The sequence below is a fragment of the Amblyomma maculatum genome, chromosome 4 (assembly GCF_055883805.1).
Source record: "Amblyomma maculatum isolate TAMU_Amacu chromosome 4, ASM5588380v1, whole genome shotgun sequence".
NCBI lineage: Eukaryota > Metazoa > Arthropoda > Arachnida > Ixodida > Ixodidae > Amblyomma > Amblyomma maculatum.
Window position 1 is genome coordinate 142,534,035 of NC_139347.1, and position 72,089 is coordinate 142,606,123.

The window sequence follows — 72,089 nt, forward strand, 5'->3', positions numbered from 1 at the left end:
CTAACCAAGAGGGTTCTACTTAAGTTGAGGACAACCCAGAGGACTATGGAACGAAAAATGGTAGGTGCAACATTAAGAGATAGGAAGCGTGCAGAGTGGTAGCTTATATGGCTCATCATCCAAGGCCAGGTTAGAATTACATCCGAACCCTACTTTTTCTTCTTCAGCGCCCTAATTAAGTTTGAAGACTTAAATGCCAGAATGACGTTTGAGCCATATAAGAATTTTACCGTCTCAATTTATTTGACATCTTAGTCTATTTCAACCTCATATGATGTCACTACTATCTCGACCAATCCGGATTTTGTCGACACAACTATGCGGACAACAGCGAGTTTTTTAATCTGAACGAAATCCCTAACGCCATTGCGTTATATGTTTTGTCACGCTTTCTTTTTACGACAAGACAGGCTGTGAATTTATTCTGCCAGAGTAATTACGATCTCGTGCATAACGCGAGCACGTGCAAATTAGCGGAAGCCTTCTTTTCATTTATTTGTAGTGACGTAAGCAAAGCCATCGTCATAAAGGAGTCTGCATTTCTCTCTCATACAGGTAGCACAAGGGCGCAAGACCAGCCATTGAGCCTAAATGCTGACAACCGCGCACGCACGAGGTTCTTCATCACCGCTGTATGCTCCAGCGCGGTGGCCCAAAGTGCGAAATACATTTAGCGTCCAGCGCAGGCACTGTTAAATAGATGAGGAAACTAAAGAATGCACGTACATGTGCCACTTAATTTGCTTGGTACGGGCAAGACCAAACCCGTGTCCCTTCTGCGCTTTATACCTGATTGTGCTTACTTCAGACTTGTAGAATGAGCACTTCGAACATTTTTTTTTCGAAAAATTTGCCACAAGGGATAAGTTGAGAAAGGGGGAATGGGATGCAGGAGATAGAATGTTAAAAGGAGTGAAGTCCAGTTGCGCTTGTGTATTCGCAGAGGTTGGCAGGGTAGCGGTTGTCCATTGTCCATTTCTCATAATCACAATCGCGATTCCACCGCAGGCCCACCTTCATGATTATCCGTTGCCTAATGTGAGTCGTTGATGGACACGTTCACAAGTGACGCACATCGCAGACGTCAGGTGGAGTGTCACAGTGAGGGCACCTGTCAGTCACTGGAAGATCTTTTTCCCGCCATCGATGTCGAAGAGATGGGGTCAGAGCCGCCCCTTCCCGGATCCGGCGCACTGTTACCTCCTCCTGCCGAGTAAGACTACGGGGGAGAGGGTGCGGACACGGAGGAATGAGAGCGCATGTTCGCTGGCGCAGAACTTGCGAATCAGAAACGTGAGACAGGAACGGATCTGGGGGAAGAGGGGAAGGTGGTGGATCGCCTGATGTGTTTATGTGCGTCATAGCATCCGCTTGAATATTATGTGGATCGCGAGCATGGCCGCGAATCCAGTGTATGCGCACAGGACATGGGTACTTTGAACAGAGCAAATGTATGGACTGTGTTATTTGGAATGTGCGTCGAACGGCCTTAAGCTGTTTAAGGGCAGTGAGAGAGTCTGTGTAAAGATGGACTGCATTGAATGTAGGAACTGGTGGAAGGTAATGTATGGCATGGTAAATGGCTTGAAGTTCCAGTGCCAGAGGGATGCACGTATCCGCGGTATATGTCACGTGAGTGTTGAGATGCGGATGAGAGGGACTATACACAGAAGTAACTCCTCGCTCTGCAGTATGTGATGCATCGGTATATAATATGCACCCTTCAGGCAGATGTGCGGATGACACCGACGGGGAAGCATTGGGGCGATTGTCCGTGAGCTGGAAGTACGATCATGGAGGTAGTGTCTTTAAATGATGTAGTTGTAAAGACTGTTTGCGAGCTCTGTTTGCCATCCGCTGATCAACGAGTTCAGTGAGCGTATTTAGCTCGGCATACTCCTGAAGTACTGGTATGGGTGTTAGGCGGGGGAGATATGTTATTTCACGCATAGCCTCACGATTGATGGCCTCAAGGGAGTCCCACTGTCTGCGGGTGAGACGTTGAAACTGTGCCTGGTAGATTATACGCGGCTGGAGGACAGAGCGAACAAGCTGGCGGGCTGTGTGAGCACGCGCGCCGCCAGAGCGCATAGCTATGCGACGAATTAGACCTAAAGTAGCGTGAGCGGTCTTACGGATGGCTGTCTGCCACGGGGTGCCGGTCCCAGAGGAATGTAGAAGAAGACCAAGAATGCGAACGGTTTGTACCTGAGAAATTGGGGTATTATCTATCATAAAATTTATAGTGGGAGCTTTCCGTAAGCCAGCTTTATTTCCAATTCGAATGGAACAGGATTTTGTACGCGAAAGAGTTATGCCCAAAAGAGGAAGGCGAAATGTCAATACATCCAGCGCATGCTGGAGGGCCGCCTGATGGACAGACATATCTGGGTGACAGCACCATAAGGTTATATCATCGGCATACGCAAGCACGCGTATAGAAGGGATGGCCTCTAGGGCTCGAACAAGTGGAATGAAGACCACAATAAATAATGTAGGGGCGAGAACGGAGCCCTGGGGCACTCCTCTGTTTGAGGGGAAGTGACCAAAGGGCTTTCCATGGACACTCACACTGAACGTTCTATTTGTTAGAAAGGCGTGAATGGCGAGGAGAAACCTGTGAAGGAGACCAAGAGTCTGTAGGGAGGCAAGAATGGCTGAGTGAAGGATGTTATCATATGCCTTTGTTATATCTGTAGCGATCGAAGTTCTAACAAGATGACTGCGCGGAGAGTGGTGAAGCACGTCAGCAGCCAAAGTAGCAAGACCGTCCTCCGTTCCTATTTGCGGGCGGAAGCCAATTTGGGATTCTGGATAACAATCATGGGATTCCAACCACCATGATAAGTGAGTGGCGAGAATGTTTTCGTAAAGATTGCAGATTGTTGGCGTCAGGGAAATTGGACGAAGGGCCGAAATAGATACTGGAGGATGACCTGACTTCGGTATTGGAACAACAATAGAATGCTTCCACTCGTCCGGCATGACACCAGAATGCCACACGTCATTGAATGCATCAAGCAGGGCCTGCAGAGCAGTCCCTTCCAAGTTGCGGAATAAGAAGTTAGGTATGCCGTGGTGCCCGGGAACAGAGTTAGATTTGAGGCGTTCAATGGAGGCCAGCAGCTCTGCCATGGTTAGGTCTGAAGTAATCTCATCGGGGGGTTCGGTAACCGGTAAGCAAGGTGGAGAAGTCGAGGTGGAATCATAGTGGGGAAAAAACTGTCTGGCCGCCTGTTTTGCAAATGTTTCCTCATCTACATTCATCGCAAGGTGAATGCTCTCTGTGTAATCAGAAACTTGAGAAGAGCGCTCCATGGCGTGAAACACTCTCCAAAGTTGTCGATGACTCTGCTTGGAGGACAGGCGCTCACACCATGAAGCCTAACGTTGCCTTCCTAGATGCTTTTCATACCGCCTCGCACGCGCGGTAGCCCGGTGAAGAGCGGGGATAGCCGATGGGTCATCGGGGTTACGAGCAGCATAATGATCTGCCTGGCGACGCAGAGCCCAAAGATTCAGGAGGTGAATGTCCGGGTTGGGCCCGTCTTCATTTACAGTGGTGGTAATCGTGTGGGACGCAAGAACAGCAGAGAGAACATTTAGCAGCTAAGCGTTGAGGCGAGTCGTTTTTGAAGCCAATTTTCCTTCGGTCACAGCTACTAGAAAGAATGACTTTCGTTTTTTCTGTGGCCACACCTGTAGGGATTCTGTAGATACATTCTACATATTTTACTGCAATTTGTTTCTATGGTTTAGAGAACAAAGTGATATACCCAACCAGGTTAGCCAGCCGTGAAAGCGAGAAACATGGCCCCATTAATGGTACATAATAAATAACACGTGTGATATCCGACACAGAGCGACACCAGACAGATACGAGGCATAAGCTATAGCCTTGTTAATAACTTGTGAAGGGTTATGAAGGGCAATATTTCACTAAGGCAAACCAATGGCTACGTAAAACATCCAGATTAAGTGACAGGGTGAGCTGTCCTGCCAACTATCACGATGCATTTTGACGACGTGCGCGCAGGAAGTTCACGTGAAGATGTATTATAAATGGTCATAACAAGCTCGTAGTTTATTGATCAACACGCAAGGATCGAATTCACACTCCAATAACACACCTCAGTGGCCCGTACACGGGAAACTCTTCAGATGCTAAATCCGCCTGTGACTTCGAGCGCAGCGCCCGTGATGTAGGAGCTCTTCGGGGAACAGAGGAATAGGATGGCTTGCGCTACCTCTTCGGGCTCGCCCATTCGCCCCAAGAGTGTTCTGGCGACACACACCTTCTGGCACTCCTCTGGCAAGGAGTCACCCATCGGCGTCCTCGTCAACGCTGGCAGCACCGCGTTGCAGCGGATTGATTGTGGTGCCAATTCTTGAGCAAGCGTCTTGGTCAGTGCCATGACACCCCCTTTGGAAGCGCTGTAAGCTCCGAACAGAGGACCACCGGTGGTTCCCAGAATGCTCCCGACGTTCACGATCACAGCGTCGGCGACACCTGACGCAGACATCGTCCTTGCAGCGGCTCTTGCTACAAGAAAGGTCCCCTGAACGAGTGAAGATTACACAAAGTTTACCTGTATATTCCGAACAGTTTGCTTCATTACTGTGATGGCATATCAAGACATGCAGGTCAGGGGAACGGTATGCGAGTCACTACGCGAGCTTGACTTCTTCCAGCTCATCTGAAAAAAATTATTCACTGACCACGTTTGTACCTGTCTGCATCTCCGATCTGGCCTCCGAAACAAGCATATCTGCGTAATTCAATTGAAGCAGTTCAAAACCGAGCAACTAGATTTATTCATTCATCGTATTCTTTTGATATCAGCATATCATCTTTAAAATCCCAGTCCAACCTACCTACCCTTGCTCATCATCGCTACATCGCTAGTTTATGTTTGTTTCACAAGTTTCTTTTTTCTGAGCTACGACAGGAATCTTACATCTGCGCACCCCCACCACGTATCTTCCTCCGCACCGGTCATCGGCAGCAAATGTCACGACCTTGCGCCAGCACCACTGCATTTTCTTCATCATTCTTGCCCCGGAGTGCCAACGACTGGAACGGCCTTCCCTGAGAACTTGCTGCTATCACATGTCCATCTTTATTTCTTGAACGAATCACACGTGTACTTGTGCAGTGAAAATCTTGTATTTGTATAACTTACACATATATGTTACCTATTCTGTTTTTCATTTCTGTGCGCCCCACCCCTTATGTAATACCCTCTAATGAGGGTCTTTAAGGTAATAAAGAGAAGTGAAGTGAAGTTATTGCGTACTTTCAGTATAAGCTGTGCGTGTAATAGTTCACTTTTCACGTGAAATGACATGTAGGGAGGTGGAGTAGCTAGAAAGCTGGCAATTTTTTTTCCTTTTTTTACAGTTTTCACGCTATTTGCATACGCCTTGTAAAGACGCACGTGGCAGGAACTGCCTTGCTGTTTATATAGCCGAGTAAACTCTCGCTACCTGTAGGTGTTCATCTGCCGTTTTTTTAATCTCGGCTCATCACCGCGGCTGATCGATGGAGCTGTTCCGAAAAAATACAAAAGATCGTGCGAACACATAAAGTCGCTTTCTATCTTCCTCCCTGCCTCCAGAGGAGCGTAGCCTGCCTTAGTAGCAGACGGCACTCTTAAACAAAGCAAAAATGGTTCACATTCTCATACCAACAAATGTTCTTGACCATCATGCAACGTCGAGTCCGAAGATTGGCTTTTACCAGCGCTCACCTGCGTGGCCATATGCGAAGGAATGATGACTAAAATTGGGATAAGGTAAAAAAAAATGACGTTTCGGCTTCCCTCGAGAACGTCGAGGCCGGAAAGTCGGGGCTTAACGGACAGAAGTGAATAGACATTTCATTACGTAACAATGCTCTCATCTCCTTTCAGAGTTATTGCCAATAAAGCTCAGATGGAGCTGCCAAAACATCAATACATTCTGCTCTCTTTGCACAGCCTTCCTGATTTTTAAAGCCATAGTCCGAACAGTGCCTTACAACAGCGATAAGCGTGCAACGCGGTCAGAGTTCGCGCACTCGCACGAAGAAAGAACGTCGTCTGCTACGCTGTTCTTATAATGAGGACACACGCCCTCCTGGCACAACATTTGTTCGCGAAAACATGACGGTAGTAGAGAAGATGCGCATGGATATTATCTGACACTTAGAAGTGATCTCCCTCTCTTTTGTTCATATTAGGGGAGGCCGCGCTGGCGAAGAAGGGTTAAAATAAGGAACCATCAATAGAAAGGATATACAGCACAACGTGGAAAGCATTTTCTAGAAGGCGAGCCTTCTGATTTTAGCGCCCTTTTGTGTCGTAGGAACACATAAAAGCGGCACCGGCAAACCACGTGTGCTCTAGTGCCCGCCATATATATATATATATATATATATATATATATATGGCGGGCACTAGAGCACACGTATATATATATATATATATATATATATATATATATATATATATATATATATATATATATATATATATATATATATATATATATATATATATATATGGCGGGCACTAGAGCACACGTGGTTTGCCGGTGCCGCTTTTATATATATATATATATATATATATATATATATATATATATATATATATATATTTGCACGGTTATCGCCATTATGAGGCGCTGACCAACAGTTTGGTTGACGCTCGTCCTATATCGATAAAATAAGGACGGTTGTACATGTCCTTGGGCACGTTCTTTGCTCGGTAATGGCTATTCATAATAAGGTGGCTTTCCTTAAGGTCTGCACTTCAGCATTAGGCTCCTTATATGCGACCCGATTTTTCAGACATTGTTAGGGTGCTAACCTTTAGATTGGTCCGGATAATCCGGTCGAAATCCTCCTCTGTAGTCTCTACCAAAGGAACATGCAGGATTTTTCCAGCGCTGTTCACGACGATGCTGAGTGGGAGCGATTCCGTCTCTCTGACGTGGGTGAAAAGCTTCTCTACGGATTCCGAGTTGCCGACGTCCACGACTGCTCCTCTGTGGCTTGCGGAACCTGACAAAAATATATTTCATTCCTCGTTATGCGTAACATGCACACGCAAATGTACTATATGTCTGCAGTGTCTGCGTGAAGTAAATATGAACGGGGCACTATGAACCGCATATTCATTAAGGCGGATTTTTAATATTGAGAATGCTTTCCACATATTATTAGGCCGACTAGATTGTGGAATATTTACAAATCTTCGTTTTTTTCACTGTTTTCTGTAATGCAGCTGTGCCAGACTCCCGAAGATAGTTGTGATAAATTAAAATGCTTAATTCGCGAAAAGGAAGCGTGTTAGGTGTTTTCTTTCTTTTTTGTGATATTTTCCCCATCTTTTTGATCCTTCAGAATACACTCGCAACGAACGTACCGCTGAGCACGGCGAACTGGGCTAGTTGCAATGGGTTCTTCTAAGAAAAAAAAAAACTGGACAAAAGAAGGACGACAGAGAATTCACAGAGCTGTGTTTAGCTTTTATCCACTGTTGCCTTTGTTTTTTCGCGTCGGCTTTTAATCTGAAACGCTCCACTCTTTATCGCATCGCGACACTTGAATTAGTGGTCGTTCGAGCAGTCCTGTTACGCCCCAAATTTAATTAAAAACGACCCCGTGCAAGAGTACATCGTTAGCTTTCAAATGAGAGTAGCTTCTCCGAAGTCACCGGGGTGTTAGCGCAGGCTGTAGGAACCCCGCCCTTTCAAGCAGGAGCGAATGTTTTTGCCCCGGTGTGTAGAGTGAACAAGGTGTACGTACGATTGCGGAAACCTACCTGGCAGCGATTGTGCCACTGAGTTTGCTTCATCCAAGTGGCGGCTAGCCACGACGACGGTTGCCCCCTCCGCTGCCAAGGCATGGCAAGCGGCCTTGCCAATGCCGCTCGTTCCTCCAGTCACCAGCGCTAGCCGACCCTCCAAAGACATGCTGACCGTTTCAGATTGCTTGTACGTCTGAATCCGAAGCGATGTGCACGCGCTGGCCGTTCTCTTTTTCACGCACCCAGTTGACGATGAACACTGATAAGACGCCGTGCAAGGAACTTAAGAGCTATAATCTCCACGAGGGGTGCCGTACAGCATAAAAAACGCTAAAGCCTGTTTGTCCTGACCCCTTCTGAACCTTTGTATCACTTCTCCTTCCTTCATTGGATGCCTGTGCTTTTGTTACAGCACAATCACGTGCGCTTTTGTCTCCCACTTGTTTTGTACCGGACGGGCTTTCGAGAAATTGGGATACTAAGTGATTGCGGTTTGGTCGGAGAGAACAAAGCACTATCTTTTTGAAGTGCGTGATATCCCATTTGTAAAGCAACACTTATCTCCACTGCAACGGTTGGACGTCACTGAGTAGGGTTGCCTCAAGCCTGCAAATTTCGAATTACCAGTGCTCATATTCATATCTACATCACATGTTTGATGTGGAAGGGTGTAGTATTTTTGTTTTATTTATATTAACTAGCAAATGCTAGATAGGGGCAAATAAAATCAGCCCACGATTGAATCAACCCACTTTATGGCATATGTGGCCATCTGGTTTTTGTCAATATTGTTGTTCGGGAAATTCGTGCTGATACATTGAATGTCCTGACTATTCGTTTTTTACTTTTTCCTTAGGCCTGCAGCCAAACCCAGTCTTCCTCAAAAGCCCTGCATTAAAAACATTCTGTTATTCCTTAAAAATATGTACCAACTAGCTCAACTTTCCGTGTTATTAAAAACAAGTTTTGCTGACTTGCATTCAATTGACTGCAAAGCGCGTTATTAACAATCTACGCAGAATTTATCCGCTAAGACGTGGTTTGATTGGCGCAAACTGGAAGTTTGCGAACAGGTTGATCAGTTGATTTTTGTGTTAGCAAAGAGAAACTACTCAAAATTGTCCTGTGTGGATATGCTCTCATAATTTGATGAATGCATCATGCAGCAGACTCTTGAAATAAAACTATTTATTCCCTAATTACGGACATTGCATATAGCCGTAAAGGATAAGATTCCGCTGCTCAGTGCTTGAAACGGACGTCCAAAAATTGCATGTGTGAAATTCTGCATAGCCGTAATAACTAAGTGCCGCGAAACCTTCAAACAGTATTTGTTGTTTTTAACCAGCCGCCGGCATACAGGCTTATCACTGATTCCGGATCGCGTATCAGTTCTGTATTCTTTGTTTCTTATTGTTCGATGTCGCGAGTCACACCTTTATCAGTTTCGTTGTAGCGCAAGATGCACCGAGATCTGTCTCGAAGGTTCCGGCCACTCGGGTGTCTTTCCACAATGTTCCAGCCCGTGCTGGTAGCTGTTTGCGACGTTATCTAGATTGTTCTGTGCATTCTTTAAATTGAGCGTTGACGAGTGTGACGGGCATTCTTTGTCCGACGACCGACGAGCGCGTTTGTTGCTATCGCCGCCGCCGAGGTGCTTAGTTCTTTTGCGGGCGCAAGTCAGCCCAAATAAAGAGTTTCTTCAGTGCAATCATCGACCCTTCATTTGTGTCGTCGACCTCGTCACCACTACGTGACATCTGGTGGAGGTGCTGCCATTGATCCTTCAAGCGAAGACCCAAGCCGTGTTCCTGACGCCCTGGAAGACCAGCCTACAGGTCACCGAGCCAGCCGCCGACTTCAAGGCCTACAACCCGAACACGGTCTGCTGCCTGACTCCATTCGATCTCGGAAGGCATCGACGCTGACAATGGCCCAGCCTACAGCACCGGTTGTTTACGTCCAACCTCGTGAGCCCCCCTGCTTACATGGACGATCGGATGAAGATGCGGGTGACTGGATGGACCTTTTCGACCGTATGGCAGAATTCAACGGTTGGAACGACGCTGCGAAACTCAGGCAGGTCTACTTTGTTCTTCAAGGACATGCCCGAGTTTGGTTTGAAAATCATGAGACTTCTTTCAAGGATTGGGAGATATTCAAAGCACAGTTCTTGATGGCCTTTACAAGTTCTGTCGGAAAAGAAAGAGCTCAGGCCCTCCTCCAATCAAGAATTCAACTACCAAACGAGCCCGTCCTGGCCTACGTAGAGGAGATGAAACGCCTGTTTCGCCGCGCCGACCCTAACGTGACCGAAGATATGACAGAGTGAAATTCTTAATGCGAGGCGTTAAGGAGTCGCTTTTTGCGGGGCTTGTCCTGAACCCGCCGAAAACTGTTGAAGAATTTGAGAGGGCAGCATCGACCATCGAGAAGACGTTGGATACCCGGATGCGCCACTACGAGCGACCACTTCAACCAAACTACTCATGCCACTACCCCAGCACATCTGCAAGCGGAGAGAGCCTTCGGGACCTCATCCGGGAGATCGTGCGAGAGGAGCTCCGCCGAATGCTGCCATCATCGCAACAACCCCAGGTAGCGACGCTCGCGGACGTCGTGCGTGAAGAAGTTCAGCAGGCGCTGGGCGTTCCTCAAGCGACGGCTGCTACTGTTCCAGCTCAAGAGGCAACAGCAATGAACTACGCTGGTGAATTACGTCGCCCTCCGCCCCGACGTGATGACTTTCCCAGCCCTCGCCGCTACCATCCTGTTCCTGAAAACCGCCCCTTGGCCCCCGCCCGCCAAGCCTACCAACGACCCCCAAACCCCAGGAAGTGCGACGCCTGGAGGACTGCAAACAACCGGCCATTATGCTTCCACTGCGGTGAGGCCGGCCACATTCTGCGCCACTGCCCGTACCGACGAATCGGTCTCCGCGAATTTGCAGTCGACGCTTCACGACCACGCCCAGGTGAACGACCACAAGAAATTGACAACTACCTGCGTAGCGGTGAGATTGCGCCACCAAGCCGTCGATTCAGGTCTCCATCGCCTTACAGGGCCCGCTTTGCGTCGCCAGGACGTAACTATGACGGTAGTGTGCGCGGAAGGTCCCCAAGCCCCCGTAGGGGAAACTAAAGGCAGCAACCTTTGGAGGTGAGGTTGCTCAACGGCGAAAAGACGAAGATCCTCCGCCGCCGACGACCACTTACGACGACGCAACCATTTCACTGCCGCTCCACACGACGTCATCGACGACAACACGACCAGACTGCAAGCAGACACCGCCGCCCAGCGAAGTAACAACGGTATGCCCCGGCCATGACCTGAAGAAACGACGGAGCCGAGATCGGACACTAAGGCCCACGTGCAATGCGAGGACGCGAACAAGTGACCTTGAAGTTGATATCGACGGTCGCAGAGTCACTTCCCTAGTAGACACCGGAGCTGACTATTCAGTCATTAGTGGACCGTTAGCCTCTCAGCTCAGAAAAGTTACCACCGCTTGGGATGGCCCGCTGATTCGCACCGCAGGTGGCAACTTGACAACTCCATTGGGACGGTGTACTGCAAGAATAACTGTAAATGGGCGTACTTACCCCACCAGCTTTGTGGTCTTGCAGCAGTGCTCCCGCGACGTGATTTTAGGCATGGACTTCCTAAATGAAAATAGGGCTATCATCGACCTCCGATCCACGCTCATCAAGCTCTCTGCAGACAAAGCCATACCTGCTACGACTACTTCGATGCAACACGTCGCTCTAAACGTCCTCGACGGAGAATTGACCGTGCCGCCCCGATCAAGCGTCGCCGTCAGCGTAGGTAGCACAGACATTGAAACCACTGAAGGCATCGTCGAAGGAAATATCCAATGGCTCTTGGAACGAGGTATCGGCATCGCAAGAGGCATCGCGACATTCCGGAGAGGACAAGCTCAGGTGCTGGTAACAAACTTCACTGAAGAATACCGGCATCTAAACAAGGGCACGACCATCGCTTTTCTCGATGAATTAGCGGACCTCAAAGACGTATTCGCCCTCCACGACCAACCACTGGAAGACGCACCGGACCAATTCCGTCAGCCCACATTTGACATCAACCCAGTATTGACCCACAGCAGGAAAAACCAGATTCGCAGTCTTCTTCGAAACTACAGGGAATGCTTCTCGTCATCATCGAAGGTACGACAAACACCACTGGCCAAGCACCGCATTATAACGGACGAACACGACCGACCTCTGCGCCAAAGCCCTTATCGTGTATCGCCGCGAGAACGGCAGGCCATTCGCGATCAAGTTGAGGAAATGCTGCGTGATGACGTAATCCAGCCATCGAACAGCCCCTGGGCGGCACCAGTCGTTTTGGTCAAGAAGAAAGACAGCACACTTCGCTTCTGCGTTGATTACCGCCGCTTGATTAGCATAACGAAGAAGGATGTCTACCCACTTCCCCGCATCGACGACACTCTCGACCGACTCTGCAATGCAAGGTACTTCTCATCGATGGACCTGAAGAGCGGATATTGGCAAATTGAGGTCGACGAAAGAGATCGCGAGAAGACCGCATTCATCACACCGGACGGCCTTTATGAGTTCAAGGTGATGCCATTTGGCCTCTGCTCCGCACCAGCCACGTTTCAACGAGTAATGGACACAGTCCTGGCAGGGTTGAAGTGGCAAATTTGTTTGGTATATTTGGACGACGTTGTTGTCTTTTCGTCAAGCTTTGAAGACCACCTAAAACGACTACAGACAGTGTTGGAAGCCATCAAGTCATCGGCACTAACGCTAAAAGCAGAGAAGTGTCACTTCGCCTACGAAGAACTCTGGTTCCTAGGTCACATCGTTAGCAAGGACGGTATTCGCCCAGACCCGGAGAAAACAGCTGCAATCGCACAATTCCCACCGCCTACCGACAAGAAAGCTGTGCGCCGATTCCTTGGGCTGTGCGCTTATTATCGACGATTTGTCAGAAACTTTTCGCGGATCGCCGTACCGTTGACGCAGCTTACAAAGGCTGACGTACCTTTTAAATGGGAAGCGCCGCAAGGAGAAGCCTTCGACGAACTCAAGCGCTGCCTGCAATGCCCTCCCGTACTTGGCCACTTTGATGAAAACGCCGAGACCGAAATTCACACCGACGCGAGCAGTGTGGGCCTAGGAGCCGTTCTCGTCCAGAAGAGTGCCGCACAGGAGAAAGTAATCGCCTACGCTAGCAGGTCACTCACAAAAGCCGAAGTCAATTACTCGACGACCGAGAAGGAGTGCCTTGCAATCATCTGGGCCACTTCTAAGTTTCGTCCATACCTATACGGCCGACCATTCAAGGTGGTAAGCGACCATCACGCGCTCTGCTGGCTGGCTAATTTGAAAGATCCTTCCGGCCGCCTTGCCAGATGGAGCCTACGACTTCAAGAATTTGACATGACTGTAGTCTATAAGTCGGGCCGAAAGCATTTCGACGCAGACTGCTTATCCCGCGCTCCCGTCGATGCTCCCCCGAAGGACGATGACGACGACGCCTTTTTGGGACCGGTAAGCGCCAGCAGTTTCGCAGAACAACAGCGATCAGACCCTGAGCTGAAAGCGCTAGCCGATTACTTGGAAGGAAAGACCGCTTCCCCTCCTGGTGTGTTCAGGCGACATTTATCATCCTTCACGTTAAGCAATGGCCTCCTCGTGAAGAAGAACTTCGCACACAACAAGACCGCGCAGCTTCTCGTAGTGCCTAAAACCCTTCGGCAAGAAATTCTGCAGGCGTAGCACGATGAGCCCAGAGCAGGCCACCTCGGATTTGCGCGCACGTTGCGTCGAATCCAAGAGAAGTATTACTGGCCGCGACTGCCTGCCGAAGTTGCCTACTACGTGAAGACGTGTCGTGAGTGCCAACGACGCAAGACGCCACCGATCAGACCAGCAGGACTACTAAACCCGATTCCGCCCCCAATCCTGCCCTTTCAGCAAATTGGGATCGATCTCCTCGGCCCCTTTCCATCTTCGTCTATGGGTAACAAGTGGATCATCGTGGCCACTGACTACCTTACCCGTTACGCCGAAGCAAGAGCACTACCAAATGGTACCGCGGCAGAAGTCGCCAAATTTTTTGTCGAACAAATTCTCTTGCGACACGGCGCCCCAGAAGTGCTCATCACGGACAGGGGAACGGCGTTTACGGCAGAGTTGACGCAAGCCATCCTGGAATACAGTCACACAAGCCATCGACGAACAACTGCGTACCATCCCCAGGCCAATGGCCTCACGGAGCGCCTGAACAAAACGATCGCGGACATGATCGCTATGTACGTCGACGCTGAACACAAGACCTGGGACACCATCTTGCCGTACGTGATCTTCGCGTATAACACGGCAGTCCAGGAGACGACCAGAGCGACCCCGTTTAAGCTTGTGTACGGCAGGGAGCCCACGACGACGCTCGACGCAATGCTGCCGCACGTAACCAGCAAAGACAACCTTGACGTCGCCGCCTACCTGCAGCGTGCGGAGGAAGCCCGACGACTCGCACGGCTGCGTATTAAAGACCAACAGCGCACCGACAGACGACGATACAATTTACGACGACGCCACGCAGAGTACAATCCAGGAGACCAAGTGTGGGTTTGGACACCATTCGCCGTCGCGGATTAAGTGAAAAGTTGTTGCGTCGATACTTTGGGCCATACAAAATCATTCGCCGCGTCGGACCACTGGACTCTGAAGTCATTCCCGGCAGAACGTCAGCATCACAAAGGCGACGCGCACGCCCAGAAATTGTACATGTTGTACGACTGAAGCCATATTACGCGCGTTAAAAAATCCGTGGTAGTGTTTATGTTTAAGTTTCTTTGTTTTGGAACATCGAGGCGATGTTTTTTTTAAGGGGGGAGTAATGCCGCGAAACCTTCAAACAGTATTTGTTGTTTGTTAACAGCCGCCGGCATACAGGCTTATCACTCTGATTCCGGATCGCGTATCAGTTCTGTATTCTTTGTTTCTTATTGCTCGATGTCGCGAGTCACACCTTTATCAGTTTCGTTGTAGTGCAAGATGCACAGAGATCTGTCTCGAAGGTTCCGGCCACTTGGGTGTCTTTCCACAATGTTCCAGCCCGTGCTGGTAGCTGTTTGCGACGTTATCTAGATTGTTCTGTGCACCCTTTAAATTGAGCGTTGACGAGTGTGACGGCCATTCTTTGTCCGACGACCGACGAGCGCGTTTGTTGCTATCGCCGCCGCCGAGTTGCTTAGTTCTTTTGCGGGCGCAAGTCAGCCCAAATAAAGAGTTTCTTCAGTGCAATCATCGACCCTTCATTTGTGTCATCGACCTCGTCACCACTACGTGACAATAGTTAGAGTGTCCGGAATCATTAGTTTGCGTGTTCCATCCTGTCCGAGTCACCAACAACAGACCGGTGTAGCGGGCTTCCACAATCCAAGTGCCGTCTCGTACTTGAGCACGCAGCTTAATGCCCCCCCTCCCCCCCCCCCTCCTTCTACTCGGGCAAAGCATTATAAGCCCCAATACGGCAAAACCCGTAAAAAAATTTGTTCTGATACGAAAATCTGTCTACTTCTTGCCATCCCTACGACTCTCCAAAGTGGAGAGGAAGATGAGTCCAATATTATAGGAGCGACTAAAGAGCATAACAATAAAGTGTGCGCGAGAAAATAAAAATTAGGTTTCAGGGAACTAAACGCGCGATTTATGTCTCAATTCAAAAAGGACACCTTAACCACACCTCGAGGGAAGGAAGACGGGAAGGAAAGAATAAAGGGAGAGTGGCCGTAATGAAGGGATGCGGTTTAATTTTGCCCACTTGGAGATATTCGACGTGCACCGGTAACGTTTTGCACACGGGCGCCTTTTGAGTTTATGCAATAATAAAAATCGCAAATTGGTTTATAGGAAATAAGAGGTGCAGTAACTCCGCCATTTTTCAGTGGAATTCTTAACCGCACTAAAAGGGAAAGCAAGAAGACAAAAGTGAAATATGAAATAAGATAGAGGTGCCTTAGTGGAGGGCTGAGTAATAATGTGGACAAGCTGGGGATCTTTACAGTCTACTTACATCGCACACATGCATGTGCACGGACGCCTTTGCTCTTTGTCTTCATCGAAACAAGGCCACCCCGGTTGGGTTTCAACACGCCTTCATCAAAATGAAGTCGCCGAGTCCGGGGTTGAACCCGGGTACTCTGGCTCAGCAGTCTAGCATCTTAACCACATGAGAGCCATGGGCGTGAGAGGAGTCGAGAGATGTAGGACTGCAGAATGTGCAGGCAGAAAAAGGGAGTTGGCAGGCAATATGCTGCGAGTGGAAAAGCACCGCATGGCCGTGGAGCCTGGGAAGTATCAGGCGCCCGAATCAGTTTACCGGGCCCATGGCTCACTCTCGCAAGCACCCAAGCGATAGGAATTTTGTCTTTGTCGGGGGGCAATGAGTGCGTCACACAAACACCGAATATAATGCCAGTGGAAATAATTTTACTATATGTCGCAAAATTCAAGAGAAAAAAATTTTACCGGCTGCAATATAATTATTTTGCATTCATACACGTAAGCAGTCTGAAGCGTCTCTGCGGAATATTTTATTCTCCTTGTATTAGAAACCAGGCGCTGTCTGTGAGTCCGGATCAAATCGTCTTCGCCCCGCGGTGTGAGGGAAGCTGCACAAAGAGAATAAATTGGCTAGTAAATTTATAGAACTGAAGAAGCAGTTTGACACCTTCTTACAAGGCTTGTTCCGTTAGGTCGATTACATGAAAATTGCGTAATTTGATTATGCTGCACGACACGAATGTAAAATAGCTGAGGGACGGAGCTGGTCGATACACAAAGGGCTCTAGGCTGGCTTCTCGTTGTTCTGGGGTCTCGGAATTCTGTCTGGCATTGTTATGTCCTGTCTTTAGCGAGACTGGCTTCTCTACGCCACGTCGCTTTTTTTTTTGTAACGCCACCTGGTGGATCCACCCGACACTACGCTCGCTGATCTCTCCCACACACGTCCACGTGGCGAATGTGTAGTTCATGTTTCCTAGGTTGAATGAAAGAGCTGCGCAGATGAAACATCATGACGAAGATGATGTTAACTGCGCGGCACGATAGTGTGGTTCAGTTGGAAGATGATGAATACGACAAAGTTTCTTGCACAGCGGGAGAATGTCATGCAGTTTTACACGTTGCGTGACTGGTTGTGGCGATTGCATAGTGAAAACGTTTTTGGGTGCGACGCTCCTTCTACGCAAAAATGAAATGAAGAAATATTATTTACGTCCTTAAAACCATTAAAGGAAACTGAAATGGCTCTCAAATTGCATAAATTTCAGTGGTTGGAAAGAAGGGGCCTTTTTAATCAACTGTGTCAATTTTTTTCTGAATTTTGTCTCTGAGAAAAGCAGAAATCGTCTGTTGAAATGCGCCGCGGGCATGCCTTCTTCGCTGCCGGGAGCGGTGGGGATGGGGCGCCGAAACTGGAAACAGGTGAATGTGACGTCAATCTCGGAAAGGCCGGCCGCTGAATTCGAACGCCTGCTTCGTTCGATCCCGCGCTTTGGTGATCGACGGATCATCACAAACTGCTGCTGATGACGTTTGCTTTCTCCAGTTCGGTCTTTCCGTTCTAAAGATGCGACCGCGTGTTCAAAGGTCCCACCAGATTGACCAGCAGACTGGAAGCTATTATGTAGTAGCGCGCACCGCGCTTCGACGCCTTCCGACCAGTGCGCCTCTTTTGTTGAGTTGTAAAATAAACACCATCCGATGTTAGAAAAGCAGTTTCGTCGAATCATTAAAAACAAACATTCTGCGTGAATGCGTGACGCGAGTACAGTGGCTCAGTACGACTTTCTGTCGTGCGAAGAATGGTGGTCATGGAGACATAATGCTTCGTAGTTTCTCGGAATATAAACTTTAGTAAAGTGCGAAATGAAAAAAAAAATATTGCCGTTGAAATCAGCTGCGCTCTTCATTGATTATTTTCGTGCTGATGATGATCATCGAATCTTGGCAGTGATTGCGGCCACTTTTAATTCCAATTAAATCAGCGCAACTTAAGTGTGGTGTTATGCTGTCATTGTTTAAATCAGCGCAACTTAAGTGTGGTGTTATGCTGTCATTGTTTTCGCACCTAATTAGGTTAATACTCTTGTTGTACGGCTCGCTTCAACACGGGAGAGATTCTCTGCAGTACGTGCCACATGGGTCTGCTCTGAGCATGCCTGGCCGTTGCCTAGCAACGGAGACGTGGAGTGCGGGAACAGGCGTTTGGCTTTCTGAGCCGCAGCGAGTTGTTTCGCGCCACTTTCCCTGTGGCACGGAGCACCATGGAGATTGTCGTGCCGACGGCCCCTGAAGCAGGAATCTTAAGGAAGCACCTCCAGGACTAGAAAAAGTGTCGAAACACCTGGACCGGCTATGCAGACTCCAGAGAGGTATATGAAGAGCTGTTAAGGGACCTCGCCGCGATCAGTGTGTGTGCTTCCAGACAGAGCACTCCATCAAGCCAAAAGGTATGTTCGTTCATTGCTGGCGTGAAACCCGCACGTGATTTATTAAGACGAAAGTTTTTATTGCCTCATCGGGGTCATCAGCAAATGTGTCACGCTTTTGCGGCGGCTGTGAGTCGTCGAAACGGGATGACGTCATGGAGGTCTCGCCCAATTACAGAGCATCACCACAGTATGCGCGAATGCGTGCCTTGTATTGTCATATGCCAATCAATAATCAATTACTTATCAATTACTTATTTAGTCATTAATAAATAATTTTACTGTTTGCTAATCAATGATTGATGAACTAATTACTATATATTGTCTAATAAAATAAAATTACCAATTAGTGACAATTGTGTAATTCTTTAATTACAACCTATTGCCGCGCATCCGGTAAAATAACCACACAACAGTAAACGTAGAACCGCGAAGATACAAGGAGCGCGATCTCGTCGCTGCCCAGCAGAATTCACTATGCTCTCGAATATGAGACCTGTGCGCCGGGATGTTTTAGAAAGAAATAAAATGAGATATACTCTGAATCCTTATACTAAATGGTCAGCGGCCTGTGCTGATTCTATTACACACTCGTTATACCGCTATAAAGAAATAAAGCGCAAGACAGCCGAAGTGCCAGTAGATTTGGTAATGAAACAGGCCAATTTTTCTTAGGTCTGCCAGTGTTGATAAAGTGATTAGCGCGACTGCGGGTGCTGTCTTAATTTTTTTTCTTTTGCTCGAGTTATTTTGCGTGCTCACGCAGAATGCGTCTTGGGTGAATTGGAGCCGTACCCACGCTGTACATATGCGCCTGAGGGCGCTACTTTGAGGAGACGCAGCCACTCTCGTCTCCCTTCATTGTAGAACGCCGGACTCAAGCGCTCAAGCGGCGCCGTCCCGCGCCCATCGCCGCCGCCATCGAGTCCGGCAATCATGTCGGCAATGCTCTCCTGTACTTCGCATTGCGCCAGGAGGAAAGATAAGAACGAGAGTTGCTAGGCAACGACCAGGCATGCGCAGAGAAGACCCATGTGGCACGTGCTGCAGATAACCTCTCCCCTCCAACGCTGTCAAGCGAGTCGCGGCTCACTGTTGTTAGACAGGTCGCGGCCGTTCTTGGCTACGGCAACAATTACCAATTAGGTACTGCAAACGAAATGCATGATAGGTGGAACGAAGCTGCATTTGCAATAGTAATTTTGAACGCAGTCTGGAATGCCGTGAGGCTCACGCGGCAATAGCGCGCTCAAGCATCGTCCGAAGGCAGCACTGCATGCCTCCACATGCCACGCCTGCCGCGCCCCCCGCAACCCATACGTTGACCCCTTGTACTAGCCTCAAGAAAGGGTGCTAAGATTTAGTGTTAACCTAAATAATAAGCTCAGGGATAAATTAATATAAAAATTAACTCTTATTAAGGATCGCTGACAGGTAACGAGATGCTAGTAGGAGTGATAACTGTGGTACAAGCAAGTTTATCTTCACAGCAGTGTAGCAGCAGTCGCCGGTGCGTAGCGGCTCAACCGATCGTATTGCGTACATTAGGCCGTCCGCTAAAGCGGAGCCATATTTATTCATACGTTCATTTCCACGTGAGACAAGGGGATTGACAGTATAAGACCATTCTATGAATATTCAGTTTACTACATCGCCGCTCAGTCCCCATGTGCTGTCTGCCGTGGCGCCAATGCAAAACAATTAGGCCTACCGACAACCAGTATTGCCCGGCCTGAGCGCTCGTCCGCCGCGTTCGCGGCCGGCATCGTAGCAGTGAGCTCGCAGCATCTGGCGCTGCAGAATTCGCGAACTTATCCGATTTCATTCTGCGGCTGAAAACGGACCATTTTCGGCGCTGTGTCGAGTAACAGACCGCTCAAACCAAGCTGCAAGGACGGCACGCGGTCTGCAGCTTCACTACGCGCGCGCTCCTTGCTGCGCCTTTGGGCGGTGCTCGAAAGTTGCATAAACTCTCCGTTGGACTAGGATTGCACGCTATATAATGCCTATTTCATTTCTTGCTACTGAAACGTGCTTTAGCGTGTAAAGGGCAGTCAAAGCGGGCGAGCTCGTTTTCGCACTCGGCTCGGATCGGCTGCACTCGGGTGCCGAGTTAAAGACTCTCGCAGATGTGATGACTTAGATTTCACTGTCGACGTACTCGACAGCGTCGTTTGTAGAACCGAACCGTTTTTTGGAACCGTTTGTTGTCCGAACGCGTACTGTAATTGCCAATCGCTGTTGTGCATTGCTCGATTAATCATAACTTTCTTAAATGAAGCTTTCAAATCGCTTGAAGCAATGCGCGCTCAGCAACAACGCCGGCACTGGCCGGAGATACCGAAAATGACTTCATATGGGCCCGGCTAATTGCGGGTAACAGCGGCGTTTGCTGGGAGGGCGAACCTGCTGGGGCTCGCTTTTTGTTGAAGAAAAGAAAACTGCTCTTTGCATTCATTTCCATCAATTTCGGAATGGTAGTAGTGTTCAGCGGACTAAAAAAGTTTAAAATGCCTCACTGAACTCAGTTTTTGCGAAAAGTGTTTCGGCTACCCTTTAGGAGCGATATGGCGAAAGCCTTTTGGGCATGTTCTACTGTAGTGCTTATTTGACAGAACCACGCCGGTCTCACAGTGAAAGACAGCCGCTTCTTCCATGCCGATTTCGAGGTGAGTACCGCCTCCCGGTGGCTATGGCGAGAACATGTTGCGGCGTTTGGTCTTCATAGCTGGCGGCAGATGCGTTGCTCCAAGCTTTCTCCTTGGTACCGGAGTGAAGCCGTTGTCGTCGCAGCCCTACGTTACCACGGAGAGGACATAACTAAGACAAGTAGAAGTAAGGATTACTAGGGCAGAGAAAACTCACGTGCCCCAGCGTGGCGTACGCAAAATATACGATATTTACACAGGACCTTCGGCCATATTAGTTGGTTAGACGCGCTTGGCTGCCGATCGGATGGGTAGGAGTTCGATTCCCGGTGAAGGATGATATTTTCCTCACAGGTAAGATAAAACCCCGCCGATATCCAGCAGAACCTTGCGGACATGTCTTGCACACGCGAGATTTTCACTATTAGCCAAGTTAGGCTTTCACCTTAACAAAACATCGATAACATAGCGGTCAGGGGCCTCGGCCAGTGAAGATGATTTGCTATTTCTTGCGCTTTTTCGAAATTAAGTCGCGGCAATCTTTTTTGTGATGCAGCTGTGGCGAGGGGCAGATCACGTCCAGCAGGATGCGTATTTTACCCTGTGCCGCTGGGCGATTAAGTTATAATCGAGATATACTCTACTTAATTGATTCAGATTACTAAATCTATTGACCGTATGTTGTTACTTGCTGTCTCATTACAAAAATACGCCCTCTGGATAATCTCCGTCGTCTGCACGAGGTCACTGTATATTGGCGTATGCAGAGTTTCTTTTTAATGTTTCATGCGCGTTCTACAAAACATGAAATAATTAGATTGCACTTTAAATTGTGTTTATTTTCATCGTTTTGTGCTTAGTTTGATGCTATAAAATAATCATACTAAGCATTGTTTGAAAATTACTCTCCTTCGAAGCGACGAAATGGAGTTGAATTTGGGTTAGTTGGTACATGCACGGTAAATAAGAAAAGTAGGAAACATTGCAAATGAGAAACGGAGTTAGAACTGTCACTTAGCGCTTCGTTTGTGTCTCTACTTTCAAGTGCCTTCACTGTGCTGTGTTATACTGACTTCTTTGTCGAAGTAAAGGAAAGCATGCTCGAGCTAGGATACCCCTAATATGTCAGCTTCAGTTTTATGTCCCCGCTTGGGTCAGCCGGTATTGATCTCACGTGCGGTTTTAACTAGCTATGGCACCCTTCATTATATCAGAGGAGTCTCTCGACGCTATTATTTGACACAACAAGACTTCTTCGATACAGAACGAAGCGTTGATTTCTGCACTTACGAATGAGTTGAAAGTAATCGTAATATAACCTTCACGTTCCACAGGAAATCCACGCTTTCCAAACTTGCAACTGAGGTTACCTTACATTTGCCGATCAAAGTCCCCGATCATGCCTTTCTGCAAATCACAAATTACCAAGAATTGAAGTTTTGAGCTTCATGCCAGCTGTGACCACACCACCTCTTCCCCTTTTCCAGCCAAAAGACAGCTATACCTGCTCCCATTGGTCGATGAACTTGTACGCGCACGTGCACTCCGAACTGTAACACAGCAGTGGTAGTTTCGGTCTTAGCTTATGAAGAACGTCTTTGTCAAGTCAAGCACTGAGGGTTCACATCGCGGGGAAGCCTGTGAGCTCGAATAAATAAAAGCAATGCGCCCGCTTGCCTCACACCCAACTATGCAAGCTGTCATTCTTGAAGCGGCAGCAACTCCTATCTATCTCTAACTACCTTGACTGCAACTCCTATCTATCTCTAACTACATTGACTGCAACTCTCGTTTTCGTCGGAAGCCGCCGAATAACCATGAACTATTTTTCTTCGCAAGACTTCACCTCGTCTCCCACTTAAATGGGTAGAGACACCTAAATTTGGATTCGCGAGAAGTTGTGGCGTCCGTGTGCTGTGCGATGTCAGTGCATGTTAAACATCTCCAGGTGGTCAAAATTACTCCTGGGCCCTCCACTACGGCACCCCTCTCTCTTTCCGCGTTCTCTCCCACCATCCTCCCTTCCCTTACGGTGCGGTTCAGGTGTCCACAGAACAAGTGTGAAAGATAGAGCGCCTTTCTTTTCCTGTGAACCAATCAATAAATTATTCTTTGTAGAACGGATGGAAACAAGTTTATTTAATAAAAAAAAAGTCTTTCAGGGTGGTCCCCTACTAGTCCAGGAGTATCTGGGCTTTTGCTTCACATAGAGCCCGATCTACTAGCCATTTCTGACCGGCGGGTTGAGCTGTCCGCAAAGCAGCCTCCCAGGAAGAAAAGGTGGGATGGGGGATGGGGGGCACTGCCTGGGGGGAAGGACAATCCCACAGGTAGTGGAAAAGTGAGGATTTGGGCTCGCCACAGGTGTCGCAGTGAGGGGGCAAGCCAGGGTGAAGGCATGAGAGACGGTAGGGGGAAACGAAACATTCCGTCTGCAATTGTCGCCATGTAGCACTGGATAAGGGTGACAAGGTGCTGTGTTGTGGTGGCAGTGTCATGCGGTTGTGTTTGTAGAGTGTGGTGATTTGGTGGTATGTAGAAAGGACCGATGCGGCCTCCTGCGCGGAGTTGGGTGCCTGATCATGCGGGGCTCGGGTAGAGAGTTCTTGAGCCAGCGCATGGACGCGCTCATTACCGGGGCTCGAGGCATGCCCTGGGATCCACGTTAGATTAACCGTTCGGTCGAGAGAGGTGGCGGTGGCAAGAATATGATGCGCGGCCGGTGTCGCCACGCGCCGCCCGAGAATCTGTAAACATTTCGGTAATGTCTTTATCAATAGCTGAATGGGCAAGCGCGAGTGCGATGGCGGCTCCTTCCGCTTCTGCAGGCGAATTAGTTCGGATAGTGGCGGCGGCCCCTACTCTGCCATCTTCGTAGGCAGCGACTGCAGTGAAAAATCCTGCTTTAGAATTCCCTGCCGCGTCGACATAGAGGATATCAGAGCGGTTGCGGTATCTTTCGGTGTAATAGCTGGCTCTAACTTTCCACCTTCCCTGATAAAGGCAAGCGCCCGTGTTGCGTGGTAGGGGCTTCTGGTATATGTGATCCTGCGTGCCCGGAGAGATCATGAAAGTTGTAGCACTTGCTGGAGTGGCGATAGGTGGATTGAGACGGAGTTGTCGCAGTAGGCATTGTCCTGTTTCCGTGCGACTCAGGCGGACTAATTGGTTGGTGCGTTGAGCTTCCATTAATTCGTTCACGGTATTGTGAGTACCAGTGGCCAGCAGACATTCTGTGCTAACCGTCCGTGGAAGACGTGGGGCGGAGGTTAAGGCCATGCGTATTAGGATGTCCGCCTGCTCTGTTTGGCTCTGGGTGAGTATATGATATGGGAGGAGGTATGTGATTCGGCTAATGATTAATGCATTGGTCATATTGAGGGTTTCGCGTTCCTACAGCCCATGGTTGCGCGCAGCCACACGCCTGATTAGTCCAGCAACCTGCTTGGCCTGTCTTTGCAAGAGTTGAATGGTGGCGGTTGCATCAAGTGCGTTGTTCCGAGAATCTTAAGCTGAGACACAATGGGCACTGGGTTTCCGTACATGTGAAGTTCAATAGGGGGATCTCCGGGTATGGGTTTAAGCTGCAATAGTTCCGATTTAGTTGGGGAGCATCGGAGGCCTGTGTTTTCTAGATAGGTGGCGGTGATGTCTATGGCAGACTGCAAGATATTCTGGGCTGTTCCAAGGGATCCGCCTGTTGTCCAGAGGGTTATATCATCTGCATATATGGCTGTGTGGAGCTCTGATGATGCATTTCATATTACTGTGCACGGCTGACAATGTGACATCCGCCTATAGCCACAGAATAATTTATACTGGAATTAGTTTTGTCACCTGTTTCGATTTTGATTTCAACAGCCGAGCGATGGCTGTGACGACAAAATCAATTCGAGGTCACGTGACGGGTTAAAAAAAGCAGCGATATAATCGGTCTTGGGTGCTTTGAATTCACTACAACAATAAAGCCAGTCTGCCTCAATGACAAAAATCAGAATAAATAAATAGTTTGCGATTATACCACTATTTCTCATGCCGTGTGTGACCTCGATCTGATTGTGAAGTCATATCTCGGCTGCTGCAACCGAAATAAGAACTGGCGAGAAAAGAAAATTCAATTGAAGTTCATACTGTGGTCGTAGACGGAAACCGCGGGCTGATCCCTACATGAGAATGTCTTACGCATCCTTGAGAAAAAAAAAACGCCTGTAAATTTGGTGTCTACACTTCATTAAGCCTACAAGATGGGATAAGGTTGTTTTTAGAGGGGAAGCTGTAATTTCCGGGCTGCAAACTAGGACTTATTCATTTTGGTGGTGATTTAACTAGTTCGCGTGTATTGCTTTCACACTCGGATTCAGTGGCCGAGCGTCTTAACCACTGTGTTACCGCGGTGGGTGGAATCGCTATTTATGACCAGGTTAAATAAGATTATACCCCCGCCATTTTTTTACTTTCCTTTTTCGTATACGGTCACATTGAAGACAAATTTGATTCCGCCCGGAGAGATTTTCACACACATATACTCCATGATGGCTGTTACGCTGTGGCCGCGGTCTGGTGAACCTGGTCGTGGAGCTGGCTGCAAAAGACAGTTCAGTAGGTACGGTGACTTGAAAAAGCAAAATATACTGGAAGCACTTTAATGTCATATTTGAGAGGTGGGTTGATCATTATGTACACACGGAGGCGCCAATGAGATCAGGCACAATTTCTTCTGTCGCTGCAATAGCCGTGGGAGTTTATCCGTAGGAAATAGTCAGTCTGACTGTGAAGGTCTCTCTCCAATTGGTCGTAGTCGTAGCTCTCGTGAGTACCTCCGTGCTCTTTGGAAATCATGTCCTCTGGCACAAGCTCACGCAGCTCGCGAAGGTCGTAACCGAAGAGTCGAATCTGGAAGCGGGTATATACTGACTATGATACAAGACTCCGTGTGGCATGCAAAAAATTATACTCCTGCGAAAACAATTGAGATAGCATGACGCTGCCGTAAGAGGCCTTTGCACGTGATCTGCTGCTATTTGAAAGAAGTGCCCCCTTTGTTTCCATGATGCTGAGGCCTAAATGATAATTCATTGTATCTGGTATTAGTCCCCAGCGTAAAATAAGAGATGACGAATTCATGGCTTCGTGCTACTGCACTGTTTAAACTGTACACAAAGAGCGAACCGCCTTTTAGATGTATCTATCGATCTATTGAGGTCTAAATAGACGTTTTTTTTTAGAATATGGATAAGATGGTATACAAATGCATGCTTTGAAAGGAAATTAAACTGAATTCATTTCCTATTTACACGTGAAGCTCAAGGCAGGGCCATAAGGCGGCACGCAATCTTCAGGACCAAGCGCGGTTATAACGCAGAACAGCGCATGGCAATTCAATGTAACAAAATGGTAGGATGTTAACACTGGGAAACCAAATATTACGAGGGACAACGTTTTCCCACAAGTGCAAGTTGATGGGGTCGACTACGTACACTGCGCAGTGCGGCAGTCTGTACGCGTGGCGATCAGCTGTAATAAATACCACGTAAGAAAAAAGCTCCACCGATTGTTACGACGTTCTGTGTACTAGCTTCCGAATATAAATTCCTGCGGTTGGAATCCGCTCCGCTCCATCTGTTTTCTTTGAGTGTCGAAGCACTACAAGCGGCATACAAGCGTTAGATGATTTTTTGGGTTGTGAAACCCTGGTCGAGTGCTTTAACGCCAATAAAAATTTTTCAAAACGATGCAGGCTGTTTCTGTCTTACTCAAACACGTAAACAATAAGAACCGCGTGCAAGCAATTACAAGTAGATCCCCAAATTGTACTGCCAAGCAACAAAAGCTGAAAAAAAGAAAAATACGGGCCTGCGCTTAAGTCTGCTTGAGAGCGGAAATTGCGAAAGCCACTTCACATGACTGTTTTCACTAACTCCATCGTCGTTGACATGTCTGCTGTCATCATCACTACTGTAGCGTCACTGTCATTGAAACTATCAATCTTTATTGTTTTTCATAAGGACCACCTGCCACTATATGGGAATTCGCATACCCAGATCCTTACACTAGACAAGGAGAATTACGATGTTTCTCAAGAGCCCTGCGTGGAGTGGCACGTGGTTTGCGCGCTGGGTTGCGGATTAAAGAGATATTGATTCGATTCCCGGTGGAGGCGTATTCCTTTCCTTTAAGTGCCAGTGCGTAGTACGCTTTCTGGCCACAGTTTCTGTTCACATTCTGTACGCACGCGACGCATGAGTCAAGAACAAATGAACTTGAAACCCTTTCATGAAAGATGATTGCAAACACTGTTATGTTTGAGCTAGTTTACGGGAGAAAAGAAAGACATTCGAACCTTCTGCAAGGTTGTCGAAATTCGAATATCTCCACAGCGATCGAATTCCATCGTTTAAAGGACGCGAATTAAATTCAGGTTGGAATCTGTATCAGAAAAAACTGGCTCAAAGAAGAGTCTCCACATCTCGCTTTATTTCGGCTTACTTTGGAGCTTTGCGTAATGTGACAACTGAAGTCCAAATTTTGCATTTAGAACTGTATGCAAAAATGGAGACAGCGCTTGCAGAGTACAAAAAATGGAAAGGAAGGAATTGCGCAACAGAGATATAAAAGGCACACCGTTAGCATCCTTAGAAAATAAAACGTTTTGTGGCCGTGTGTAATGTAGGAACATAACAGAACGCATACAATATAACGCATTAAATGAACGAGGTCAATGTGAGTAGATGTGTCCTGTAAATATCACGTGCACAAGGACACGCTACCTCTCTTTGTGGCAGCAGTTGTAGGAAACCTAAGCGCACAGTAACTGCCTCGCTTATTGGTGGACGTCTGATTTTTACCGGAAAAGAAGAAATTAAGGAGAAATGGGAAAGGGCAAGACAGAAACCTTTGCAGCAATGAATGTCTTGGAATAAATTCTCGAGTTTCATACCTTAAGACCCATACTGCTCAGTGATACTGCATCCACTAAAGCGCGCTTATTGCGGCTGGCAGCGGCGGGCCCGAACTGTGAGCCTCCGGGATTCGTGGCGAGCGTTGCAGGTTATGTGTTTAGGAATAGATTATATTATGTATTCATTGAAGCAAGTAAATTGCAGAAGTTCAGTTCAGTTCAGTTCTGTCGTTCAGTCGTGTCCGACTCTTCGTGACCCTATGGACCATGTCACGCCACGCTTTCCGGTCTCTCACTATCTTCCTAACATCGCATAACTTCATTTTCAGCGCCTCGAAGATGCCATCTAACCATCGCGTTCGCTACCTACCCCTTCTCTGGCGACCCTCAACCTTTCCCAACATCCAATCTTTCTCCAGCGACTCCTCTCTTCTCATCAGATGACAGAAAGTGGGGTTTAAATTCAAAAGCTAGAAATGGTCTTTAAAGAACGCCGCAGTGGGGAGCGCCGGAAAATTTTTCAACTCCTGGGGGAATCTCAGAGCATGAAAGTGGGTTTGCAGTTCGCTTCCGTATAGAAATACGTCTGCAGCGGCAGGGATTGAACTCACGACCTTTGTATCAACAGCCGAATACCGAATCCACTGGGCTGTTTTGGCAGGCATAAAAGAAAATGTTTTCGCGCGCGCACTTAATGGTAAATTTTTTAAAACGCTCTATGTTTCAAAATGTAATCCTATATGTAAATGCCGTATTTTCTTATGCAAAAGTGCCAGAAGTGCACCGTATAGCGTCTACAGAGCTGCTGTAAGTAGGGGGTGGCATAAGGGTCGCTATGAACCACGCGAGAATTTTCGTTTCTGTGTAGTGACGTCAGTCGAGTTACGCTGAATGCTTTCCAAATGCAAATATCTCTCCCTTCTCCCTCCCCTTCTTAAAGCTATCCATATCAGAGAAATTAAGTGCGTTAGGATTCAAACAAACCGCAGAGTTCGGGACATTCACCGGACTTTACTTATTGAAAAACACCTTAAGGCGCATGCTACACCTATAAAGCCCGGAATACATGGAGCGTTTTTGCCGCGTCAAACCGGCGTTGTACGCCCGACGGCGCGCACTCGACGACCCGCGTCAGAAAAAACGCGCGCCGCCACCGATCTGGCCCTGTCAGATATTTGACGCGCGGGCGGCGCGGCGTCCTCTCGAACCGGAAACGACTGTCGACGCGAGCCAATAGGAGCGCGGAAAGCTGGCATTTCCGGTTTGAGTGGCCGCTGTCAACATGGCCGCCATGGCTGACGAGGTATGGGGCAGTTTGGCCGCAGAAATGTGATTATCGTAAAAATAAACGCTTAATCAAGCACGGAATGTCGCTTTTTTGTGAGTATACGACATACTCTCGGATCGCTGTGTGTTTGTTTGCTCCCTGGAGTGAAATTTGTGAAAATAAAAAAGAAAACCGTGCCGCTGGTATCCGAGCGGGCATTCCGAAGTATTTTCGTTCATTCGAGCGAGCCAAATCCTTGCGCACCTATGTATGCTTTCTATATTTAGCACAGTAGCATTAGAATGAGCACTTTCGGGATTTTACCACAAGGGACAGCGTCGCTTCTCTCACGTACCTCGCTCTGCGGTTATTTCCTCTCGCTGATGCATTTGCTTTCGCATCGAGGGATCCGCGGCGCTCGCGCCGTTTCGTCGTTCCATGTATCTCGAGCTGGGCGTCGCGTCGGTGCGGCAGTTTTCGACGCGCGAAAATCGTGGAAAAAAACGCCGCATGTATTCCGGCCTTAAGAGGGTTTTTCGTCTGTGAGCGTAGCATTAAGCACACTATCGTAAGCGTAGGTATGCTTAAGCGTTCCTTTCATTGCTTACAAGGTGATTCTCAGAAAAAAGTTTGGTGTAAGCTCTGCTGTGCGAAATCGAATTTATGATTTATTCAAACGCACCACTAAAACCAATTATTGTTACTGATATCCTTTCCATCGCGAATTAAATGTTATTTTGTTTGCCGCTGAGCGTTATTCTCTACTTTTATTTGATCACATAATTGCAGATATCTTGCAAGCATACAATAAACTCATTATAATTTTTGGTTTACGCGTTGTTTTCATGGAGTTCGAGTTGACAAGGTCTTTTCCACAGCCTTACGTTTTTACCATTCTTTCGTTGTTATATGACTTTCCATATTCGCATGTTATATTTTGTGTAAAATTTGTAACCACCCCATTCCTTATTACTTAGCAATTCAAGCTATTAAAAACAAACAATGTATTATAGAACTCATAGCCTGGCGAACATTGCAACATATCGGCCTTATATTTATGTCTAGCCTATGTGGTTGCGAGCCCAATTTATATTGTAATACCTAATGCTAACGTCCGAGTGACAAGCTCTCGAAATATAGCTACAGATTTTTTGTAAAACTGGGAAAAGACCCTGGCGCAAAAAAAAAAAATACACGCACACTAAAAAGAGAGAGAAGGGGGAAATGGAGAGGTGCCAATTTCCAACTATTCATTTCAAAAGACATGCACATACATTTATACAGTCAGGCTACGCCCACATTAACAAGACATGCATTATCAAAGCGTGGCTTATCACCGCGCACTACCTTTACAAAGAAAATCATACTCAGCCGCATACCACTTCACTGACATATCACTGACTCACTAGGCTGTTTTTTTCTTTATATGAAAGGCATTCAATAATAGCCTGGCCTCTTTGTCCTTGCTCCTGCTTAGAATCCTCGCCTCTTCTGGTCGAGGCTCGCACTTGCACGCGTTGACATGTCTGACCAAATTCACATATTTATCCTCATTGGTATCTATCTTTTTTGCCATGTTTCCCAAGGCATTTGTTAATACACCTGCCCGTTTGCCCTATATAGGACCTTCCACAGCTGAGATGTATCACATATACTACTTCTTTCACAGAGGAGATGAAAGTACGCTGACGTTTTATTGCACACCCTGGGAGTTTAGCGCCACAAATCCGGGGTACAACATTACTACACTTGTTAAGGGCTGAAAAAACAGCGGTACCCTATGCCTGCTAGCCACATTGATCAGATTGTTTGACACTTTGTGCACATAGGGCATAACTTCAGGTTTCCCGCGGCGCCGCACCCTTAAGGGCTTGTGCAGCGTTTTGTTTTTGGAGTAGGGTTCCGGCGACGTCAGTCAACACCACAGAGGGGAAGCCAGCAGCTAAAATGCGGCCAATCTGATTTTCTAGACTAGAATGCATTTGGTGCGGACAGGACTTTGAAAGCGGGGACTCAATGCATCCCCTGTCCCCTTGTCTCTTTTGTGTGCGTTATTTTTTTGCGCCAGGGTCTTTTTCTAGTGTTTAAAACGATGTTAAACCAACTATCCCGTCAACATGCTTTATTGAGATAACAGCAGAACAAGTGAAAAGGGCAGCTTACCCTTTTCAGAAGCTTGGCCTTCATGAATGATTTGGCGATAGTGAACAGAACGTCGAAAAGTGCAGGGCTGTTTATTATGTAGATGGCCTTGATTCGCAGTGGGAGGTAGTCCTGAAATAAGCGTGCACATATCGGCAACTGTACCGCGCTTTTTCCCCGAAGCCCAATCTTCGAAGCTTTTCATTTTGTTTGGGAGTTGCTTCTATTACTGAGGTGTTCATAACACTAGACGTGGGAGCGTAAAGCCGGTTTTATATTGTCCTAGAATGTTAAATATGGTCAGCGACGAAGGTACAAGCCAGCTTAGCCTATCCGAAGAGCCATGGTTTTCATTCTGTATCTTTTAAAAAAAAGAGAAAGTCTCATCCATGATTAGGCAGCGGATATACTAAGTCTTAGTGCAGAGATAGCAACATACTACGTTACGTTTATTTTTTTCTTGAGGAAATACTCCATGTATATTTAATATTAAGGACACAAATAAACGGTGCTGCAATAGGGGAACAAACATGAACACATGTTTCTGCTTTTGTGGTTTCAGGTATTTCTGGCCTTGAAGGAAAAAATCGTCTTGATGCAAAGAAAAAAAAAGCTGATCAAGTTTCTATTGCGTCGACGTCTCGCACAGATCATTCTACATAGAATTAAGGGAAGCTATTCGCCCTTCAGCACCTGCAATTTGCGGCGAATATTTTTTTCTCAATTAGCTAATATGATTTCTGATGTAGAAATACAGAAGCTTTCAGAAAGTGATGCCTCTATTTCGTAGCGACTATCTGACGCGGAGTACAGAAAGATAAACATTGGTAGAAATCACCTGTTATCTATCCTTTCTAGTTATCATGGACTTTACCGACACACATACGCAATGACGACTTTTTAAATAAAAGCTGGGGTACTTTAGTTCACCAAAGCTAATACAAGAACACACGAATGAACAGTTTCACTCCTGCTGGTGATATTGTGAAATATAATGAAACCTGAACAAGTATGAGCGACGACAGTGTGCTTGAAGACAGAGGCTGTAGCGACTTATGTCCGTGAGCTATGCTGGTCACAGGTTCTGCTACGATCTTCATCTAGGTCACACCTGCTTGGTGCACCTAGAACAACACAATGCTACAGTTAAACACTTTTTGGCAAATCGGCAGTCATGCTCACTGACTGGTTGCTGAACGTGTATTGCGCATTCCATTCAAATCAAGTCACATCGTTACAAAAAACTGTGGCATAAAGATGTATAGCAGTTAGATAAAAACCCATTATTTCAGGTTTTTCTAAATGGTTTTAGAGAGAAGCCGATGTAAAGAACGGAAGATAATACCTTTCTCGGCCCCACTACTACAGCTAACATCACAGTGCAAAGTCGTTCACTACGTTACCACTTACTGCTTTTTAGGTGAATCATAATTAACAACGAAACTGATATCTGCAAAATTTATTATATGTAACTGTTTTCAACTTTGTATATTTGGATCTATGTGAGTCAAGTGCTATAGGCAATATCACCAAGCGCTTTCAATACTTTTCTTGCAATTTTTTGCTCCCTTGGGTTTCATGTATAGAGGTGCACTATTTTAAGCCCTCGGTAACCTGGCTGTCCCGATAGTCTTCAAGCTAGTGCTTTTGTCAACAAATTTCGTATTTTTGTTCATTTAAATCGCACAGCGAGCTAGAGAAGAGTTTGTCTAAACGAAAAATATGTACTGCAACTAATGACAAATTATTGTGGTGTTCGCTTCCGTCCGTGTGAGATGTTGCTTCAAGTGTGTTAAATGAGTTACGAGCAACCGGGTTCTTTTTGGAGCAATTTGGCATTATGGCTAAGCCTTCCTGTGCAACGTGGTGGATGCGTCGACAGTATAGTGCCGAGAAAACACTTTTCATGTGTGGTTGCGCTCTCGTTTTGCTGCCTCTGTGTTACAAGGGTTGCTCCCAAGTAGTGCGTTTTTTTTTTGTTTACTGCGTCAGCCTGAGGTGCTGCAGGAACATATTGATATCGCAAGAATTTATTATTTGTTTCGGAACAATTCCAACTTGCCTCCTATTTAATGCACACCGAAATGAGGTTCTCAGCACATCTTAAGCAGGGAGCTGAAGAAGCGTGTTGTTTCTTTTTCACGTATTAAGCAGGGAAACGCGTTGCAGTGCTGGGTATCACGACGCCGAAGATTGTTTTGATACTTCCGGTGTTCTTTTCATGTAATGTCGTGCTGCTTGCAAGCGATCTAATTAGTATCAATATACATAACTAGGCGCAAGTATTTCAGAACGACTTTTGTGCTAGCGATTCGCCGGCTCCATTTCGTGTACTAACTGTCGAAATCAGTGCCTCGCAAGCAAAATTTAGGTACTGTTTTCACCTATAGATAAAATTGTTCTATTCTGCATTCAGCATTTCTTGCGTGTAGCTGGACAGATCTCTCAATTACAGGTATAGCATATAACGATAAGGCACGATTAAATGCTTCCCCGGGGCCAGATGCACAATGTATAAGGCCACATAATATACTGACACTTTCGGTCATCTTATATTGTGGTATCAGATTAGCACCATCATTCACTCCTTTCGAACAGCTGAATGAGTGCTTTTCTGTTTAGAATAAAAGGCAATCACAGGAACCTAACTGGGACAAGAGCTCAGCTACAAAGAAAGCGAGGCGGTTATCAAGAGTCAAAGAAGCCTTGGTGACTCGCGGAATCACGCCACATTTTATTGTAGTCATAAGGCGCGACCTTGCTGTCAACCAACATATATTCACCGCAATATCTGTAATGCCAGAGAAGACGCAAGTATTCACGGATAGCAACTGCCTAGAGCTAAGAACGAACACAGAACACCTTGGGTAGCGCTATCAAGTGTCCTCAATTCACACGTGATCTCCGTTTATATTTCGTTATGGGTAAAAACGCAGTGCTTGCAAATTACCTTCCGGCACTGCGGTAGTGACTGAAGCCTAGTTACCAATTTCCTCGGCGTAGAGCTCTAATCGAGTTAAAGGACAAGGAAACGAGCCTTCCACTTGTTCGTGACTAGTGCCATTCGCGTCAATCACTTTGCATAAATACACCTCGGAGCCGAGACGATCCTGTCCGCGTTTAAAAAAAAATATTTTCAGCCACCTAGACTGCCCACTAGTTCATTTGATGTCCTGAAGTGCTAAAAATAAGATATATGTGGTCTAAGCCTCCTTGAACGTTGAGAGCAGTGGACAGCGTAGGCCTAGGGGACGGAGTCTATTAATTTCTATTTGATATGTGATTCCCGCTTGTTTTTTCTAATTTTCTCTATGCGAGCCATAGTCCTCTGATAAAACCAGGTTCATAAACGCGGATCTTTTGTGGCTCTTTGTGTGGATTAGCAGAAAGTGGCGCCATCAGCTAGCTGGCCTTAAACATACCAGTGGTGTAGTGCAACATTAACCTTTTCTAGTGCGCTTTTAGCAGGGTGGACAGTTCATCTGAATGCCTCATTTGCTATCCTACTAGAACGGCCGGATTGGGAGCGTCACAACTATAGACTGTTTAAAGGGCAGTGGTGGACCTGGCATCAGCTTTCTCATGTGCCGGTTTCTCTGGCTGCGTTGCTCAGAAAAGACGGTGTCTGGTCCTCTATTTGACCATTCAGTGCTTTGTTTGACCATGGTGGTCGCGTGTGGTGTTAGAAATAGCCCACTGATCTGAGACACGTATATGAGCCGCCTCGGCCCGTCGCCAGGTTAAGTGCCATGCGAAGCACTGATGCGGTCAGATGGCGGGCATCTTTTCTCATCCTTTGCTCAGGAGCCAGCCAAGCGATTTCTCACTTTTCAGGAGTTAAACTAATGGCAAGCGCTCTCACATGGCGAAAAATGGAAGCGGCGAAAGCGCAGAAAAAGTCCATCGCGATGGCTGGAAACGAGCGGTATAATTTATATAGCACAGAATAACAATAAATTCCAGGCTTATGTTAGCAAGGCGCTAAAGGAGCGTGCCTTATGGATTATAGCTATATAAGACAGCCCGCTTTTTTACCCATACTGCTTGGAGACACCTCCCCCCCCCCCCCCCCCCCTTTGATCATGGGTTAGCTTTATGCACCCAGTGCTTTTAAAACATCTTCAACAGAAAGAGACCCACGTGATACTGAAGTCACAATTCTCGTGGAATCCCCGCCACAGTCCTTGCCTCCGCCGCGATATAAAGGTCTCAAATTGATAGCAAATCGCATATCGGAACCTGGCAAAATATTACTTAGGAAGCATAAAACAGGTGAGTATAACGCTATTTCGCGTGCTCTGATTTAAGCCTCGTGACTTTGACCGATGCTGGTCTTTGGGCCGTCACTCACCCTCTTTGGTGTGTTGCCGCTCAAAGGGTGGTCTGCGTATGCAATGTTTAGTTCACTAGCTCATTGCACGAATACCCTAGAAAAAGAGCCGTACTTGCCTGTATGATACGTAGGAGCCGTTTGATGACCGAAGGTGTGTAGTGAGCCATATGGAAGACGCCGAGCCCTTGTACGTTCAATATAAACACGAATCCCCTAATCTGTGCTTCCTGCTGAAGAAGGAGATATTCCAACTGAACGCAGCCCGCTCTGAAGAAGTCGTTCAATGGACAGATGTTGGCATTCCAAGCACCTGAGATAAAGAATGCGAGAATTTACAGATATTCTAGTGAGACATGGGAAGCACTTGTGCAGGAGATAAGTTCAGATATAGCGCAAGTCACACTTTAAGAGATTTTTATAGGAAACCAGAGTATTTTCTTTTATTTTTTTTTGTACACATCAACTAACGCACGTTTTCCTTATTTTTTCACACAGCGGTCGCAGTGAAAAAAAAAACAAAAATCAAATTAGAATCCTGCAGTGTGCGCTATAACGCTGAAACATATGTTTTTAAGGTTTATGTGATTCGAATGCTTGTTAAGAGAAAGAAAAAATTCACGCTGTAATTATCGTAAGGCGGAACATTCCAGAGTCTTTCGCCTGTTGGAATGCTTGAGTTGTGTGTCTGATATTATGCGCACTGTACAACCTTGGGGCGACGGCAGCAGTGGGGAACGACTGATATAGTCTGTGCTGGAACAGCGAAATAACGAAAAGGCTGCGGTAAAAGGGATTTATTTGTTCGCGTTCTCTGCCGGTAGCGTGCATCTCTCACCGAAGCCTCCTTACAAAGCCGCGGAATAACATGACCCATGTGCGTATACATGCCCTTTCGTTTTCATGTAAAACCGAATAGTTATTATTACACGCACACGGAAGTGACTTGAGATAAAAAACTAATAAAAACTTCGTTTGCCTATTTTATACTAGAAAACTGGCTTCCTTTTCTATTCCGAAAAGGGCAGCTGAGTGATCATGTAGAAGGCCACAATTAGTTGGCACCATATTGGAGAGGGTTCTGCAAATTACCCATTGGCGGATGAACCACTGTCATCTCTCTGGAAGCCCTAATTAGACAGCGTTACACAAAGCAAATATTTATTTGAGAATGAATTCTCTGTATTTTAATAAACGGTTCCAACAGTACAAGCAGCCAGTATTCTATTGTACCCAACGCACTGCTAGATGTGCTCCCATGCGGTTTTCAATATAAATGCCACCGGGGCAACCGAATGAAGTCTTGTACATTGAAGAATATGCGCGGATTCGGGTGGGTGTAAAGCGGACGCGGAAATACCGCTAGGCAGCACATATATGCGGAACGGGTAAAATGATTAGCACGTCTTAAATATGAAAAAAACAAACTCTGAGCTGGTGAAGACTTCTTAGGTTCACCCTGCAACTTTTATCCTTGTTTGCGCAGATATAAGATTTTGACAATGCCATAAAGCGAGCGCTCATGACTGGCTCTTATTATAAAGATGTCTTCCTCCACCACAAAAGAAGAGCATAAAAACACTCTAGGTGTGCAAATGTTTTAATAATAAAGGTCAGATTTCGGGCCCGAGTTCAATTACAGTAATCGTCTCAAAGCAAGGCAGGATAAGGAAGTCGCTATCAAGAGCTCGCCGTGGGAGCTCAGTGGTTATTGCGCGCGGCTACTGAGCCACGGTACCTGGGTTAAGTACCGACCACGCCGGTCGCATTTCGGAAGAAGCAAAAATCAAGCTGCTCTTGTGCTGTGCGATATCATTGTATGTTAAAAAATGACGCAAATGATTGAAATCATATGTTCTCTTTTTCGGCGGCCCTTGTATCCTCTGTCGCAATAGGTTAAATATATTGTAGCAATCCTGAAGAAGAGACACATAGAAGAAGACAAAACATTCCAAAACACCTTAAAAATGAATGCAGTCGGTTGTTTCCCACAAAAAAAAAAACTACCTTCTTACAAGAGCACAGCACTTAAAGGGCAACTCCGGAGGTTTTTTGACATTCGAATATTCTAGTAAAAATTTTACCATAAGTTCTCCTCTCCGTCCTGACATTATATACAAAGTTTGGGCGTCGTACGATAATGCGTTCGCGCCAAACACGGCTTTAAAATAGGCCGTTTTCATGGCTTAAATAGAAAGTATTTCTGCGGGCAACACTGAGATTCTGACGACGCAAACAGTATATCGGCGTTACTGTCCACTTCCGTCCTGATTATGAAATTCTGAAGCTTATATTGAACTACCTCAGACATTTTATGCATTGTGTCATGATATACATGCTTTATTTTCACCATCCAACGCACGTACGAGTGTTTTTCTAATACTGAGTATGACGTCACGATTTCATCAACTGGGACGCCATTTCTGGCCGTGAAAGCAGTTTCGGTTTCGATTCGCTGTTTTTCTTTTTTAAAAATACTTCTAATTAAAATTTCGAAAAACGGTTTTTTGTGTTGGAGTCAGGACATGCCAAGGAATATAATTCAACTAAAAACACAAAATGAAAAACCCACCGGAGTTGCCCTTTAAGGAAAAGACTAGCATTGCATGCTCACTACACCGCAGAATCATAACGCTGGTGTCTATGAAGCAGGGCTAATTTCACGCGTTATCCCATTGCAGATCGAACAGCGCATGAGAAATTCCACAACACACCGCAGGTTACTTTTTCACACTGCACACGATTCAAAGAAAGCATAAATATAGCGAGCCAAAGTTTCATTTAAAGGCTTGGGGGAGTAGTTCTTTCGAAGAGGTAGCGTGGGATTAACACTTCACAATATAAATATCGAACTTGAACCCGTCATGTTTAGGACTGGCAGCAGCGCCCAGCTCACAGAAGGCAATGTGTATGCATACTTTGTACTTGAAGCACACCACGCTGTTCATCCCATATTGGCTGATTCCTATACAATGGCTACGACAGGTCTGTCATGCATGATGGGAGAAGCTGTGCCATTCGAAGAGTGGTACACCGTACAGTGTGGTCGCAAAGATGACAATCCCGGCACCAAGGAAGAAATTTCGTGTGGGTAGAAGATCGCCCAGAAGGTAATTTATTTATTTATGAAATACTGCGGACATTTCGCATGTCCAAGCAGGAGAGGGAGGGTACATAAGTGACAGTATATCAGACATCAGCAAGCGCAGAAAGGCCAGCATGAGCAAGCAGTTATACCAATAGGAGCATAAGGTCGAAAGTACGATGGAGATCGACGTTGCAAAGCACTTGAGGATGCTGTCAGCATAGCGTACCATCAGCGACACAATCAGGCCACCAAAGGTCTGTAATAAGATGACCCCCCAGGAGACTGCGTTGTAGACTTGGAAGAATCCATCTGCTATCACTGCATTCCAGTCAGACATCAGCATGGCCATTATTCCTAGGAGGCAGTCGAAAATTGCCAGCTGAATATTGCGGATCCATAGAGACCAGGTGATTTCCTTCAACAGCTTCTCCAGGTAGATGCCGCTGAAGCCACTCGACAGCTGTGAAGTGAGCACGGCCAGGAGACCTAAAAACTGGCGGGCTCCGTTCTTGCCTTCACCTTCTGCGGCTAGTTTCCCTGTCCCAGTCGGCATCTGCACAAATGCAACCCCAGCGATGAGAAGCACAAGCGAGAACCACTGCTGCTTTGATATTCGACGATTCAGCATCCATACTCTTAAACATGGCAGTCGTCAGAATCTTGAGCTGGTAGGTGACCTGGTAGGTCGCAGCATCCAAGAGTGATAGTGCAAAGAACAACAGGTTGTTCTCAATCGTGCTAAGCCCCGCAGGAATCGGCATCTTGTAGGTTTCTTTTGGCTGGCTCCACACATCACTGTGGACCTGCCGGACCAATGACATGACAGAGAAGCCGTTCTCCCACAGCAGCACGGCTAGGCAGGTGAGGATCTTGAGGAATTCGGCACTCCCAACAGCTAAGCTGGACAGGTAGCACGAGCCTTTTACAATTTGAGTACGTGAATACCGCTGTAGCAATACCGTCGTGGTGGTTTGTACCACAATGAAAACTAGCGACGAATACTTGAGCAAGGACGCCATCTTTCGCTTAAGCGGCGGGGACGGAGACAGCGACGCCGGAGGAGGTGGCTGCTTCATGATAGACTGCGAGATGCGTGGCGACCATATCACAGATGTGCCAAGAGAACTATGTCAGCAGTGCAACGGTAGTTAACACACCGCCAATGCGACACTTGCGCCCATATTCAGATCGTCGCTGTGAAAAGTTGCAAAATTGGTTAGTGTGTGCGATTCAAACGTGACAGGACAGGGTGAAATACAGGAATATAAGAAGTGCACACGACACCACTGTCCAATGTGTTCTACTCGCGTTCCCGTATTTTGTTGCCGGTCCCATTACGTTTCGGCCTTTCTCTGGGATGGTAAGCACAATAAACCAAGAGCTAGCAGCCTGAAGTTTTGTGACCCTTATTATCTCGCTGTTTTAGGGACGCTTATCACTGGTAGTAGCAAGGTTTCAGAATAGCTCCCTTTGAGCGCGTGTGCTGCTACTTTAGTCGTAAAAAAGAAACGTCACAATGAATATACGTGGACTCATTTTATTTTGACTTTCTTTGCGCGAAATCAGAAACTTGTCTGTTGAGTATAGTGGAAGCGTGGGTTCCGCTAGTGAGTCAATTTCGGGCAAACGCCTACAACGTAAGGAATAATCAGTTTGGTTAGAAACTAGATTGTGCAGAGCTCGTCAGCTGTGCATCTCATAGCCGACGTTTCTGAAAGGGCGTAGCACTGAGAGTTCTGCACATGTACGCCTCGAATTCGCGCATTTTCTTCTCTTGTAGTTACTGACATAGAAATCGACAGTGGAGGTACTTTCAAGGAACCGAAAGCCACAGTCAAGCAATGAGTAAAAATCAGCCTTTTCTGTCATCGCTCTAAAATGTTCGTCTTATCTACTAGATCAGCACGCGACTGGCTTCCCCCAACGGACAGGTGAGCAACAACGGTATAAGAAAGATGACACGGCGAGACGTGTAGACGCAGCTCGGTGTGCCCGGAATTTGAGCCTATTTTTCTGCTCTCACTGTTGCAATGCCCAAGGAGGCAACTGAGGAATTGCATGGTGACCTCAGAGAACTTGAGACGAAAAATGAAGCATTCGGAAATAATGAGTTCAAGGAAGGTGTTTGTTACCTGAAGACTTCAATAAATAAACTGCATTAAGTACTTTCTGAAAACACAAATTTGGTGTCCCTAGACAGGAAGCTCACTCAGTGATTAGAAGGGCTCTAACCGTACCAGCGCCTAACAATAGTGAAATAAAACGTCTATCCAAAGGAGACAAGCCAATGATACTGGTCAAAAAAATTGGTCACCTAATTATTGATTAATTAAATTGTGCGATATTAATACCATGTAGATGACGAACTCGCAAGATGGTATTAAAGCTTGTTAGACAGTACTAATTGAAACTGTAACCCTCGTAGCTCGTTTCGTGCGGCACACGAGAAACGTTTTTCTGGCAGAAGGAAAGCAAATTTAGGCTGACACCATGAAGTTCATTCTGTTTACTGGCTCTTTAGTGTGTTGGTCAATTAAAATTCACCTAAAATAAACAATCAACTTCTATAAAAGCTATCAAAAAGAAAGGAATTTGCTGGAAGTTCGTGCGGACTGCTGGGAGCAAAGTGCTTTCTTAAAGTGATGTCGCCTGCTCTCTGTATACCAAGAATGAATGATATCAATGTAACAAAAAATTAAAAGCTGTAATTTGTGACATTGTATAATACTTCTTAGAAGTTACAATAAGCCCACCCTGCGCTGAAATATCCTCCAGCTAGGATTACATGTCATTGAACCAAATATTTTACACTTTGAATTTGAGAAAAAAAATATCCTTTATTGTAACATTTGAATGCAAGGAGAAATCGCACTCAAGGAGGTACACTGCATGAGTTCTTTGAAAATATACACGCATATTTTTATTCATTATTCCCTTCTATCACACGGCTAGTAGGAATGATAGCCTGACACACATTCGAAGGTATAAATTTTGTGGTTGCATTTAAGAGCGTGGCAGTGGTGCACGGTTGCCTGTGTAAATAAAACAAAAAAGCTGATCAATTTTGTCATGCGAGAACTCGCATTCGTAAATAACCATATTGAGTGCCTCTTAGATATGTATTGTAATGATGCCCATATCCTAGTTGCAAACACATTGCTTACGAAATTATAATCCATATTTAATGAATACCTTCATTCATTATCATTGCGGTTCAATCGCATAATAAACATCATTAAATTGTGTATTCTCAAAGAGCCATTGATTCAGAAACTTATTATTCCCATTTAGTATGTCCATGGGTCACAACTGAGATTCTGGCCGTTAGAGAACTAAAAGACGAACGGTACAGAAAACACAAGGAATTTGAAGATAATGCCTATTATCCGAATCAATAAAAAGTTCACAGAAATAAAACCCTCGCCTTGCTTCGAAAAAGCAAAAAACGTTACTGCACCAGTCTCATAGAAAGGAACCAATACAAACCCCCAATAATGTGGCAAATTGTTAATTCAAGTATTAAAAACCAGAACATTGATATGATATTACCAGATTTTACCACATCTATTTCTACCCCAGAAAGCCTCGCTGAAAAATTCAATGAATATTTTTCAACATAGGTCCTCTTTCAAACCAACTAGATATAACCGAAGCACCCGAGTTGCTAGCTTCTATTCCGCACACATTCGTCTAGGATGACATCATTAGTGGCGAAATTATTTATACTCTTAAAGCTATGCCTGGAAGAAGCACACAGGACAAGGTTAATAATCCAATATTTATCATAAAACAACATATTCAAAAGCCAAGTGGTCTTACAGCGAAATTATTTATTGCTTCCTTTGTACAGTAAATATTCTGACATATTGAACTTAGGTGATATTATCTCATATTTTTAAGTCAGGGAAAAAAAAATTACCTTCACAATTATCGTCCAATATCAAAACTTTCTGCTCTAAACACGGTAGTTGAGAAACTGTTGGCCAAGCGTTTATTCGCTTTTTAGAGAAATACAGTGTACTAGAAAATAAAAAACACGGATTGTGAAAAATAAGTCTACTTCCACTGCGACTCTATGCTAAGTGAATGTATTAATTAAGATTTAAATAATAAATATTACACAATCGGAATATTTGTTGACATTTAGAAAACATTTGATACAGTAAATCATGACATACTGCTGTCAAAGTTAGACCGGTATGAATTTAGAGGAGTATCTCTGCAATACTTGGGTAACTACCTTTCTGGCCGCAAACAATGCGTAAAAATGGGCAAAAATTTATCAGCTATTTTCTTATGTGTGGTGTGCCCCAAGGCTCAGTATTAGGGCTATTGCTCTTTTATTTATATATAAATGATATTCGCATGCTTTGAGTCACAGCCTCACAGTTATGTACGCTGACGATATTGCTCTTATTTTCTCTAGCCGCGATTTGAATATTGCTACCTGGTGTTCCTGGTGTTCAGGTGGCGCCTGAAAGAAAATGACGTTGAAGTTGGTTCGCGCACTGTCGGCGGAACGCTGCTTGCTCATAAAGCCTCGCCTGTCTTTTTCGTGAATTCTAGACCTGCTTTCCGTGACATATTTTGGTCGAGGTGCTTGCGGAAGCTTTCACAATGGAGAGGATGCTCTAGCATCGGTCTACCACCTACGACAGGCCGGTACTCGCCACTTCGGTTGCGGAGCCGCTTTTGGCCTTCGCGACCACCCTGAATTTTTGTCACGACATCATCCACTCAGTTTTACGCGAAAAGCTCGAGACGCTTTTCGGTGCTACCCTCCCGCTCTCCTGCTCGCATTGACCGCGAAGAGATTCAAACATTGAGGCTTTCGGTACCGTCTGCTGATCCGCCACACTTTTCCATGGAGTACTATCGTCCAACTTATGCAGATATCTTGCGACGCCCTGCGCCTGATTCAATGACGTTACAGCCGCACGATCAAAGCTCACTGTATTCCGCACACACTGAGCCGCACATCAACAACCGGTGACCACTCCAGCGAAAGGCGGACCTGTGGCGCTTCCCAAATCGCCGTCGCCTGTGCTTCCATTGCGGGGAACCAGCTCATCTGTATCGCAGGTGCCCATATCGACATCTGGGAATGCACAAATTTCTCATCGACATGCTTCGCCCTCCATTAGGCCAACTACCGCATGCAATTGAGGACTACATAGCCTAGCAGCAAATGGCGCCAACTTCCCAGCGGCAGTTACGCTCCCCGTCTCCACGCCGATTATCGCCGCAGCCCAGATCCTTCTGTACGGCGCAGCGATGGTCGCCAAGTCCATATCGGGAAGTCTAAAGACAGTGACCTCCGGGGGCGAGGCCGCTTGCAATCGACGTGACGAAGCCCCCTGACAACGAGATTCGCGAGCGACCGCGATTTTACGGCACCGACGACAGTTACTACGCTTAAAGATGGATTCTCACTGGATATACCAGTGGTTCTCGACGGCTATAAGGTTAGCGCTCTGGCGCTGATTTTTCGATTTTAAGCGGGAAGCTAGCGGTGCTTTTTAAAAAAGTAATGACTCCATGGGCTGGCACGTAGATTCGCACCGCTGGCGGACATGTCGTAACTCCGAGTGGCCTTGCACTGCAAGAGTTTAAATTCGTAGCTCCATGTTCGTTGTCAGCTGCCTCGTCATACTTGACTGCTCCCGTGACTGTATCCTTGGTGTTAATCTTCTCCGGAGTATGGACCCCCGGAAGCGTACAGTGACATTATCGACCGAGAAATTTAATGAAACCGAGAATAGCCAACACCGCGCCGCCCTTCGAATTTCTACCGATAGCTATTCGATTATGCACGCGCCAGTGTTTTTGTTACTGTTACCTGCGACGAACTGCGTTACGGGACAGCGGTCGTGGAATGCAATCAGTCTATTTTGCTCACCCACGGCATCTGTGCAGAGCGCAGCCTCATTAACATCCACGACGGCCGGTTTGAACTCCCGGTAACTAACTTCACCAATGAACCCCTGAATCTTTTTCGTGCTACTGTCAGCGCATTCGCCGACTCTTTAACGGATATTTCTGTATGTTTTACGCTTGGAGCTGTTAGCACTATGCACCCGTCCCTTGACCGTCTTGACATTAGCCCGGACCTCTCGGAAACACAGAAGCGGGACTTACGAGCCCTCCTACAAGAATACAGCACTGTTTTCGTGTCCTCATCAAAAGTACGGCAAACGCCTTTGTGAAGCACCGCATCACTACTCCCGACGATGCCGGCCCTGTCTGCCAGCAGCCGTACCATATCTCAACGACGAACGTGAAGCGATCCAGATACAGGTTCAGAAGATGCTTTGGGATGGCGTCATAGAACCGTCCAACAGCCCGTGGTCGCCCCCTGTCGAGCTGGTAAAGAAAAAGGATGGGGCCCTTGACTCCTGTGTTGATTATCGAAACTTGAAAGACATCATTAAAAAAGACGTCTACCGCTGCCCCGTATTGATCATTATCTCGACCGGCTTCATTTCACCCAGTACTTCTCAACTGACTTGAAGAGCGGGTACCGACAGATTGAGGTCGATGAGTGGGACCGCGAGAAAACAGTTTTTGTCACCCCAGATGGACAGTACGAGTTTAAAGGGCAGCTTTTGGCCTATGTTCAGCATTAGGAAATGGGCCTATGAGCCCATTTCCGCTGTCATCGGCCGGTAACAAATTGATCATAGTCGCGACAGACTATCTCACACGGTATGTGGGAACCAAGGTGGTGCAGCGTGGCACATCATTTGAGATCTCTTAGCCCTTTATGCAGCAAATCGTGTTGCGTCATGGCGCACCATCCCTAGTCGCTTTTGCTTTTCAGCGCATGATTGACACGGTTCTCGCCGGCCTCAAGTGAATAATTTGTTTAGTTTACCTCGGCGACGTTGTCGTGTTCTCTGTAACTTTTGGCGAACATCTTGAACGCCTGCGCGCAGTATTAGATGCTCTCCGGACAGCTGACCTGATGCTTAAGCCCGGGAAGTGCCACTTTGGATACAAAAAGTTGAAGTTTCTTGGTCAATTTGTGAGCGCTGCAGGCGTTAGGCCAGATCCCGACAAAACCACTCCTGTCGCCAATTTTCCAGTTCCTGCCGTCAAGAGGAGTTTTAAACGCTTCCTGGATCTATGTGCTGTGCGTACTACAGCCGCTTCAGCGCCGACTTTTCTAAAGTAGCTGCACCCCTGACTCGCCTCACGCGAAATGATACACAGTTCGTGTGGGCCGCCGAACAACAGGAGGCTTTTGCGGAGCTGCGCAGACGACTGCAAACAAGCCCTGTTCTTGAGCAATTTGGTGAAGAGGCTGGCACCGAAGTCCACACCGATGCCAGCAGCATCGGCCTCGGCGCTGTACTCGTTCAACACCAAGCTGGCGTGGAATGGGTGACTGCGTATTCCAGCCGCACGCTTCCCCGCGCTGATACAAACTATTCTATTACGGAGAAGGAATGCCTTGCGGTTGTGTGGGAAACCATGAAATTTAGGCATTACCTCTATGGCCGCCCATTTAAGTGATTACCGACCACCACTCTTAGTACTGGCTGGCCAATCTCCCCGACCCATCGGGACACCTAGCACGATGGAGCCTTCGCCTTTAAGAATTTGATTACACCATTGTGTACAAATCTGGTCAGAAGCACGAAGATGCTAACACGCTCTCGCGGGCACCCGTGGGATTAGTAGATAGCATCCCGGATGATGACAGAGGTTTTCTTGGACTAGTGAATGCCTTAGACGTAATGACCCAACAGCGAGCTGACCTAGACCTTCGACCTATCATTAACCACCTTGAGGGTTGCGCTGCTGACGTCCCTCGCACGTTTGGTATATGAACCAGTCTGCATTATGTATCTGGAATGGCGTTTTATGCAAGGAAAACTGCAGCACTGTTGACCTAGCATCTCCTCGTCGTGCCGGCCGACCTCCGCGCTGATATCCTTTTTGCTTGCCACGATGAGCCTACCTCCGGCCACTTGGACTTTGCACGCACACTCGCCCGAGTTCGTCAAGCCTATTATCGGCCTAAACTTTTTGACGGCGCACATCGCTACGTCAGAGGCTGCCGCGAGTGTCAACGTCGAAAGGCGCCGCCTATCAAGCCCACGGATTTGCTCCAACCTATTACGCCGCCTCGGATGCCGCTTGACAAAGTCAGCATCGACCTTATGGGCCCATTTCCGTTGTCATAGGCCGGTAACAAATTGATCATAGTCGCGACAGACTGTCTCACACGGTATGTGGGAACCAAGGTGGTGCAACGTGGCACATCATTTGAGATCTCTTAGCCCTTTATGCAGCAAATCGTGTTGCGTCATGGCACACCATCCCTAGTCGTCACCGATCGATGCACCGCGTTTGCAGCACACCTCATGCAAGACGTATTCGAGCTTAGTCACACGAGTCACCGCAATACCACTACCTATCACGAGAGACTGCCGTATTAAAGCTCTCATAATACACTTAAAGGCGGAGACTAAGAGCCCACTCTATTTTTTTTAGAACACCGTCTAGAGAGGTTTCTCAGTGGAACGAGCTGCATACGACAGATCGTAAAATGTATCGCAGATGAGGGTAATACATGCAAACTGCTTCTTTCTGTTTTACAAGCGAAAATATGTGCAAAATGAAATATAGTGTCAATGCAAATGTGACCAATGTGTAAAAACGTAAATATATATTGGTCAATAATTGAGCTGGTAAAACTTCGATTTTGTGGGACTTCAGTAAAGACGTCCTTTTTTATAGATGCCACATTTCCGAAAAGGTTTAGCTCCCCACATTAATACAACGTTTGGAGTTGATAAACACTATTTGCTGTACTTTAGGCACGTACACAATAGAACATAATGTAGAAGCTTTTGAAGAAACACTGCCTTAGACGAGCTACAGTTTGTATAGCTTGAATAACACATTTCGGGCTAGTTGGTTGATTATCACAAGGTAGAACAGCGTAAAACTAGACACAGGACGCAAAACGGTGAGACGAACACAGGCGCTGATGTTCAACACAGCGCCTGTATTCGTCTAATTTTTCACGTCCTTTGGTGGTTTTGCGCTGTTTTACCTTGTATAGTTTGATTGATTCAGATAATATTTAGGTGAATGTCAGCGTATTGCATAACAAGAATTTGCAAACAGCTTATGAGCATGACTCACCTCTACTTCATCTGTCGTCCCATGCAGGCAATCGTCCTGCGCCTTCGAGTTAGCCAAGCAAATATCTATGCTAGAAATATATTTTTCACGAATCAGCGCATTCTGATTTCTAAGGGAGGATCTTGTGTGTCCTGGTCATGTCCTAGAATAGCTCAGTCTAGATGCCAGTCTGTCCGTGTGCTCTGTGGAGAAGTATACGCTCAAGCGATGTTTATAAACAGTCGGCAGACTCCAGTACATAGGGCGTATGTTATATGTAGAAAATTGTGAAATGCATCAAGTCTGAAATATTACAGCAGTTGCGGGGTAACGTAAAAGGGGTTATAAAAGCCCTCTTAATCTTTTTGAGCCGGGCCTTCGTCACCGTTAATCCGCTCCTGAATCTGTCTCATCAAACAAGAAATCATTTCCACCGGTACTTTAACCTTTTGATCATTCATAACGTCTATGAAAAAGAACCGTCGTCTATGCAGCTACTATAGTTTGGAAGAAGCTTCCAGTTGAATTAAAAATAGGACATACCTCAATCGCCGAGGTAAAAAATTTCTTCCGATATAATCAGTATGAGAGACAATTATAAAAATACCTAATCTATAGTGCATTTTACTTTTACTGTCTTTATTGCAAATGTATCTACTATATAATTTTCCGCTGTGAGAAGTTATGTTCTTATTCTATGTTTCACCTCACAGTCATACATCCTATTCTTTATATAATATTATATACTTTCTGTTGAAAACATGTATTTCGGAGTTTGTGCAACTACATTTATTATTCTACTCACTGCATGGACCCAAGTCTAGCCGAGGAGGCTAAGGGCCCAGATGATTTCTGATGCATATAACACTACCATCACTCACTGAAATAAATTGATCGAATTGAACTATTGCATGGAGCATGTAAATTATCAGGATCATATTTTATTACGCAACTTTAGTCGTATTGACTTGACTCGCTTTTCTTCAATCGTTCACTGAGAACGTAGTTATTAGGAGCTGATTATGGAAATGCTTGACTTCATCAATACTTGTAGACTGTTTTTTATTATCTGTTTCTAAATTTTTGTTGCTGCTACCTGCTCTTTTGCGGTGTAATATTGATTTAATGCGTGTATTAGTAGCTGCTTATTTGTTGTCAGCTTTGTTGTAACTGTCGGGCATGTATGCATCCAGTGCTCTATCACTTCCGAATGAAGCAGGTGCTCCTGTCAGGCGGTGCCTTTATTCAGTTCTGGCTCTATTTCTCTTCTATTCTGCCTGGGAAGGATAAAGAAACTCGAAACTTCAATATAGAACGGGGGAAATGCGAAGCACCGATGACGAACTTTGAAAGCGTGCTTACCGATGTGGAGCATGGCTACAATTCTTCCTTCAGAGTCTGGCTTGCGGGATACTGTCAGCAGGCGATGCTTGCGGAAGATGGCGTCGAATAAGATAGACTGAGGAGTTAGGTCTTGAAACATCTGTGGGTACTCCATACGAGCCTTGAAGTACCTCTTGACATTCTTGAAGGCGCAGTGAACGTCGTACTTGCGTCCTCGCAAGAACTTTATAAGGAAGTCCTCCTCCAGGGGGCAGTCCAGCTGCGGTTCACCTGATGAGTGCAGTATGATGGAGAGGAACATTCATTTCTACTCCTACTGCAGGCTTACAAAGAGCCCCTGAAGGATTAAAGGGAAGGTGATCAAAGACAAATCCAGAAATTCTATAGTCACTTCTACAAACCCCCTCCATGTGTAAGTACCTTACAGCTGGCTCGCAGTCCAACTGTTCGAAGAGAGTTAAAGGTATGCGCGGTATTTTTAACATGGAGAGGTATGTAAAGTTGCGCACACTATATTATTTTTAGCATGTACTCTAACAGCAAACGGGAGCTATAGTACACGTATAAAACAATGCAGTGCTATTCGCATGTGAAACCTTCCCCTAATCTCAGAAATAGCAGCAGACGATAGTTATGAAGTAAACATGCCTAATTTTCAGTGCGTGCCGGTGTGCTGAAGGCGAGTTATGCTCAATGAAAACACCTCAGATGAACATAAAAAGCACCTGAGATGGAAGCAGCAGGTAAATTTAATGTTAAAATAAATTAGCGAAACCTATCTGTTTAGTGTAGGAGAAGATTTATTCTACACGTTGAGGACGGCGTCGCGGTCGCCGAGGAAGCGGGGCGATTCAGACCAGCACGATGACCTACGCGATAACAATTCCACAGACTGTTCCTCTTCGTCAGGGTCCAGCAAAAGGGGTCCATCTTCTTCACGTTATAAATATGATATCGCCGTCAACAACAGATTAGAAAACAAAACTGAAGGCTGTATAGTTGCCAAACCTTTGCTTTGGCGAAGACCTAGCGTTGGAGGCACCGCGCATAATACGTATTCAGGCACATTATATTAATGTCGATCTGAAGCCTACATAGCACGTGGAATTGGCACGGGCCAATTTGGATATAACAGGATCCTGTACCTCAACACCAGCTGGAGCAAGCTCGCTCTCACTGTTTCAAAAAAAAAAATAGCAAGATATGTGGCAGAGGAGATACGTGGGGACGTTGGGCCAGATATTTCTTGTATTACTTTATACACGGGAAAGGAAAATTACTTTCCATGATGGTTTCCTCACAGTTCCATGCAGTAGAGGAATGTGCACAGAATAGTAAACAGAAACGCTCATCGCATTCAGTGGAACCTTTACTATCACTAGTGTGCAAATAAAATAACATGTTTTGACTATTTTCATACCTGCATAATGTTATCGAACTGTTTCACTCGGGTTCACAGTATCATTCCTTCAAAGCGTCATCTTTCTTATATAGCTTATGTTTCAGAGAAATAGCAGTCTTGATGAAAAAGGAATCACTGTTAGTGATGGCGAACGTCAATAAATCGGCGAATGATGGTAACCGGTAGACTGGTTAACCAAATTTTAATAGTTGCCTGTTTATTATTACAGATATACGCCTTCGCGCAAATATTACGTGCAGGTGGCCGTCATTATTGCTATGTCAGTTTATAGAATTTAGAAAAAGAATATATTCTTAGAAGTGAGGTTGAAGAAACGATGACGCAACTTCTCCGGCGATTCAGATTTGGCGCGTTGGGCGACGCTTCACGAATCCCGTCATTGGGTGTCAGACATGCCCAGTTACTTTCTCTTCCTCGTCTCGGTGGCGGCAACCAACTGGCGAGCGCCGTAGAGTAAGCGGCAGTGTGACGGTCATGTGGTACATGTGACAAGAAGTGACGCCTTTTGGTAGGTGTCGTTCGTGGTGCACCACACGCGCGCTGTGTACGAAGTGCTCGAGAAATGGTCAATGTCTGTAGAGCCCCTACGCCGAGGGTTTCCGTTAAGTTTTAAAAACTGACATTGTTGCTACTAAAGGATATAGCAACGAATCTCAGTTGTACCTGGGTGCCTGTATGCAATCACTGAAACGATAAAGGTTAAATCTAATTAACCAGCTACCCAACTAGTTAACCCTTCCCCTACCGCGCATATTCACCATCGTTAGCCTGCTAATAGATGCGAATGCCAACTTAGAACGCTTTCAAGCCTCGCGGGCCACGCTTGAGAATTTGACTTGAAGCTGAAAAACATACTTATATGCACTCTTTGGTAAGGCGTTTTTTATCCTTTTTTTATTGCGAAAGCAATACCACGCCAGGTCTAACCACTCATCGCCGTGTCCGCGTCCGTGTCCTTAGTTAAGAAGAAGAAGAACGATCGGCCACCCGCAGCTAATGCCTTCGCTTCATACTCGGTTCAGCAGCATTGAACCATTCTTTTTTTTTTTTTGCGTGATTTTTGAACCGCTATGAAAGCAGGGGGGGCGCAGACTTCGACCTGAAACGCGGCAAGTCTCGCGATTCACTCGTGTGCGCACGTTTAATTATCTGTGACGATTTCAGTGGGCTTCTCGTGATCGTCAGGCTTGAGTTAAGAAGGCGAAGAAGACACCAGGGTCCAGAGCATTGTAGGAGCCAGATCGTTTAGTTTCTCATTTGGATGCATTTTGCTAGACTCAGTGGCCGTTCTGAAAACGTTATAGGCATTACTCATGCTATTTGTCTAACTTGTAGAGCTTTCACAAGCAACAAACTCACATCGACTACGTAACAAAAAATGCCAGTCGCACACTAGGTTACTTACGCCGGAATTTTTCTCTTGCTCCTACTAATATAAAGTTGATGCTTTATAAAACCCTGGTCCGACCGAAACTCGAGTATGTGTCATCAATCTGGGATCCGCACATCAATACACTGATTAACAATGTTGAAGCCATCCAAAGTCGTTCTGCACGTTTCATACTATCAAACTATCAGCGTACTGCCAGTGTCTCCATAATGAAGTCAAACCTTAGTATACCTGATCTGTCTCTTCGCCGAAAAATATCACGCCTCTGCTTATTTCATAAGATTTTTCATTTCAATTCCACTCTTAGATCCTCTCTGTTTCAGCCACCATCATATATTTCATCCCGCACCGACCACAAGTTCAAGGTTGCCATACCCAACTGCCGGACGAATCTACATTTTAATTCTTTCATACCAAAGACTTGTTCTGACTGGAACCACCTTCCCGCCTCCCTCGCTGTCATTATTGACACCAGTCTTTTTAAAACAACCATTTCCAATACCATTTAATGTACCATTGTTTATATTGTATAATGTATTCAATTCACTGTACTTGTTTTTGTTCAAATTGTGTTTATTAACCCACTCCTCTCTGTAATGCTTTGGCCTTGAAAGTAAATAAATAAAATAAAATAAAAATAAAATAAACTGCCATTTTGTTGCGTCCTGCACTAAAAAATGTTCTCCCAACGCATGCCCAACTACAGGGCCTGAAACGAATGTGGTACCATTCAAACATTTCTTGCGCTAGGTATTTGCACTCTTTAGACGTATTTGCTACTAGATGATCGGTAATGTTAAGTGTTTTAAGGTTCCTTTAAAATTTCTTTATTGTCCCGAAAGACACGTCTATGCTGGTGTGTTCCCATTTTATCGAAGAGCCTTGATGTCACAAGGAATTCGCATTACACACAACACTTTACCGAAACTTACCTGCTCAAAAGGCATTTTTGATTGTCGTCAGGTTAACGCATTGTAGAAATTCTTAAACCCCGGAATTCCCGCATAAATAAAAATAGAAAAAAAATGCGGAAATATGGTATATTCGTTGACTGACGTCCGCCAGAACTGGTATTACTGTATGCAACAAAAGGCACCCAGCTTATTACATCAAAAAGGCCATTTTTTGGAAATTATTTGCTAGCATGTCTGAAACAACTACCAAGATTCGAAGGCTCGACGACATGAAGGCCGAACCACGAGGTAATTGCGCTTACCTGTAATGAGTTCTCGTAGCTTACTCAAAGCGGCTTCTTTTACTTCGGGTGTCTCTCCCAGCTCACAACGCGCGACCTCCATCAGGTCTTCCGACAACGTAGGCGGGTGGTTTCGAGATCCGCCGGGTGTCATTGTGTGAAAACCTACGGGAAATAAATTTCGTAGAGATTCACTTTGTTTTTGCACAGTTTTCTAGCGCTGGCTGCGACATATGAAACAGTCGCTGCTTATCAGAGCTCTGCGGAAACAATTGCATTAGAATATACGATCGGCGTCACTTCAAGGAAAAGAACGAAGATGGGATATGGGTAGATTTATACGGTTTAATGTCGGACAAGTGCTAAGGTTATTAGACATGCCGTAATGGACGGCTCCTACAAAATAAGTTTCGCCTTAAAAGTGGCTGCGATATAGCCTTTAACGCTTCTTTTTCAGTCCGCGAATCTGTGGCGTTGACACACTGGAGCAGAGTTTGGCAGTGCTCAATTTGCACACTTCTTGGTGGGCGCATAAACCACACCATAAGATAATGCATGAAGCTTTCTACGGCAATATTGTAAGAAGAGTAAATGCAGCTATAGTGTCTGGAAACAGAACTCTGCATGTTCATATCACGTCCGGATCACTATTGTCGCGAATCACAGTGGAGCGGGACAGTCGTGCTGTGCGCTCAGGCACGGCACGGCACTTAGGTTCTGGAAGGCTGATCTCTCGTTCTGGCCCCCCCTCCTAACCCACAAATATGGAATAAAGTTCTATATTTCCCAATGAATCAAAAACATGTAGACATAGTTGACTTGGTGCTTAATATATCAATCTTCTCTGTGCATGTTGCTTTCCCCAAGACACTCCGAAGGGGAGACGAAAGCGACCCGCAGCAGCATTCGGAGCGACGAAAAATAGCAGGAGAGAATATTGAAGTCGATACGGAGGGAGATAAAATTAAAAAAAATTAAAAGGAAACTGAAGGCGCAACATCTGTCCCAGTTCTCGAGGGACACCTCTACCACCCCGTGAGGTAAGGGGGGATTAGGAAAAGACAAGAAAAAGAAATTGGGGGGTTGAAGAGTCGCTTGATCTTAGTGATATCATCAAAAGCTCTGCTCCGTTTAAAGGTTAGAATTAGAGGTTGCTCAAGATTTGCCTTAAGAGTAGACGTGACTGAGTGCCTTTACCACCCTACTTTCATTCTACGCTTTTTACATTTTTTGTTTGGGTTAGGGGAAAGGAAAGCGCAGTATCATCTGACATTTCGTTGGACATCTGCACGTAACTAGGCCTTGGTTATTCGGGCCCAGTGAGGAGAAATCCGAGTTTGTGGCCCACATAGTAGAGTTTACGCTCTAAAAGAGCGGGGAAAATTGGGGAATAACTTTGACCCCGAAAAGCGTATTTTTTTTCTGAAAAACATAACCAAATAAAAAAAAAGCAGAATTTGACCTTAGAAAACATTCTTCATGGTGAGGGGGATACGCGACAGGAAATTGATTGCCCAGCATTTAGTGAAACAACCAAGCATATACTACAAAAAGCTACCAGACTAACAACAACTCCACAGCAATAAATGAGAGCAAAATTAAATGCTAAAAAGTATCGTGCTAAAAAGGAAAAACAGACCAAATCATGTGGAAGCATGAAACAGGATTACAAATTGATAATCCCTACTGGAAATGTTTGCTGAGTAAATTCCAAGGTGTGTCGCAGGTATCAACGCGCATATTACCGTATAACAGTGCAATAATTGTAGCACCTGCTTAAACGCGGAGACATATACACTGATGAAGGCGAGAATATGGTTGGAAAGTCGATATTCGTGTATGAAAGTAACTCCTAGAAAAAGCTGTTGTGGTTGTAAGAGAAAGTAGGACGTGCGGAAGCTTTTGCGCCCAGACGGAAGTTAATGAAGACGACGAAGCGCAATACACGGCGAAAAGTTCGTTGCAGTCTACAAGCGAAGGTTCTAAAGGGCTGTACACGCTTCCCACCAAAAATTTCTGGATTCGAGCAAAGTGGAAGTTTTGGTCAGTTGGTGAAACATTTAGTAACAGGCTTAGCGTGAGTGAAACAAAGATAAGGAGACACACATGATTAGCACTAACTTGAAGCTCAAAAAAGAATACGGAGCCACGACGACGTTTTTTTTTTTTAAATCAGTTGTAAGTTAACGTTCGTCCTATGTGTTTCTCTTGTGCATGTTTAATTCGCGCTAAGCCTCCTTCTAAATCCTGGGTTGAAATCTACTCAGCTTCGAAGTTTTTTTTTTGTCTGAGCTGGGCATATGCAAGCCAAAACAGGTTTGATTGCGTTAGACAATCCGAAGTAGTGTTGTCGCACTAAGAGTAAGCGGTGGTTAACCTGGCTAGACCCAATATACCTTGGGCCGTATTATGCTTTTGCGTCGTTATTGAAAATGTCGCTGTCCCCCTGACCTCGAGTTCTCGAATTGGTGGAAACGCCGGTACCGGATGTCAGTTTGATTGCCACCACTTCCGGTTGCGGCGTTCCCACCAATCAGATAACTCTCGGGGAGATAGCGACACTTTCGATAACGACGCAAACTCGCAATACGGACCCTTATGGAAGCACTGTTTGAAATATCTGCATCAGGGCACGTAGACTGTGACGTCACGATCTGGCGGGCCAATCAAGAGTCAGGTACGTTTCCCGACGCGCTTTTTGAATGAATGGCATGACGAAACAATTACGTCGTAAGATATGGGATGGCTCGAACCCCCTCTTGGACCTCCTGTGGTCGCCTGTTTAGGAGTTATAATAACTTATAAGTAGTTATTAGGAGAGGCGTACTAGCAGTCTCCGAATGCGTGGGAAACGGGCCGATAAAATGTTTAAGCAAGGAGTAGAGAAGGGCAAATATTTTGTAATACTTCTGCGACCTTGGTCGCGTATGTCAAGCGTATTTATATTTTTTGGTGAACACACATATTTCATTCAGATCAATTCGAAATGTCATAACTTAATTTGATTAGCGTAATCGATAACGAGAACAAAACTGTGCATAATAAAACGAAGTTTATTAGAGAGGCTAATTATTCCTTATAAACAAATTACAAACTGTGCAGGGTAGCATTTGGGTCATAATAATTATGCTCAAATCTCAAATATGCTGAAACTCGCGAATAAGTCAATTTCATTGCCTCCTGCACGAAACTGACAATTCCCGCTATCATTTTCACTGCTTAGAACGCAACAACTCTTGAGTAACGGCCTCGAAAAAAACTTGGTACATATATTGGTGCGAAATTCTGCATGAGTGAAGGTTACGATCAAATCAGAAGATAACCTTGAAATTCGGAAGTGTGTTGCGAATGCCCGCTGTGTGGGAACGCTTGCTCTGCAACAGTCTCTAAATATCTTGTTGTTGGCAGGTCGCTTGCTGTAAGAGCAAGTTCCCAATTTTGCATAGTTGTCGTGGTTTGCGCGTATTTATTATGCCTGCGCGTGCACACATAGGAGCAGTCGACCTGTTCAGCTTGACGCCTGTGCAGGTACCGTGAATTACAAGTGAGCACGACGGAAAGTGTGGGGTGCTTATGTCGGAAGACAAGAAAAGCAAAAATAATCCCGTGCAATGTGTTTGCTTTCCTTGATAACCATAAAAAGTGCAAGAGGAACAGCACAAATGTATCGAAACGCAATTGTGCTCTTTTTCCTTTAGTGGAGAATACATGAAAGCTGGAAATGACACGATAGGAAACACCAAAACATGCAAGTGCAGCTGATATAAGTTTCTGGTCTTTTTCTTTTTTTACGCACTTTAGCAACGTTTCATTGCTTTCTGACGTAATTATTTCGTCTGACAAATTCTGAACGAATAATTGGAAAAATTGGTACCTCAACATTATATGGCAGCTTATGTAGATACATTCAAAAGACGAACTAAAAACAAATATTAGTTACGCTAGAATTTGGCAGAGCGCGGTATGTAGCTGCTTTTAAGCAATTGGCGATCACTTCTTTTTATGCGCCTAATTCAAATTCTTAGGAACACAAAATGAAAAACCTATAGCAGTAGAGATTTTTTTATCTCATGAATATTTTCCTGCCTTTACCGCAACCATGGCTAGAGAACTAGAGGAGGAGACGCTGAACACTGGCCCGAGGTCGTACATTTATGACCACTTTTGTACTTCGCAATGTTGCTGACAGGGAGGCAGACGCTGTAGCCGTAATATGCTTGCTGCCGAGAACATGCTGCTTTCATACTTTGTACACAATCTTCGTGGAGTAATGCGCTCACAGTCTGCAAACAATATGTCGTCAATCTACCACACTTGACGCTAGAGTGCTAAAGATGCTTGTTCTGGTTCATCCCTTTTAGATGTAGTGCAACGTTCCTCTTACTGTATGGGAATCTTGTCAAAATGAGATATTTTTTTATGCACTGCTTCAAACCTACTTTGAGGCTATCGGGTTTTTTACAACCTGAAGACGCCTTCAGACAGTTGCCTGATCTGAAGCTCGGTATCGGGCACAAAAATGGCGGCTGTTCTCACGTGATACACCAACACCGCCGAGTTTCATGTGTTTTTGACGCTATTACGTTTAGGAAAATGAGCATCTGCAAGTGCATTAATAGCTGTGACGAGGAAAATTTGAGGCATGTGTCCTTTGAGCGCTAACAACATGAGGCGACACGCCGTGCGACGTGGGCTCAGGGCCGCAAAAGCATTGCCGCTCGTCGCTGTCGCTCAAGTTCTGGGCTATTAGAAAATTTCGCGTGTAGCCCGGAAGGAGCTTGCGAGGCAGCCAATCGCAGAATGCGTTGGGGTACTAAAATTCCGTTCTGGATTTTATTTTTTTATGGGTGAAATCTGTTTTCTTAGTCTACCATGGTCCGGTTTGGGTCGAGAACCTGCAGACCCCACTTAATCTGATCAGTGCACATATGAGCGCATTGAGACAATTCAGTAAAAGCTTGGTAGGGTAATTGAGGAAAAGAAAGGCTAGATATTGTTAATTTTCGAAACGAGTGGGAGAAAGTGACTGCTTGTAATTCAAGTCTGCATCGCAGGGCAGTAGCGCACCGCGGCGCTGTGTCCATTTAAAACGCGGTGGGTTACAAGATTGTTCATCAGTGTTTTATCGTACTTCATGCTATTTAGTGCTAGAAACTGAATATAGCGTAACTGTACTCCCCTTTACCGAACGATGAGGCGGCTCAGCTCCTCTCTGTTGCCGAGTCCCGTCGCTCGTGCGGTGGGCACCAGCGTCAACGACAGGCGTTGGCGGCGGCGTTGCGCGACGCATCGCCAAAGCTTTTCGCCTCATGTGGTTACCGCTTTATTACCACGATATAGGCAACTGCTTTGATGTATCCACTCTATCCTGTGCCCAACTTAAGGATTTTGCTGTGAAGTTATGTTTAGCAGTTACTGCACATCCATGTCTCCGTTAGTGTGCCGTGGCTCACAAATGCTCCTTCGTTCAGACAGAACTGCAGTAAAGAGGGCCAAAGTACCGTAGCCAACGATCCGCGGAGGAGATGCAACCAATAGAAACATGATTGTTTTAAAATTTCGTTTTCATGTGGCTCATTATAAGGCGTCTTCCCTGCCACAACATTACCTATCCTACGTCCCCTTCACGACATTACTCCTACATCCACTCCACGATAAGAACCCCACCAAGCTGCGGCTACACTGTTCGAGAGAACGTCCTGCCCTCATTCTTACCACCGATCTTACAGAAAGAAAATTATTTTACAGATACAACGAGAACGTTAACGACATGAAACTGCCAATCAGTATATATCCTAACAGTTTCCAGAGATGCATACAAAACATTGTTTGTTTCAGTACCGATTATCATTGCTTTTACTATGTGCGGACGTAATTAGCGTTAACAACAGCGGAGCAGTTTAAATCCGTCATAACTGATTACCACTCTGTTATAGCCAGGCAAACACAAGGGGTGCTTTCAACGATCGAATTTACGTTCATCTCCTTTACCAACCATCTTCGACCAACTCGTCCTTTCATGCTTCCCGCGAGGAAGGACACTTTAAAGGTGAGCACTTGCCTGTCCGCCCGCGATCGCGCGTGGGTGTGATGAGCAGCCGCGTTCACACACAGGCGTATTGGTACAGCAATGGCGGTGAGGCAGTGCGTGCCAACACTGCGCCTCTCGCAGTTCAAACAGCTGGCTTTCAGATGCGGATACTGTCGCTGTGTCTGCCCAGGGTACTAAGGGCCACCTGTTGTTTTCCGAAAACGACTAGCTCGCAGATCTGTGCACTGAACCCTAAGCGATTGCAATACTTACATGTTCGGCATAGCCGACACTTTTTGTTACGAACAGAACCGACTTCAAGCAGGCGCAGAAATATAGCCCGTCGGAAAGCACAGCACTGCAGCCAAGAACGGAACCGCCTGCCGACCTTCAAATGTAACCGCAGCTTCACTTCAGTAGACTCCACGCGTAGGCACGGCACGCAGTTCCCAGCAGTTCCAGTTTTCATTGAAAGGACACGCCCGAACGTTATTGAAGGCTTGAGTCCGTGTTCTTCTTAAATAGGAAATAAAAAAGGAGAAAGGCGATACGGCTTGGAATGCAGGAGTGAAATTAGTTTGGTTCGATTTGCAGACCTCCTTTGTAAGTAATTCATTACCAGCTAGTTTCCTAACATTTTAGTCTGAGCTGTGTGAAATTCTCCGCGGCGACGATGCTAACATATATATTGTATAAGTAGTGTATCAATACGCTTTATTCGTGAAAGCAATTTGAGTGTTTGGAATTCTCCAGAGGTTTCAAAGGCTGCTTATTAATACTGACTCTGAAATACCGTCAAGAAAGCTTTATTGTTTATTGTTACTCAAGAAAGATTTATTGTTCTTGCTACCTAAAAATTCTGTATTTCTCATAGCTATTGCTATACGCACAATAGGCGGCTCTGTACTATTGTGCAGTTGATGATGAGAATGGGAGATCATTTCTTCTGCTGCTGTTCCTCATATCCGCTCGTGTAAGTGACCGAGTAACGCAGGGCGAATACTTGCTTATCTTGTTCTCACGCCATGTACTGAAAATGTGTGCACTATTGATGACTTATTACTAGGTTATTGTAAAAAGGTAGCCAAATCGCTGTACTTTAACTGGGTGCCGTTCTTTTATTGTGAAAGCATTACGTCTCCATACACACAAAGTCGACAAAGTTCAGGTCCAGAGATATACCTGCACTGCAATAAAAACGGATGACGCCATTAGCGACCATATGACGCGAAAATCAAGCCAAGCATTCACGATGCCTACATGTGGCGCCAGGTTTCCCGCTATTCGTGTCAAAGATGTGACGTAAACTCTTCGCTTAAAACATTACGGTGGTATCATCTCATCTACCGTTGCATATTACGTATACATGTCCCGGACAGGCATTCGAACTAACGACTTATGTATCTTCAAATGTGTGCCTTGAAACCGATGGTTCGGCAAACTCAGCTCTCAAACGTCGCGTCAGGTATGGAACTCTGTGAAATACACAAATGGGCACACTGAACGTAATACCAGCAAAACGAAGTTAAAGACGCGTAGAAAAGATCACGCAAAAACAATTCACTTGCGCGACAATAATGCTTTCGCATTCATACATGAGAGCTATCTCAAGTGTCTTCAGAATTTTTTTTATTAACGCTTTTCATCAGAATGAAATAATATCCCATGTATAGGCCTTTGCCTGTTTTCTAGAAATGAAACGGAAACCGGTTTTTATTTTTAAGGAAGTGATAAATATGTTTTGTATGAACTGTATAGACAGCCGCGGGAAAAGCCCTTGGTGTTCAATATCATGTTTTGGCACGTTTTGATCACGTATATTTGTTTACCGAATTCGGATACGTGTTTACTCAACCAAACATTGAGTGGTTGATTGGCTCGATTACGTACTAACCTTATGTCCAACAAATATTTTCGCTTCGCGTGGAAAAAGTTTTATCGAGGACGGCAGTTGAGGCAATAGCCTGCATAACAACGTTCTAAAAATTGTGGTTAAGCTTCAGAAACTTGTTACTTGCTTGCAATGAGCAGTTTTTTTTACTGCCTCAGACGGCACAAGACGTCCGACGGACGTTCAAACTCGCCAACCGACTTCGGATATCCGCCGGAGTTGCGGCGTACGTATGAAAGCGGATGGTTGAACCTGTGTGCCCTGCGGACAGCTGCCGTACGTCCGCCAGTGGATTCGCTTTTACACTACTTTTACACAGTTTGCAGTCGTGCTAGTCTGAACTTCGTATAAATCACTAATGCCGTTGAACCTGCATTACATGCTGCCAGAGCGAATTGATGCGATAGAAAGATTTCGACTAAACACTTTTATCTTGGCACCGTTTTTCATCGTTTCACTCATTCTACAAATTCTTTTGACCAAAAATGCAAAGACCGTATAATATTTTTGTAATCACGATGCTGCGGTGAAACTTTAATCGTATACGCTGAGTAGACGCAGCAAGCAGCAGGCTCAAAAAGAACGAAACCGAACCTACCCTAAAAAAAAAAAATCAGATATGAGCCAGTCCAGTTCACCTCAGATATTTTAAGGCGGAAGCCTTTAATTCCTCATCGTTATAAGCAGGAGTTGTCGACAGAAATGTCACACTTTTCAATTGGTAGAAATGGTCGTGACGTGACAGTGCGCGAATTTCGAACAGGGCCAATTGTACTTTGGCTAGTAACCATAAAACCAGTAAGCGGGTGGTATAGTGATGCTCCAAGTAAGTGGGACTGAATTTAGGTAATGAGGTATTCATCAAATTTGTCTAGTTAACCTAATTGGGTAAATGATCATTTGTAACGAGCTTTATGGCAAGGCGAGCTCGTTTGCTAGGGCTAGGTCGAGGCTTGCAGGTAGGCGCTGGCTCGAACGACTGGTGCTCGCGTCTCATGCCGGTGCGCTGGCGCCAGGTCTTCTTCTTCTTTACAATCACCCCCCCACCCCCCCTCCCTCGGAAGAACAGGGAGCCATCCTGGCAACTTGAGGGGACAACAACACGTCTGGGTCGTAATACGGTTTGAGCCGAGAAACATGGATGGTCTTACACCCACGTCGTCGAAGATCTGGCGAAGGAGTGACAGGCTTAACAATGTAATTTACTGGTGAGGTGCGCTCAAGGACGCGGTCCTTGGTATCTCGGCAGTAGCTTGGAGGAGAGGTCAGGTGACGCACAAGGCACACGTAGCCAAACACGGGCTTGTGGAAGAAAGCTATGGGCGGCGTGAGCCGAGTCAAAACGATTTTTCTGTCGTCCCTGGTCGGATGACGTGAGTGAACGGGCGAGCTCCCTGCACTCCTTAGCCGTATCTCGACGCTTCAGACACAGTGGTGGCTTCAGAAGAATCGGGCCGGTAAGGAGTATGGTGTCGAGTGGCGAAGATGGTTCACGTCCATAAAATAGGAAAAATGGCGAGAATCCCGTAGTGGTCTGTGTAGCGGTGTTATATGTATATGTGAAGAAGAGTAGCAATGTGTCCCAGTTGGAATGGTCGGCAGCTAAGTACATCGACAGCATATCGCGTAGGGTTTGGTTGAACCTTTCAGTCAGACCATTAGTCTTCGGGCGGTAGGCCAGTGCGATGGGTGATATTACTTTGCTTTAGGAGGGAGGAAACCACTTCAGATAAGAATACACAACCACGGTCGCTCAATAGTTCCCGTGGTGCTCCTTGACGAAGAATGAAGTGGCGTAAGAAGGTGGCAACATCGCGTGCCGTAGCAGGAGGTAGAGCTGTGGTTTCGGCCTAACGGGTGAGATGATCTACCGCTACAATGACCCAGCAGTCTCCGGTTGCAGTGTAGGGTAGCGTGCCATACAGATCAATGCCTACTCGGTCGAAATGTCTTGATGGGCAAGTAAGAGGCTGCATATGGGGCCGGTGGAATGGCGATGGGCGACCTTCTGGCGTTGGCAATAAAGGCAGGAGCGAACGAACTTGCAGACGTAAGAGTACATTCCGCGCCTGTAGAAACGCAAGCAAAGCCGACTATAAGTCTTGAATGCGCTAGCGTGAGCGGCTTGCAAGTCAGTGTGAAATGAAGCGCAGATTTCGGAACGCGCGTGTCGAGGAATGACAAGCAGCCATTTGCGGCCTAAATATAAATAATTTCGGCAGTATAACAGGCCATCGCGAATTGTAAAATGAGCAGCTTGGCGGCGAATTGCACGAGGCGTCAAAGTGGGCGAAGGGGCCGAAAGGAAAGCGAGAAGGCAGGCGATCCAAGGATCTCTGGGCTGCTCGACTGCCATGTTGATCAGAGACAAGGAACTGCAGTCAATGGGGAAATCGGAAACACTTTCAGGGGGTAACGGAGAGCGAGACAGTGCGTTGGAGTTGTATGCTTCCTATAAATCGATACACAACACGAATATCATATTCTTGAAGCTGTAATGACCAGCGAGTGAGGTGGCCAGTTGGATCCTTAAGGGAGGACAGCCAACACAGAGAATGGTGGTCCGTAAAGGCTTCGAAGGGTTGGCCGTACACATAAGGGCGGAATTTCCCCATCGCCCAAACTATGGCTAGGCACTCCTTCTCCGTAACTGAGTACTTTAGCTCCGGCTTCGTCAAGGTGTGGCTCGCGTAGGCGACAACATATTCAGCACACCCGGGTTTGCTTTGAGATAGAATAGCACTGATACCTGTGCCACTTGCACCAGTGTGGATCTTAGTGCGTGCTCTTTGCCGTTGTTTTGTGCACCAGCGGGCTTGATTCGCGCTTGTGAGGCAAGCTACTGTGCCTGTTGTCGTGACGCTGGGGCTACGTCGACCCGGCCTTCACTTGGTAGCGTGCAGAGACTCGGGGTTGAAGTAGGATTGAATCTTCGAAGTTGGTGAAATATGTACAAGCAGGTTTAATGACACTTTGAGAAACTTATTTACAAGATTATTTACACGAAAAAGAAGGGTACATCAGCAAAATGGCAAGCGTTAAGAGTTCATAGCGAGAAGCGACTGGATGAGCCGTTTACCCAGGGCTCAGAGCGACATTTCGTGCTCTGCAGCGTCCTTAAAACCCCCTATGTCCAGCCCCTCTCTGAAGATGCTGACCAACCAAATCCAGGGCACGCCCCTCAGGTATCGGCATCCAATCGAACATATCACTGCACTGATGGTCTGAAGCACTGACTGGTCCGGCATTCATTCGTTGGGCGTGATCACTTGTTGGCGGGAAAAGCTTGGGAACGGCGAGGAGAGGAGGTACATTTCTATTCTTCAGCAAAGAAACCACAGGCTGGTTCTGACAAGTGGTTTTACTTCTCAGAAACCCGAGTGCACGTGGCGCCGCATCCGCTCCCAGCATTGTCCGTTTTCGACATTTGCAAATCTTTCCTGCATTCCTGGGAAATCACTTAATGGCTGTATGCGTCATGCTCCTTTCTTGTCCTGCACGTCAGCGGACATGTCACTCTGTCGTCTCCTTTGGAAAGTAGGCATTCCTCACTGGACGATAGGGCTTATCGACTGGAAGGGTGAACAAAAGAAAGAAAGCACTTCCTGCATTTCCCGCAGGGGGACGTTTCTTTGTGTTTTTCCAGACGTTCTCTTGGCAGGGTCAATTTGGCATTTGCAGAGTGTCCACAAAGCAAAACAGGCTTACAAAACAGGATTCCTGGAAACAGGCTCACTTAGAGCCATTGGACCATCACCACATATTCACAGCACTTATCCATGCCCACAGGCGAACAATAGAGCGCGCAAATGCGGATGCTTGGTCGTAACAGCCTCCTCCCCCGCCAGAAGAGTCTCGGAGGGCAGCAGTCCCAGCTGCTGCATGAAGAGACGACTTAATGGCCTGCACGTGAACGCTTGAAGCTCGCTGTTGCTTGTCGCGTTGTCTCGATTGTTGTAGGCCAAATTGCTCGAGCTGTCTGAAACTCAACCACATGTCGAAGCAAGCACTCGGCTCCCGTCTGAAGAGACCAGGTTAAAAGAAAACTGCCATTGTTGTTCGAGAAAAGCCCACTCTCAAGACGTTCAGGACCCACGTATTCCTAGAAAACCAAACGTGTTGCTTTACATAGTCGCACATGTACAAGCGCACACACACACAAAAAAAAGAACCTGATTATCAATTTGGATACATGGTGAGGAACATCTCGGATCGCTTAGAAAGAGCGGCTAAGCGCGTCCGCATTCCCATTTAACTTCCCCTTTTTGTATCTTATTTCAAAATTGTACTGCTGTAAAATCAAGCTCCACCTAAGAAGGCGACTGTTCTTCGATGTCGCAGTTTGCAGCCAAGCCAGGGGACAATGGTCCGTCTCTACGGTGAATTTGGCCCCTCCAAGATAGCACTGCAATTTTTGAATGGCCCATACAATGCAAGCGCACTCTTTCTCTGACGCGCAATAAGCCCTCTCTCTAGAACTCAGCTTTCTGCTCAAGTAGAGCACGGGGTGCTCATTACCGTCGTCATCTCTCTGGCAGAGAACAGCACCTAACCCTCGATCACTGGCATCACACTGGACCGTGAATTCTCGGTCATAGTCTGGAGCTCGCAATACCGGACGGCTAATCAGCACAGCCTTCAGGTTTACGAAGGAGGCTTCCTTTTGTTCGTCCCAGACTACATTTGTCGGTTCTGTCTTGCGGAGAGCGTCGGTCAGAGGGCTAGCCAAAGCTGAATAGTTAGGGATGTAGTGATTGTAGTACCCAGTCAGACCCAGGAATGCTCGAATTTCCGTCTTCGTGCTCGGCCGCGGGTAGTCTGCTACCGCAGAAATCTTAATCTCGCTGGGTTTCCTGAAACCTTGACCTACATTGTGACCCAAGTAGTCCACGGTCGCCCTTGCCAGGCAACATTTCTCGGCCTTTACGGTTAGTCCAGCTTGACGCAAAAGGCTCAGTACAGCTCTTAGATGTACCATATGGTCCGCCCATGAGTCGGAAAAAACCGCAATGTCATCTAAGTAAGGCACTGCGAATGTTTCACACCCCTTTAAAACCCTATCCATGAGTCGAGAAAAACAAAATGGAGCATTTTTGAGCCCGAAACTCATCATTGTTGGCTGGCAGCTGCCCGTCGGAGTGACGAAAGCCGCGTATCTGCTGGCGCGTTCAGTGAGCGGTACTTGCCAGTATCCTCGAGTAAGGTCCAGCGTAGTCACATATGCCGCTCTACTGACCTGTTCTACTCTCTCCTCAATATTCGGAATAGGATACACTTGATCCCTGGTGAGAGAATTTAGCTTTCGGTAGTCTACCACAGGCCTAGGGTCTTTACCTGGAGCTTCTACTAAGATCATAGGCGAAGCATAATCGCTTTCCGAGGGTTTTATTACTCCCAATTCCAGCATGCGAGTTACTTCCCTATCCAGAATTTCTCTTTGCCTTGGAGAGAATCGGTAGCACCTTGATCGCACTGGCACGTCTGAAGTCAGCTCAATATCGTGCTCAGTCAAATCAGTCCTGCCTGGCCTGTCCACGAAGCAGGCCTCAAACTCTGTTATTATCTCGCCCAGATCGGACAGCTGGGGTTTCTTTAGTTCTCCTCTCTGCTCTGTCTTTTTGAGAAGCTCCTGAGCGTTGCTTCCTTTTCCGCTGAGGCAAATCAAGTTATCCCCCATCTCCTCGGGAAGGTTTAACGTTAGATTTACCACGGCTTCCCTCTGCACATAAGGCTTCATAGCTAAGTCCTCTCGGTTTTCACTTAAAAGTCTCGTTAGATTACTAGACGCTGGCGGCAAGAGGTTACTCCCAAGGACGTCCTCATTCCGCGTCTCATCAAGCTCACTTTCAAGTTGACTTATTTGAGATGCCTTGCTCTCAAAGTTTTCTGACCCACTGTCTTCCGCATCGACCACTGTTTTAGCTGTCGTTTCCTCCGCGGTGGATTTTTCTGGAATTAGCAGTGTAGCTAGTTCTCGCGCCTTTGAACGTGTTAAGGCTGGCACAACTCTGTCTCCGAAAAGGATGCCCCTCTTTCGCAGTAGCATATCCGATTTGTTGGAGAACAAATACGGATAGCACTTAGGAAGCTTTCCTGAAACGGCAGCCTCGGTTGTCAACTTGCCGAAAGGGCCCTCGATGACCACGTTCGCGATTGGCAAGCACACACTCTGTTCCTCCACTACCTGGCGGATCCACGCACACTGTCCTGTATAGTCGGAAGGCGACACATACACCGGATGGACAACATCCATCGTTGCGGCCGAATCGCGCAGTACCTTGCAAGGCTTCCCGTTGACTACTAGGTCATGCATGTAAGGTTCCAAAAGGTGCATATTTTCATCGCAGTCACTGACGTACGAGAAAGCAATCTTTTCTTTCCGGCAGTTGACGGCAATGTGACCCTGCTCATTACACCTAAAGCATGTGAGCGGCTTTCTAGCCTCAAACTTTCTCTTTGTGTTCTGCGCGTTGGTCATTTCCCCACTTTTCTCACTGCCGTCCTTTCTAGGGCGTTTGCCTGAAGAAGCCTTCCTTTCTTCGTTTGCAAATCTAGCAAAGTGCCTTTTCTGACGGTTATTTACACTCAACTTGGGATTGCGGGGCCTATCCACTGCTGGGTTGCTGAATTGTCGGCGCGAAGCATACTCCTCAATAAGTTCGGCAGCTTCAGTTGCCGACTTAATTTCGCCTCGGTCCTGTAACCAATTTCTTTCTTTTTCTGGGAGGCAGTTATAAAACTGCTCCAAAAGAATTCGCTCGACTACAGCGTCCCTGTCACTGTAGGAATCAGTGCTCTTTAGCCACTCGCCCAAATTAACTCTTAAATTGTATAGGAATTCAGGGTAACTCTCGTCCCTGGACTTAGTAGCGTTCCGAAAACGTTGTCTGAACGCCTCGGCGCTAAGCCTATACTTTCTCAGAAGGCAAGCTTTGACCTTCTCGTAGTTGTCCGCGTCCTCCTTGCTTAGCCGCGCGACAACCTCCGCTGCCTCGCAGGGCAGAACCGTCAATAATCTCTGAGACCAAGTGTCTCGCTGGAAGGACAGTTTTTCGCAAGTTCGCTCAAAGTTAGCCAGATACAGACCGATATCCCCTGATATCACATATGGCTGCATGTACTTTGACATCTTGAAATCTGCCTCCTTGTTGAGACGAGGTACCGCTAGCTGGGGACAATCGCCCGACCTCTTGCTCAACTCTAGTTCTAATTTCCGGAGCTCAATGTCTAGCTTCTTTTCCTCTTTTTCCCTCTCATGTTTACGCTCCCTTTCCTCTTTTTCCCTCTCACGTTCGCGCTCCCTTTCCTCTTTTTCCCTCTCAAGTTCACGCTCACGCCTCTTTTCCTCTTTTTCCCGCTCTTTCTGCTGTCTGAGCTGCTCCTCCTTTTTTTGGGCGATGAGGTTCCATGCTTCACTGAGCTCCTCATCATCGGCTCCCAAATCTGTGATTGCCTTTATAATCAAAGGTTTTCGTGCCAAACCACTTGTATCAATTCCCAATTCCTCACACAATTGCAACAGTTCCGGTTTCTGCAGCTTTTGTAGGTCCATGATCGCTCCGAGTGTCGGCTACTTCCAAAACAACAGTGCAAACTACCAAACCTAAAGGCGTTTCAACACTTTTTACCAGTTCTAAAATCTAACCCTGTTCTAGAACCTGGTCCACATCAGAAGAAAAGCCAAGCACTCACCCACACATGTGATCGATGTTCCGAGCTGCTCTCTTGTTGGCCGATTGTTGCGCCTGCTTGTTGCTTGAGATGCCACCTCCGATCACCAGATGTTGTGGCTTGTAGATTCTGATCCACCTCGAATCACCAGATGTTGTAGCTTGTAGATCCAGATCCAACCTCCAGTCATCAGATGTTGTGGCTTGTAGATTCAGATCCCAACGCTGGTCACCAGTTGTCGCGGCTTTATCCCACCGCTGCCACCAGTTGTCGTGACGCTGGGGCTACGTCGACCCGGCCTTCACTTGGTAGCGTGCAGAGACTCGGGGTTGAAGTAGGATTGAATCTTCGAAGTTGGTGAAATATGTACAAGCAGGTTTAATGACACTTTGAGAAACTTATTTACAAGATTATTTACACGAAAAAGAAGGGTACATCAGCAAAATGGCAAGCGTTAAGAGTTCATAGCGAGAAGCGACTGGATGAGCCGTTTACCCAGGGCTCAGAGCGACATTTCGTGCTCTGCAGCGTCCTTAAAACCCCCTATGTCCAGCCCCTCTCTGAAGATGCTGACCAACCAAATCCAGGGCACGCCCCTCAGGTATCGGCATCCAATCGAACACATCACTGCACTGATGGTCTGAAGCACTGACTGGTCCGGCATTCATTCGTTGGGCGTGATCACTTGTTGGCGGGAAAAGCTTGGGAACGGCGAGGAGAGGAGGTACATTTCTATTCTTCAGCAAAGAAACCACAGGCTGGTTCTGACAAGTGGTTTTACTTCTCAGAAACCCGAGTGCACGTGGCGCCGCATCCGCTCCCAGCATTGTCCGTTTTCGACATTTGCAAATCTTTCCTGCATTCCTGGGAAATCACTTAATGGCTGTATGCGTCATGCTCCTTTCTTGTCCTGCACGTCAGCGGACATGTCACTCTGTCGTCTCCTTTGGAAAGTAGGCATTCCTCACTGGACGATAGGGCTTATCGACTGGAAGGGTGAACAAAAGAAAGAAAGCACTTCCTGCATTTCCCGCAGGGGGACGTTTCTTTGTGTTTTTCCAGACGTTCTCTTGGCAGGGTCAATTTGGCATTTGCAGAGTGTCCACAAAGCAAAACAGGCTTACAAAACAGGATTCCTGGAAACAGGCTCACTTAGAGCCATTGGACCATCACCACATATTCACAGCACTTATCCATGCCCACAGGCGAACAATAGAGCGCGCAAATGCGGATGCTTGGTCGTAACACTGTATATATATTTCATATGCCTTCTCCCACATCGACACCCATCATGATTTTCTTTCTTCTCCCCTTACCCAGTGCAGAGTAGCAGGCCAGATTTGAATTATTCCGTCCAACCTCTCTGCTTTTCCTTTCAATAAATCCATCTCTCTATCTCTCAGTAGGAGCACCAGGGTCGAAATTCCGCAATATGGGCAACGAGGTAAGTAATTAGCGCAGTGTACTAAACGCCTCGTCACAGGCAGAACAGCAGCCGGAGAGGTCGTTGCTTCCACGAAGGAGGGTTGTCAATGGCGCGATGATGGAAGCAAAATTGCGTGTGAACCTTCGGAAATAAGAGCAGAGGCCTATGAAACTTCCGAGTTCCTTCCTCGTGGATAGTTTTGAGAATGCAGTGACAGCACGAAGTTTAACTGGATCGAGGAGCACACCGCCCTTAGAAACAACATGGCCTATAATTGTCGATTGGCGTGCGGTAAAGTGACATTTTTTAAAATGTCAGTTGGAGGCCAGCTGCAGTAATGCATTCCAAAACATGCTTCAATCGAGCGTAATGCGTCGGGAAATCCGGCGAGAAAACAACAATGTCGTCCAAATAGCACAAGCAGCATGTACGAGGCCCACCGTTCTCGGCAATGCCGGACACCGCGCCAGTAACCCGCGCAACTTTCTCTCTCTCTGGTAGAGAAATGCCTGCCTGAACTTTAAGTCAGAAGTTAATTTGTAAACTATGCGCAGTGTGCTGAGTTTTAAAAACTATAGGGCAAAACGTTTGCTCTCGAGTCTACCGTGCGACGTGCCTACACTTATGAAAACGTCACGAGGGTTTTTTTTAGTAGCCAGCCGCTAATTAAGCTTCACGGCAACTACAGTTTACAAAAGGAATGGTTGTATGCACAGTGCCGTAGCTGATAAATAACTGAAGATTTAGTGCTCTCCTCCACCTTTGACAAACCAGAACAACACCTTGGACATGTTGGTAATGTATATGTGACCGAAAAGCGCGGAACAACGTGATAAGGAGACCAGATCCAAAGAGCCAAGAGAAGAAAAAGCGGTTGTCTTTTTCTTGACTTGTTTTTCTGCACTGTTCTGGCACAAATTCGACATACCACCGCCTTGAAATAGTTGGACTGTGAGCTTTGGTGACTACAAAACCTTATGGTATTCGAACCAGGTATACTTGCAAGGTATAAAAGCTTCAGGGTCTAAAAAACCAAGCAAAGCAAGATGAAAACACAATTTTTATTGTCAGGTTCTTACAGATATACAGATGCTCCTCAGAACGTTATCACCTCAGTGACAGCGAGTTAAAGCTACGTCAGATCCATGCCATACCTTATAGAGGAAGGTACTGAGCTTTTTTCCCACACTGGGAGCTCTTATCATGCTCTTAAATTCTATCATATTGACGTAGATTTGAACCATTGTTGTTAATACTGTGATAGTCATAAATTGAATATATGGCATCATGCTCGCATGTAAGGCATCTGATAGCTGCTGGACACACGATGTGGGCTAAAACAGAAACGTGTACCTGATCATCCAAGCAGTTGTGCAATTGGTTCTTTTAGTGTGTCGTAAAAGTGTTTGTGAGCTATTTCTGTCTGGCAATGCTTTTTTTCATTAAAAACTATCATGTGGCTTCTTATATTGCCTCAAATGTCATTTGCAGTAGCCGATTCCGTCGGCCAACATGAAGCAGTACAGTGAGCATGTGGGCAAAAGTTCCGTTGGCTAAATTGTCATCCCTGGTGAAAACAATCAACATCCTTTCGAATTCTCATTTCTTCGGCATGGCTAAAAGTGATTACTGCGTCATTATCTATATTATTACTATTGAATCATGACTGTCAGTGTTGAAGTTGTTTGAGCATCATAAAATTTTATATGCACAGGACTTCCCTTGAACAGAAATGTTCCTAGCTTGCTCACATGTACGATGTAGAACTGGCTTAAATAATCCTTATAGAGGAAATTCTTTTCATATAGTCCAGCGTGTTACTGTTTGCTATAGCCTCTTGATGTAAGCAGCTATACTCTGGGACAACTTTTTGTGGCAATGCAGTCAAAGCTATGGGGGCGGGGCTTTACTAATTGTATTACTACGCCATGTAG

General features: G+C 46.2%; 2 protein-coding genes and 1 pseudogene across 2 annotated transcripts; all 3 read right to left on the bottom strand.

Annotated features, from left to right (window-relative positions):
• Positions 1 to 4,048: 4,048 nt before the first annotated feature.
• Positions 4,049 to 8,036, bottom strand: LOC146193229 ((3R)-3-hydroxyacyl-CoA dehydrogenase-like). Its single transcript, XM_084600074.1, has 3 exons — positions 7,806 to 8,036; positions 6,849 to 7,042; positions 4,049 to 4,559 (listed from the first exon to the last, which is right to left on the bottom strand). The coding sequence occupies exons 1-3, from the start codon at positions 7,954 to 7,956 to the stop codon at positions 4,158 to 4,160; spliced, it is 747 nt and encodes a 248-aa protein (XP_084456200.1). The 5' UTR covers positions 7,957 to 8,036; the 3' UTR covers positions 4,049 to 4,157.
• A 17,525-nt stretch (positions 8,037 to 25,561) lies between these two features.
• On the bottom strand, positions 25,562 to 53,314 carry LOC146193230 (alpha-tocopherol transfer protein-like). Its single transcript, XM_084600075.1, has 5 exons — positions 53,158 to 53,314; positions 49,147 to 49,398; positions 35,681 to 35,874; positions 31,253 to 31,363; positions 25,562 to 25,817 (listed from the first exon to the last, which is right to left on the bottom strand). The coding sequence occupies exons 1-5, from the start codon at positions 53,288 to 53,290 to the stop codon at positions 25,626 to 25,628; spliced, it is 882 nt and encodes a 293-aa protein (XP_084456201.1). The 5' UTR covers positions 53,291 to 53,314; the 3' UTR covers positions 25,562 to 25,625.
• On the bottom strand, positions 38,552 to 39,725 carry LOC146193231 (UDP-N-acetylglucosamine transporter pseudogene; annotated as a pseudogene).
• Positions 53,315 to 72,089: the final 18,775 nt, after the last annotated feature.

Coding starts and splice junctions, on each gene's coding strand:
- LOC146193229 (XM_084600074.1), bottom strand. CDS start 7,956: ATGTCTTTGGAGGGTCGGCTAGCGCTGGTGACTGGAGGAACGAGCGGC. Junction 7,043..7,805: donor AGTGGCACAATCGCTGCCAG/GTAGGTTTCCGC, acceptor TATTTTTGTCAG/GTTCCGCAAGCCACAGAGGA. Junction 4,560..6,848: donor TTATCCGGACCAATCTAAAG/GTTAGCACCCTA, acceptor TCACTCGTTCAG/GGGACCTTTCTTGTAGCAAG.
- LOC146193230 (XM_084600075.1), bottom strand. CDS start 53,290: ATGACACCCGGCGGATCTCGAAACCACCCGCCTACGTTGTCGGAAGAC. Junction 35,875..49,146: donor TGTAGCCATGCTCCACATCG/GTAAGCACGCTT, acceptor TCTTTATCTCAG/GTGCTTGGAATGCCAACATC. Junction 25,818..31,252: donor AGGCCAAGCTTCTGAAAAGG/GTAAGCTGCCCT, acceptor ACCCGCTTCCAG/ATTCGACTCTTCGGTTACGA.